This window comes from Budorcas taxicolor, chromosome Y (assembly GCF_023091745.1).
Source record: "Budorcas taxicolor isolate Tak-1 chromosome Y, Takin1.1, whole genome shotgun sequence".
Taxonomy (NCBI): Eukaryota; Metazoa; Chordata; class Mammalia; order Artiodactyla; family Bovidae; genus Budorcas; species Budorcas taxicolor.
The window spans coordinates 9,116,496-9,188,584 of record NC_068936.1 but is presented as its reverse complement, the minus strand read 5'-3'; the positions used below and the strand labels follow the sequence as shown (position 1 = coordinate 9,188,584).

The 72,089-nt window shown below is 45.1% G+C and overlaps 4 pseudogenes; 2 read left to right on the top strand and 2 right to left on the bottom strand.

Moving 5' to 3' along the window:
- The first annotated feature begins 15,743 nt into the window (after nucleotides 1-15,743).
- On the top strand, nucleotides 15,744-17,972 carry LOC128070963 (testis-specific Y-encoded protein 1-like; annotated as a pseudogene).
- Nucleotides 17,973-28,485: 10,513 nt separating this feature from the next.
- LOC128071052 (zinc finger protein 280B-like) lies at nucleotides 28,486-29,771 on the bottom strand (annotated as a pseudogene).
- A 12,697-nt stretch (nucleotides 29,772-42,468) lies between these two features.
- Nucleotides 42,469-43,757, top strand: LOC128070890 (zinc finger protein 280B-like; annotated as a pseudogene).
- A 10,530-nt stretch (nucleotides 43,758-54,287) lies between these two features.
- On the bottom strand, nucleotides 54,288-56,516 carry LOC128070962 (testis-specific Y-encoded protein 1-like; annotated as a pseudogene).
- Between the last annotated feature and the right edge of the window lie 15,573 nt (nucleotides 56,517-72,089).

Below are 72,089 nucleotides of genomic sequence, written 5' to 3'. Positions count from 1 at the left end.
GAGAGCGTTTTTACCTAGCATTTTAAATATTTCTCAGGTAGAACAGCCATTAAGGATAAAAAAAACCTGAATGATCCTTTACCGATAAAATAGATTGTATGTCATTTTATTCTCAAAAGTCATATGTGTTGTAAGCAAATAGTGCTGAATTTGATGAATCAAATAATTATGTTGTGCAAGTGAAAATCTAATTTCATAACTAACTTCTAGAAACTAAGACTTTCGTAAGTTTATCCCTTAGCTGAGGTAAGGGAAAGGAGGGAACATCCACTGAAAAATTCGAGAAAGTTGCACGCAGTGTATTTTGGCCTTATTTTTGTCACTGGTGTATTTTTGCGTGTGTGCGTATTTTCCTGCAAATTTAGATAGTCACCTTGTTTTTTTAACAGTGTGCTTTGAATATATCCTCTGTAGTAAGACGAAATGAAGTTCAGTGCTAGTTCATTAAACTCAATAAAATTATACTCGTGCGTAGTGAGTAGACTATTCATCAAGTAATTTCTGGAACACATTTCTTCTGAGAAATTACAGGGAATACACATTTAGCTGATTTCTGTAATATAAAAAAGGGGGGCATAAACCCTCAGATCGGAGAAGTCAGTGGCACCCCACTCCAGTACTCTTGCCTGGAAAATCCCATGGATGGAGGAGCCTGGTAGGCTACAGTCCATGCTAAGGGTCGGACACGACTGAGTGACTTCCCTTTCACTTTCCACTTCCCTGCACTGGAGAAGGAAATGGCAACCCCCTCCAGTGTTCTTGCCTGGAGAATCCCAGGGACAGGGGAGCCTGCTGGGCTGTTGTCGATGGGGTTACACAGAGTCAGACACGACTGAAGTGTCTTAGCCGCAAACCCTCAGATGGTATCTTTTCACTTCGCTAGAGTTTTCTTTTCCGAGTTGATAAACCGAGTGTATACATAAATAAATCCAAGAAAAAGTTCACCAGTGTGGTTTGTGGTGCTTCATCTGTGGATGTCCGAAACCCTTATATGCTGAATGTATTTGAGATGGAAGATTAGTTTTAGCATGATGAAGAAAAACTTGGAGAAGCTGACTTCATGGATAATCAAAACTTCCTAGTTATTTAGTCTGCTTACATATCTTTCTTCAACTCTTTGCCAAAAATATCAGAATGTACACACACGACAAAGTGAAAAACTTCTCTGTGGACTTTCTCAAACACGTACAGGTTTACCCAAAGATTTAATCTACACTTAAATCGTGTCCATTAGTTGTCATGGTCTGATGGTTGTACGCGCGTTTGCTTGCTTGATTTTATCTTCCTAAAAATTGTATACTGATGCCCTATCCCCAGAAGATGATCGTATTGGGAAGCAGCCCCTCTGGGATGTCCTTCTGCCACCATGGAGGAACTGTTGGGAAAGGAATCTCTTCACATATGAAGGAGACCTCAGAGAGTTCACCATAGCAGAGGGAGCAAGAACTCTGCAGTTTGCAAATCAGAGAAGGACATACACAAGAACCATAGCCTTACCAGCACACTGATGCTAGACTTCCCATGACTAGAACTGAAACTTTCTGTTGTTGAAAAGCCAGTTTGTAGTATTTTGACTAAGAAATTGAATGAAGTGAAACACTGGTGACAGCACGTTTTGTTCTCACTTTTTAGTAACTGTGAGGCCTGAGTTGCTTATGAGCAATTTTACATGGAAGAATTATCTTGATACATGCCATGTAGAAATTGTCTAGATAAGTTTTTATCAGGCCTAGACACTTTATTCAAAATTGGATGTCTCACATTAATAGGTGCTGAAAACAGAGTGATCTCTTCTGCTTCACTTTCTGCCATAAGGGTGGTGTCATCTGCATATCTGAGGTAATTGAAATTTCTCCCGGCAATCTTGATTCTGGCTTGTGTTTCTTCCAGTCCAGTGTTTCTCATGATGCACTCTGCATAGAAGTTAAATAAGCAGGGTGACAAAATACAGCCTTTACGTACTCCTTTTCCTATTTGGAACCAGTCTGTTTTTCCATGTCCAGTTCTAACTGTTGCTTCCTGGCCTGCATACAGATCAGGTCAGGTGGTCTGGTAGCCCCATCTCTTGAAGAATTTTCCACAGTTTATTGTGATCCACACAGGCAAAGGCTTTGGCATAGTCAATAGAGCAGAAATAGATGTTTTTCTGGAACTCCCTTGCTTTTTCCACGATCCAACGGATATCGGCAAGTTGATCTCTGGTTCCTCTTCCTTTTCTAAAACCAGCTTGAACATCAGGAAGTTCACGGTTTACCTATTGCTGAAGCCTGGCTTGGAGAATTTTGAGCATTACTTTACTAGCGTGTGAGATGAGTGCAATTGTGCGGTAGTTTGAGCATTCTTTGGCATTGCCTTTCTTTGGAATTGGAATGAAAACTGACCTTTTCCAGTCCTGTGGCCACTGCTGAGTTTTCCAAATTTGCTGGCATATTGAGTGCAGCACTTTGACAGCATCATCTTTCAGGATTTGAAATAGCTCTACTGAAATTCCATCACCTCCACTGGCTTTGTTAGCAGTGATGCTTTCGAAGGCCCACTTGACTTCACATTCCAGGATGTCTGGCTCTACACGAGTGACCACACCATTGTGATTTTCCTTGTCGTGAAGATCCTTTTTGTACAGTTCTTCTGTGTATTCTTACCATCTCTTCTTAACATCTTCTGCTTCTGTTAGGTCCCTACCATTTCTGTCCTTTATCGAGCCCATCTTTGCACGAAATATTCCCTTGGTATTTCTAATTGTCTTGAAGAGATCTCTAGTCTTTCCCATTCTGTTTGTTTCCTCTATTTCTATGCATTGATTCCTGAAGAAGGCTTTCTTCTCTCTTCTTGCTATTCTTTAGAACTCTGCATTCAGATGCTTATATCTTTCCATTTCCCCTTGACTATTGACTTCTCTTCTTTTCACAGCTATTTGGAAGCCTTCCATTTTGCTTTTTTGCATTTCTTTTCCAGGGGGATGGTCTTGATCCTTGTCTCTTGTACAATGTCATGAACCTCATTCCATAGTTCATCAGGCACTCTATCTATCAGATCTAGGCCCATAAATCTATTACTCACTTCCACTGTTTAATCATAAGGGATTTGATTCAGGTCATACCTGAATGGTCCAGCGGTTTCCCCTGCTTTCTTCAATTTCAGTCTGAATTTGGTAATAAGGAGTTCATGATCTGAGCCACAGTCAGCTCCCGATCTTGTTTTTGTTGACCGTATAGAGCTTCTCCATCTTTGGCTGCAAAAAATTATAATCAATCTGATTTCTGTGTTGATCATCTGGTGATCACGTGTAGAGTCTTCTCTTGTGTTGTTGGAAGAGGATGTTTTCTATGACCAGTGCATTTTCTTGGCAAAACTCTATTAGTCTTTGCCTTGCCTCATTCTGCAGTCCAAGGCCAATTTGCCTGTTACTCCAGGTGCTCCTTAACTTCCTACTTCTGCATTCCACTCCCCTATAATAAAAAGGACACCGTTTGGGGGTGTTAGTTCTACAAGGTCTTGTAGGTCTTCATAAAACCGTTCAGCTTCAGCTTCTTCAGCATTACTGGTTGGGGCATAGACTTGGATTATTGTGATATTGAATGGCTTGCCTTAGAGACGAACAGAGATCATTCTGTCGTTTTTGAGATTGCATCCAAGTACTTTATTTCAGACTTTTTTGTTGACCATGATGGCTACTCCATTTCTTCTGAGGGATCCCTGCCCTCGGTAGCAGATATAACGGTCGTCTGAGTTAAATTCACCCATTCCAGTCCATTTGAGTTCACTGATTCCTAGAATGTCGACTTTCACTCTTGCCATCTCCTGCTTGACCTCTTCCAATTTACCTGGATTCATGGACCTGACATTCCCGGTTCCTATGCAATATTGCTCTTTAAAGCATTGGACCTTGCTTCTATCTCCAGTCACATCCATTGCTGGGTATTGTTTTCGCTTTGGCTCCGTCCCTTCATTCTTGCTAGAGTTATTTCTCCACTGACCTCCAGTAGCATATTGGGCACCTACTGGCCTGGGGAGTACCTCTTTCAGTATCCTACCATTTGCCTTTTCATACTGTTCATGGGGTTCTCAAGGCAAGAATACTGAAGTGGTTTGCCATTCCCTTCTCCAGTGGACCACATTCTGTCCGACCTCTCCACCATGACCCGCCCGCCTTGGGTTGCCCCGTGGGCATGGCTTGGTTTCATTGAGTTTGAAGAGGCTGTGGTCCTAGTGTGATTAAAATGACTAGTTTTCTGTGAGTATGGTTTTAGTGTGTCTGCCCTCTGATGCCTTCTTGCAACACCTACCGTCTTACTTGGGTTTCTCTTACCTTGGACGTGAGGTATCTCTTCACGGCTGTTGCCGCGAAGCTCAGCCGCTGCTCCTTACCTTGGATGAGGGGTATCTCCTCCCACTGCCCTTCCTGACTTTCAACATGGGATGGCTCCACTACCCTCATTCAAACCAGACATTGTTACATAGGATCAGAAGAGAGGCTGGACCATTGTGCTCCCAACACTGAAATTTCAGAAAGCAATCTTTTCATTTTTTTCAAATTATTTTAATGGGAAGACATTAAATTTACATATTGGGTTAGTTTTTGCCTTACATCGACAAGAGTAGGTCACCAGTACACATGTGTTCCTGCATCCAGAACCTTCCTCCCACCTCACTCCCCAGACTATTGCTCTTTGTTGTCCCAGAGCACTGGTTTTGGGTGCCCTGCCTCATGCACTGAACTTGCACCAGTCATCTGTTTATGTATGGTAACGTATATGTTTCAGTGCTCTTCGCTCAAATCACCCCACCATTGCCCTCTCCACAGTCTGTTCTTTCCATGTCTGTCTCCTTTGCTGCCCTGCATGTTGGATCATCAGGACCATCTCTCCAAATTTCATACATATGCATTCCTACCCAGGACCTGTATTCCTCTTTTTGACTTTACTTCATTCTGTAGAGGAGGCTCCTGTTTCACCCACCTCTCTAGAATTGACTCAAATGCATTCCTTTCCACAGCTGAGTAATAGTCCACCATGTATATATACCACCACTTTCTTATCCATTCACCTGCAGTGGATATCTAGATTGCTTCCATGCCCTAGCTATCGTAAACAGTCGTGCGCCGGGAGCCAGCACGGGAGATCCCACCCATGACAAGGTCATGTGGGAATGAACTGTTAAAGCAAGGCTTCAGGACTCGAGGGTCTCCCTAGACCTGCTCGAGCATCTACCCCCAAACCAGAATCTGTCTGTCTCACTATTTTGTGCCTTTCACCAACTCTCCTGACATACAGGGGGCTATCCACAACCACCTTTCTCTGGAGTAAATCAGCTTAGGGCTCTATCTAGCTAATAAGTCTCCTGGACATGAGAGGAATATTTCAAATCAAACCCCCACTGTTAGCATTCTAGCTTGCTTGACAGGTTTATCCAGACTCTTGCAGCTACGCATAGGATTGTTCACAGCCTCCCAACTGTGAGAAGCATGGGAAGCCTGAAACATAGAGCCTTCCAAAGAATTAAAGTTATTAGAGTAGTGCTGGCGTAGGATTTCATTATTGGGCCGAAGCTTGTCGCTGAGTTCCCATATCTCTTATCCATCGGACACCTGAGAGTGCATTCGTTAACATAGTTGTAATGTAAGAAGAAGTGTAGCCTTGAAATTAACCACATCAGACCTTTGAGCTAATTGGTTCTTTCTTTCTTGTAACTCACTGCACCTTTCCTCCGTGAGAAATGTAACTTGTTTAATACTTTCTGAGGCTGACATAGGTTAGAAATAGAGAGAAAACACATTTGAAGGGAAAATAAGTTTTCTGGTTGAAGAGCCTTTATCTAAAGAGGGTCATAAAATGTTCACAGGCCTCCAAGGCCAGAAGATAACGTACACAGTATTGTTTCTCGGAAAGGTATGCAGAAAAAAAAATCGTGGTTTTGACAGAGACAAAACAGATGTAATGTTTGGCCTGACTCTGTATGACTTTGCATCTTTCACTTCCCTCTACGTACAACTGAAGGTATAAAAGTCCCTTTGAAAGTAAAATAATGGGCCTTGCTCACTGAAGAAGCTTGGTCACCCCGCATTTTTATTTTTTTCCTCTTTCTTTCTTTCTCTCTCCCTCTCCCTCCCTCTCTTTTTCAGGCTGATCCCTTGGAACACAGAAGCTCCCTCTTGCCTGGCCAAGGAATAACAGCCTCTTTCTCCCCTCTATTTTCTTATCTACAACATTCTTTCCTTATCTCTCTCTAAATCATTCGCCGTTTCTCCTGAGGGTTTGCCTGGATCCTGCCTGTGCTGGACCCCAGCAATCGTGGGATGAATAGCGGCGTACATGTGTCTCTTTCAGTTTTGCTTTCCTTGGGGTGTATGCTTGGGTGATTGCTGGTCATAGGACAGTTCCATTTCCAGGTTTTGAAGAAATCATATGGTTTATTGTGGCTATACCAGTTTTCATTCCTAGCAACAGTGTAAGTTGGTTACCTTTTCACTCCCTCTCCAGGGTTTCTTGCTTGAGACTTTGGGTGATGGTCCTTGGGACCAGTGTGAGATGACATCTCATTGCGGTATTGACTCTCATTACTCTGATAATGAGTGATGTTGAGCATGTGTCCTGTGTTCGTTAGCCATCAGTATATGTTCTCTAGAGAAATGTCTATTTAGTTCTTTTGCCCACTTTTTGGTCGGGTTGTTTATTTTTCTGGTATTGAGTTGCATGAGCTGCTTGTATATGTGGGAGATTAACTCTTGGGCAGCTGTGTGCTTTGTTGTAATTTGCTCCAGTTCTGAAGGCTGTCTTTTCACCTTGCTTATAGTTTGCTTCACTGTGCAGAAGCTTAGAAATTTAAATTGGTCACTGTTGTTTCCTTCTGTGTTTATTTCCATTACTCTGGGAGGTGGGTCACTGAGGAGAAGATCTTGCTGTGATTTCTGTCAGAGAGTGTTCTGCCTGTGTTTTTCTCTAAGAACGTTATAGTTTCCGGTCTTCCACTTAGGTCTTTAATCCATTTTGCATTTGTTTGTGTGTGTGCCATTAGCAAACATTTCATTCTTTTAATGTGGTTGACTGTTTTCCCAGACCCGCTTGTTCAAGAGGTTGTCTTTGCTCCGTTGCATATTGATGCCTCCTCTGTCAAAGACAAGGAGGCCGTGGGTGTGTGGCTTCGTCTCTGGACTCCCTATTTTGTTCCATGGGTCTGTATATCTGTCTTTGGCCCAGGACCTTATACTCTTGATGAGTAGCTTTGTAGTATAGTCTGAAGTCAGGAAGTCTGATTCCTCCGTTTCCATTGTTTCTCAAGAGTGATTTCCTCTTTGGAGGTCTTTTGTGTTTCCACACAGATTGTGAAATTATTTGTTCTAGGTCAGTGAAACACACCGTTGGTGTTTTGATAGGGATTTCACAGTTGAATATGAGAATATCAATGTGAATGAACGTACTGATCGATTGCCTTGAGTTGCACACTCGTGGTCACTATACTGATTCTTCTGATCCAAGAACATGGTACACGTCTTCTTCTATTTGTGTGATCTTTGATGTCTTTCACCATGGTTTTATGGTTTTCTGTACCAGGTCCTTGCTTTCTTCAAGTGACCGTATTCCTAAATATTTGATTCTCTTCCCTGGATGGTGAATGAGATACTTTCCTTAAGTTCTCTTTCTTGCTTTTCATTGCTAGTGTATCAGAGTGAAAGGGACTCAAGGGATTCCTGAGTATTAATTTTGTCTCCTGCAGCTATACTCTATTCATTGACTAGTTCAAGTAATTTTCTGCTGACATCCTTATTGTTCTCTGTGCAGAGGGTCATGGCATCTTCTAACAGTATTTTTTTTTCTTTTCTTCCAATCTGTATTCCTTTAATTTCCTTTTTCCCTGATTGCTATGTCTAGGGCTAACTTAAAAACTAACTCCAATGTGTTTTTCACCTCAGAAAAGCTTACTGATGAAATTACGAAGCACTGAGAAATCTCAATTCTACCAGATTCCCGCAATAAAATCATGAAGCTCTTCAGGAGTTGGGGGCAAATATTTAGGTGGCGGGGAAGCAGAATCTGTTAAGTATTTAGAAATCTATATCATCATCCAATTAGTCTGGAATACTTGTAGTCTTTCCTTTGTTTCAGAAGCTTCTAGAGCCCTAAGAGTAATGCAGGGCTTTCTAACTGAAACCAAGAAACTCAACAAGAGCTCATCAAACTCTAACAGTGCACGTTAGAAAAATTGCATTACTGTGCCGCTAAAAGTTGTGAGCTTTATAGCCAAATTAAAGAATGGCAAAGGCACCTTCAAGATGATTGTGCTGAAGATCCTGCTAAAACAGGTGAGGCCACAGGGCAAGGGAACAGGGGAGGCGTGGGAGACCCCTGAATGAAGTGTGGTCCGAGGCAGAGGCAGGCTCCAAAGGCACAGCTGAGAAGAGTCCCTTAGGGCCACAGCTGTAAGTGACACAGCCATGACTTTGGGTGTCTCCCTCAGGCCTGCATCTGAGGAGGATCAGCACCTGAGGCCTCTAGGTCAGGAATGACGAGAGACAGTACACCAGAGCAGCCACCAGAGACAGTTATTGTTGTAAATGTGGATGATCCCGGGAAAGAGCTGAGAGAGCGGGAGTCCAAGACCCATGCCCGTCAGTCAGAGCCCCTGGAGTTGCTGTCACTAGTGCAATGCAAAGGCACGAGGTGGTCCACAAGCAAAGAGGAGCTGGAAGGGGCTGCTATTCTCATCTGCTCTGAGTGCCAGCCGGATTCAGACACACGCCTGCCATCTGCTGTGAAGACAGGGAGCAGGTCAGAGACCGAGGGCCTTCTTGCTGAAGACACACACACACATACACACACACACACACACTCACACATACACATGCACACCACCCCCTTGCCTGAAGACACAGTGTGCAACAGGGACTGCAAATCCTGACACGATAAGCAGTGACATTACACTACCCAGCACACACAAGTCAGGAGGAGGAGCGTAGCAGTCAGAAACAACCCCTGCTTGGGGGATGCAGACCACCTCAGATGCAGAACACCACAAGGAACCCAGAGCCAGGAGTGGGCCTGATGGCACGGCAGGGCCTGAGGATATGAGTGGTGGCTGGGCAAGTGGAAGTACCCAGCATCCTTGGAAATTCCTATTCCAGTGTGCTTCTTCCACTCAAGACTAGGGCTGTTGCTATTGGCTCTTCTGGCCCAGCATGTGGCCTGCATGGCTCCTTGACCTCAAGCAGATTATGAACCACGCTCACGTTTCTGTCATGATCAGCGACCAAGATAAAGACTTTCTTAACTACAAGATTGACGTGAAGGTCAGTGAGGGAGAATGAGGGCATGCGTGTACGGGACTTGGTGGGGAGTTGGGGGGATCATGTTATCTATGTTCATGTGATGTGAGAATGTGCAGAGGTTTTGTGGAAACTGTTAATGCCTGCCTGGGAGGCAAGCTGAGGCACCTAGAAGCTTGTACCTTTACCCTCATCCCTGTCCTAGAAGGTGCAGGTGCAGAGCCATCCAAGGTCCAACGGCAAGGTGATCATTTCCTTTGGGGACAACGCCTACTTCTGGAACATGGTGATCATTAAGGAGTATTACCTTGACATCACTGGTAAGACATGGCTTCATGGAGGTGTAGGTGTGTTAGGGGATGGATGATCCACCTGCGGAATCCACCCCTGTGTTCCCTGTCTTTCTGCAGGGTATAGGGCGCGTTATTCCACGCCACTCCACTGGTTCTTGGACTTTGAATGAGGAGCACCCAGCTGCAGGCTGTATATCAGGAGTCTTAAATTTCTCAACTGGTTGTCAGGCCACAACTGCCCAGGATCGAACAGGATTGCTGAGGTGGAGTTGCTTTGGGCCTGCATACAGTTGATGACTGATGTTGGAGTTCTTGGATGCTCACGAGAGTGTTTGGGCCTGGTCAGCCCTGGGCTGACCTTGCTTGTGTTGCCAGCAGATCATTGGTCAAGACATGTGGGACAATCCTGTGACGTATTACCCGAGGAAGGAAAGTTCTGCTCCGAGCGGTAACTGACAGAGACACATGCGGGGAGGGTGTCTGGAGGCGGGCCCTGAAGGGACAGCCGTGTCGTGGCCAGGACACTGTCCTTTTCCAAATGGGGATGCTCAGGCTCATGCAAGCTGGCTGCAGAGCCAGGCTTTGGGTCCTGCATGTAGCACATGACCTGCTGAGACTGGGGGCTTTGGAACTCGGTGTGTCCAAGTGAAGCAAGTCTTCCTCAGTGCGGGAGTCCAGGTGATACTACTAGAAACAGGATGAATTAAGTATCTTTGTCAGAATCTTCTTTCCATGTGTCAAGCCATCCCCCAGCCTCCTGTTAGTCAATGAGTTTAAGAATGCCTGTGCCTTACACTCCCACCCCTTACCCTGGGAAAGCCTATCATTGAAAGGGCGTCCTGTCCGGTGTCCCAGGGCACCTGTGTGCTGACCTTGGGATCTTCTGTGAATTTACACATCCACCAATCGGCGTCTCTCCACAGCCACACATGCTGCGCTGGAAGCTGCTTCAGGCTGCCTTCGGAAAATACGGAAGTGCTCAGGGAGGAGGTGGACAGGGAGCTCCAAGGGCAGGACGTGGTGCCTACTGACGCCATCTCCAACAGTGCTGGACATGGTGCCTTCAGCTCCTGAAACACCTGTGTTCCCTGTACACGTTTGTGTCTCTGTATCAAGCCTGTAATTGTATACACGTGTATGCTTGTGTTGCCTGTGTTTATGTGTGTATGTGTGTGTGTGTGTGTGTGTCTGGTCCAGGGAAAAAGCAGAGATGAAGGCAACAAGAGAGGAGATGCCAAGCAACCAGAAGAGGAGACACAAGGCATCACAAGTCTGAGGGTGGTTGCTCACTGTATCTCCGCAGTGACCCTGTCCAGGATGGGAATGAGGAAAGGATGGCCAGTAGTAACACAGGAACTTGGCTCCAGACATCTGGAATTAGAGGAAATACAGAAACACGCTCACCATTTCTCCCGTGTTGTAGTATGTGTTTGGACCAGGAAGAGCGGGTGCATGGTCTCTGGATTCACCCAGGGCAAATCAAGTGGTGTGGGGATTTCAAACCACCGCCTGTGGAGCCCACAGTCTGTGCGGACATGAGCCGGCATGCGGAAATGGTGGATGCGGATACAGAGGACCTGGGATGGTTGAGGAGGCTAAGGTCTTGCTGAGAAGGAAGAGACCTGAAGGAGAAAGAGACACAGATTGCCTGCTGCACTGGAGACTTGTTCCACACACATAAAAAGGAGACCCGGGAAAGTCCTGGACCAGGGCTGCCCAGGATCAGCCCATCAGCCAGCACGCTCTCTCCATGAGGGTGGCACACACTGGCACGATGCGACAGAAAATGCAAGACATGCTAATAAGGTAGGTTGTCCGTGCAAAACCACAGGCATCCTAAGAGAGACAAGGTGTGAGCGTGGCATGCCTCCAGGCACTTCCAGTCTCCTGGTAGTGCAGAAAGGCGAAGAAAGTGCAGGTGTTGGTGTACGCGTGTGTTCCTCTGCCGGGGTGTGCCTATGAGGGAGGGAACAGGGAGGAAGCAAGGATGGTGGGCTCATTGCATGTCCCAAGGGACCTCAGGAGAGCGGGAGACAGGGAAGCCCCTGGGGGCAGTTCAGGGCCTGCTGGTTTTCAGGGTCTAGGGAAAGTCCTGCCCAAGATACCCCATGGCTCATGCTGGAAGCCCTGACGTAAATTCCTTCTGTCATCTGGGCCTTGCCTGTGGCTTTTGGGGCCTGAGGGGCAAAGGTGTGTGTCTGCACCTGAGAGAGGATTCTAGCAGTCTTGCTGGAGCAGGCTGTCTGGTGTTTTCAGAGGGGATTTGCACCATCGGAAACTCAGAGGGAAGCTGCGTCCTGGCTGACCGTCTTCGATATCCCTGTGCCCAGCCGAGGACTGGCTTCCTAGGCACACGGGCTCTGTAGGTAAGCAGGGATGCCTGACTGTAAGGAGTCCTACCTGGGCCTAATGAGACCAACTGAAAGAGAGTATTCACATTTAGCAAATCAGTGAGGGTGGGTGGAATCAAGCCCTCTTGTTGTTTTTGAGATAGAAAAACTGCTATCTGCCCAAGGGAGGCTTGATCTGTGGGCCCAGTAAGGGCAGGTTTCCCAGGTCATCATCTGTTGGGGGATTCCGTGGGTCAGGGTAGTCATAAACACAAGGGACTACGTGTGGAAATGCCACCTTATCTTTATGGCCTCAGGTTGCACGCCTTGTATCAGAAGTGGCCCTTTATCTATGTGCTCCTTCCTCAATACATGGTTATGTATTTATATTTTTAAAAGCTTTATAACTTTTTGTTATCAATATACATATGGAAAAATACATAAGTCAGGAGTGTACAGTTCCATGGATACTCACCAACTAAACACATCCACGTAATTAGCATCCAAATCAAGAAACAGAACATCACCGGCAACCCTGAAAACTCTCTTGTGTCTCTCCCAATCACCGCACTCCAAAGATAACTAGGATATCTGACTTTCAACGCATAGATTAGTTCGGTCTCTTTTGGACCTTTACATGAACGGAATCATACAGTATGCATCCCTGTGTCTAGCTTACATTACTTACCATTATACTTAATGAGACGTATCTATGTTTTCCCTGCAGCAATAGCTTGTTCGCTCTTGGCCTACAGTTCAAGATCTTTCTTAAAGCTACATCTTGGCAAACTCATCTTTAAGAAGTAGATTGGCGATGCCCAGCTGGAGTTCTTATCATGTTCAATTTTCAGTTGACTTTCCATGTTTCAGTGAAGACAGTTTCTGCCTCTTTTTTTGGAACACTATTTCACAAGTCCTGACGTAGAAAATGTTCCTGAGAGTCTGAATTTTCCTTCCCAAGGATCCTTTTTATATTATCTAAATACTCTCCCTGGGACCATTATATTTTTCCAATGATAGAAGACTATTATTGTTCCCTCTTAGTCATCTTTTTGGCAGTAGTGCCTTTCTCCTTGCTTTCGCAGAACAACGTCTAAATGTCTTTCTACCTTCTGCCATCATTTTGAAGTTTAGGGTCCAAACCCATCAGCGAAATTCCAAGGACCATGTCCAGCCAATGGACACACACTGGGTTGTAAACAATCTTCATCTAAGGGAAGAATTTGGTTTTCTCTTTTTAATTCTTATATTTTTTATTTATTTTACTTTACAATATTTGTATTGGTTTTGCCAAACATACACACGGATCCTCACAGCACTGGATCACACACAGGCCCATCACAGTCCCTGGGGGCCCTTGGAGGCTCGGACATCTCTTTGGCCTCTTCCTGCTAAAGGGAGATAGCACTTGGAAGCACAGGTAGACAGGTGCACATCGAAAGCTACACAGATAGAAAGAACAGGGGGCCTCACTCAGAATGTTGTGGGCCCTAAGGGGTGGTAGGCTAGCAAAAGGGACACGGATTTGACCAGGAATGACCTAGATAGGTGCACACCAAGAAGACAGTTCTCCAAGTCAGCTGAGCCCAGACGTCCTTGTTTTCTGGTGCCCTGAAGGACTGCACAGACAATGGATCAGAATAGCCTGACTGGTACTGGGAAGCTGTCCAAGGTGATGGGAGAATGCAGAACGCAGGTGCCTGTCACTCAGCTGTCCAGGGCGAGCGTTTCCAACCTGCCCAATTCTCTGCAGATCGGTCCCTGTCAGGAGAAAAATGCCAAAATTTTGTAGCCTTTGAGGCTAAATCACAGAGTTAGAAGTGCAACCTGACATGATCGATGAGCATGTGAAAGAAAATAACCAGGACAGAGAAACTCGGGTGGTTACCAAAACTCATGTTCCTGGAGAAGAAAGCTTGTACTTCTGCATATCTGCAAGTTTCCTGTCAGGGATATTAGTGTGTACACACGCATGTGTGTGCATGTGTGCGCACAAAATTGCCTGACAGTACGCTTGTGAATATGAAGTGTCGGAACTGACCCAGCCAGGTGATGGAAGTTGGATAGCGAAAACATGAAAGCCATAGGGAAAGGTACATACTCAGGCCATGAGACGCACTGGAGCCAGGGTACCAATGCCTGTTATCTCACTGAGTGAGCAGTTTCTAAGTGGAATCACAGTGGTGCACCCAGGAAGCCTGGCAGAAAGGAGAGGCAGGAAGAAATTGACTGGGGGCCACCAGGGAGAGTGCAGAGGAGCCAAGACACAGAACAGGCTGCAATGCCAGACACAGAAGCCACAGCGGGTGACCCCACAGCCCTTTGGACATGCAGCTACAAAGGCCTTTCCATCCTTCTCGAACACTGGGAATTCTTTCCCTGACCGTACCGTGAGCATGAGCAACACTTGCCGTTTATGTGAGGTTTCAGAAATGGACCAGCACCGCAGCATAGGCACTTGCTACCTGCATAGTCTTCCAGTCTGAAACATCACTCTTTGTACTCTTTGCAGAAAGCATATATAGGGGGTCACGACTATACGATGGATGGCTTAGATTGTTCCTGTTGCTGCTCCCAGCCCCACAGGATTGGGTAACTGGGCAGGCTGGTATGTGTTCTCAGATGGAGAACAGAACCACCTGAAAGGGCCTCGATAGGGTAAATGGGCAGACGTACATGTCTCCCGCACCAGTGAGTCACGGAACTTAACAGGGAGTTGTCCTTAGCGACTCACTGGCAGGAATTTGAACAAGGTTCAGGGAGCTTCCTCATGCCAGCAGAGCATGCCCCATTTCTCCCTCTGTGAAAAGTGTGGCCAAGCCACCTCAGGCCTGTGCAGGTTCATGTCTGTCCAGTGAGGGAGGGAGGGTTACCCGACCCCTTCTGCGGTTCAGCAGGGACTGCCCACTGTTGGCTTTCAAGATGGAGAAAGCACTCTCGAAACCTGTGGAAAAAATAACTGATCTCCCATCGGTGCAACTCACTCAGGAGGAGAAGGGCTTGCCTTCACTCCAAGGATAAGCTTCTCCTATAAGCGCTGGTGTCCATAGAGTGGCAAATGGCAACAGCACCACTTAAAGAGAAGGAGACACACAGACACCAGCCCTGGAACACACAAGGGAGGATTGCTCCAAACAGTGCTATGCCAAAGCAGAGACAAAGAGACAAAGAGAGAGCTCTATACCCTAGGGTCCTGGTGTCCCTGAACAATGGAGATCAACGTGGCAAACGGTGGGGTTTCTCCCTACTCCCCTAGCATCCGGCCAGCAACAGTCTGTCTGTCCCATGGAGAAAAGTATCCAGCCACTTGGCACCCCTGTGTATCCTCTGGATACTCAGGGAGAGCTCCCAGATATTGAAGGTCCTGTGGGACACAGGAGTGTGCTGTTTGGATTGTGGATCAGGAAACCGTGGCTGGAATTTCCAGAACCAGATCAATGACAGTGCCTGAGGTAGCGGCAGATGCAAAACCTGCTAGCTCTCTGGATCAGAGTCTGGCCACGTAGTGGAGCTGGATCCCAGGAACCACGGAAGATGCCATCCGGTCTAGGGGCGTGTCCATCGTGTGCTGTCCACCACCCTCTCGGCCACTGATCTAGATTTGGGTCAGCTGCCTGTGCGTGGCTCACAGCCTAGGGCCCCGCCTGTATGGCTGATGTCCCAGGGCCCATTAACCCTGTCCTGGGCTGCCACCGTCCGTTTCTATAGTTCAGGCTACCCACCGCCCCCCCCCCCCACACACACACGCGAGCCATAGCCTCTGAACCATGCCCCACACTCCCCACAGCAAAAACACTAGTGGGCCCCACAGGATTACTGCACCCTGGGCCGCCATTGCTCACCACTTGCTGTGGTGCTATTATGTCCTGTCCCTTAGCGTCTGACCCAGGCTGGGGTCATGGCCAGAGCCAAGAGGAGCGTGAGAGGAATGCGGGAGCGTCCTGGGACCCCAGACCTCCTTAGCTGTGAGCTCCTTAGGTGCTCAGGGGGATGGGGCCCCGTGGCCTGTCCTGGTGATGCTGCGCATGGCTGGGACATTGCAGCCACCAGTGGCCACACCAGGCAAAGATGCCACCCTCTTCAGAGTGGAGGCAGGAGAGGACGGCGAGGCCCAGGTGGACGGAGTCGTGGCAGGGATCAGACGGGGTTTCCAGCTGCTTCCAGAGGACATCACTGAGGATGTGGAGGTTGTGCCGCATGAGTAACAGCGACAGGGGTCCTCCCTGGAGCTGGAGGAGAAGACGGTGGAGGAGCAGTGCCAGGAAAGGCCTGGAGGCCCGAGTGAGCTCCCGGCACTAGATGTGATCCAGGCACTGGCGACCCTGCAAGTGGAACTGAGCTCTGAGCCTGAGAAAACCTACAGGGCCTACGTTTGGTTCATGTGCAAGAGCCATGAGAGGAGGAAGCGGGACTTGGCTCAGAAGAGTGCCATCATCCAGGGCATCCCTGGCTTCTGGGCCAACGTGGTATCCTTCCTGCTACTCCTTGTGGTCCGCTGCTCAGGAGGAGGGGGAGGTGCAGAGGCAGGAGCAGGAGGAGGGGTGGAGGCGAGGGGGCAGGATGGTGGACCCTGAAGGAAGTGTGGTACTGGGCAATTGGCAGGCTCCAAAGGCACAGCTGAGTAGAGTCCGGGCAGGGCCACACCTGTAAGTGTCGCAGCCATGACCCTGTGTGTCTACTTCAGGCCTGCATCTGAGGAGGAACAGCCTCTAAGTCAGAAATGACCAGAGACAGTACACCAGAGCCGCCTTAGCTGACAGTTATTGTTGTCAAGGTGAATGATTCCTTAAATAACTGAGATATGGGAGTCACACACACACACGCACACACACACACACACACACACACACAAACCCACAGAACATATGTAGACATACACTAGCCAACCCCAACCCCTTTGCTTTCAGACATGGTTTGTCACAACGATTGTTAGTCCTACCATGTAGGCAGTGACATGCCACTACCCAGCATACACAGGTCTGGGAAATGATAGCTATCAGAAACAGCCCCTGCCTGGGGAATGCAGACCACCTCAGATACAGAACACCACCAGGAACACAGAGCCATGAGGTTGTCTGATGGTATGGCAGGGCCTGAGCTCATCAGTAGTGGCTGGGTAAGCAGAAGTGCCCAGCATCCTTGAAGATGCCTCTTCCCGTGTCCTTCTTCCACCCCAGACTAGGGCTGATGTGCCTGGCTCTTCTGGGCCCAGCATGTGGCATAAATGGCTCCTTGACCTCAAGCAGATTATGAACCACCCTCAAGTTCCTGTCATGATCAGCGACCAAGATAAAGACTTTCTCAGCTACATGATCGACTTGAATGTCAGTGAGGGAGACTGAGGACAGGTGGGCATGGGACTTGGTGGGGTGTGGGAGGATCATGTTATCCATGTCCTACACTGTGAGAGTTTGGAGAGGCTTCGTGGAAGCTGTTAATGCCTGCCTGGGAGGCAAGCTGAGGACCCTAGAAGCTTGCACCTTTTCCCTCCTCCCTGTCCTAGCAGGTACAGGTGCGAGCCGTCCACGGTCATGCAGCAAGCTGATCTTTTCCTTTCGAGACCACCCCTATTTCTTGAAAAGAGTGATCATAAAGGAGTATTACCTTGACATCACTGGTAACACGTGAGTCCAGGAATGATGATTGTGGGTGTGCAGGGGTGTGGATGATCCACCTCTGGGATCCACACCCATCTCCCCTCTCTTCCTGCAGGGTATAGGGGACATCGTTCCACTCCAGTCCGTTGGTTCTGGGACTTTGAACAGGGAGCACCAGCTGCAGGCTGGACACCAGGAGCCTTAACTTTCTCAACTGGTTGTCAGGCCACAACTGCCCAGAATCAAACAGGATTGCTGAGGTGGTATTGTTTTGGTCCTGCATACAGTTGATGATTGTTGTTGGAGTTCTTGGCTGCTCGTGTGAGGGTTCAGATCCTGGTCAGCCCAGGGATAAGCTTGCTCAGCAGCAACGTGTTGCCAGCAGATTATCAGCGAAGATCAGTGGGATGATCTCCTGAAGGACTACCCCAGGAGAGAAGATTTTTCCACGACAGAAACACGTGTGGTGAAGGGGTCTGGAGGTGGGCCATGAAGGGACAGCCTTGTGCTAGCCGGGACACTGTCCTTTCCCAAATGGGCTTGCTCAGTCTCATGCACGCTGGCTGCGGAGTCTGAATTTGGGCCACGCATGTAGCAAGTGGCCTGCTGAGACTGGGGGCTTGGGGATTCAGTGTGTCTGTGAGTGAAGCAAGTCCCCTCAAATCAGTTGTGGTTGCAGAGTTGAGAGTGCTAGGTGATACTATTAGAGGCAGGGTGAATTAAGTTCCTTTGTCAGAATCATCCTTCCATGGGTCCTTCCATCTCCTGGCCTCCTGTTGCTCACTGAGTTTGAGATTGCCTGTGCCTTACACTCCCGCCCCTTACCCTGGGAAGGCCTAAAATTGCAAGGGCGTCCTCTCCGGGGTCCCAGTGCACCTGTGTGCTGACTTTGGGATCTTCTGTGAAATTCCACGTCCACCACTTGGTGGCTCAGCACCACCACACATGCTGCGCTGGAAGCGGCTTCAGGCTGCCTTGGGAAAATACGGAAGAATTCGTGGAGAAGGTGAACAGGGAGCCCCAAGGGCAGGACATGGTGCCTACTGTCGCCATCTCCGCCATTGCTGGCCTCGGTCGCCTTCACCTCCTGAAACACCTATGTTCGTTATTTGCATTTGTGTCCCCGTGCTGAGCGTGTGTGTGTATACACACGTGCTTATTTGTGCTGCCTGTGTGTGTGTGTGTGTGTCCAGCCCAGGGCAGAGGCAGAGATGAAGGCGGCAGGAGAGGAGGTGCTGAGCAACCAGAAGAGGAATCATGAGGCGACCAGGCTGAAGGTGGTCAGTCGCCGTATCTCTGCACTGACCCTGCCCAGGATGGGAACGAGGAAAGGATGGCCAGTGATAACTCCAGACTGTGGCTCCAGATATCTGCAATTAGACCAGATACAAAACATGCTCATCAGTTCTACCGTGTTGTTGTGTGTGTTTGGATCAGGAAAAGGGTTTCACGGTCTAAGGATTCACACAGAGCAAATCACGTGGGGTGGGGCTTTGAAACCACTGCCTGTGGAGCCCTCAGTGTGTGGGGCCACGGGCTGGCCTCTGGAAATGATGGACGTGCCTATGGCAAGACCCGGGATGGTGAGGCTAAGGTCCTGCCGAGATGGGCAGAGAGCTGAAGGAGAAAGAGTCACAGATTGCCTGCTGCACTGGAGACTTGTTCCACACACATGTGACAAGGAGAACTGGGAAGGTCCTGGGCCAGTGCTGCCCCAGATCAGCCCAGCAGCCAGCACACGCCCTCCCTGAGGGTGGCACACACTGGCACGGTATGACACAAAACATGAGATGTGCTAAAGTATGCTGTATCTGCAAAACCACAGGCATCCTAGGAGAGACATGCTGTGAGCGTGGCATGCCTCCAGGCACTTCCAGCCTGCCTCCCTGGCAGTGCCCAAAGGCGAGGAAAGCGCAAGTGGCCTTACCTGTGTGACCCTATGCCGGGATATGCCTGTGAGGGAGGGAACAGAGAAAAGACAAGGGCGGTGGGTAAACTGCATGTCCCAAGGGACCCCAGGAGAGGGAGACAGAGAAGCCCCTGGCACAGTTCAGGGCCTGCTGGTTTTCAGGGTCCAGACTCTAGGCAGTAGCGGTCCTGCCAAAGATACCCCATGGTCCATGCTGAAAGTTCTGACATGAATTCCTTCTTTTCTTTGGGGTCTTGCCCCTGGCTTTGGGGGCCTGAAGGGCAAAGGTGCACGTCTGCACCTGAAGGAGGATTCTGGTAGTCTTGCTCAAGCAGAGTCTCTGATTGTGTTGTAGGGGATCTGCACCCAGGTGACACTCAGAGGGATGCTGCCTTCCAGGTGACCGTCTTGGATGTCCCTGGGCCCAACCGGGCACTGGCTGCCTTGGCAACAGGTGCTGTGTAGGGAAGCAGGGATGCATGACTGTAGGGAGTCCGACCTGGGCCTAATGAGAGCAACTGAAACAGAGCCTTGGCATTTAGCAAATCACTGAGGCATGGGTGGTTCAAGCCCTCTTGGTCCATTTCAGATAGTAACACTGCTTTCTGTCCAACGGAGGCATTAGCTCTGGGCCCAGAAACTGCAGGTTTCCCAGGGCATCATCCGTTGGGGGACTCCATGTGCATGGGTAGTGTTAAACACAAAGGAAGATGTGTAGGGATGCCACCTTACTTTTATGGCCTCCAGTTCCATTCTTGGTATCGGAAGAGACCCTGTATCATGTGCACCTTCTTCACAACCTTGCATCAGACCCAGGCCTGTCACAGTCTCTGGGGGCTTTTGGAGGCTCAGGCATTTCTGGCCTTTTCCTGCTACGTGGAGATAGCACGTGGGGGCACAGGCAGATGGTGCACACAGAACGCTACACAGATAGGAAGAACAGGGGGCCTCATTCAGAATGCTGGGGGCTGTAACGGGTGGTAGGCTAGCAAGAGGGGCACAACATTGACAAGGAATGACCTAGATAGGGGCACACCGAGAAAGCAGTTCTTCAAGTCAGCTGAGCTCAGAGGTCCTTGTTTTCTGGTCCCCTGAAGGAATGCACAGGCAATGGATCAGGCCAACGTGACTGGTACTGTGAAGCTGTCCAAGGTGATGGGAGAATGCAGAAGGCAGGCACATGTTATACAGCTGTTCATGCCAAGAACTTCCAACCCTGCCCGCTGCTCTGCAGGCCAGTCCCTGTCAATAGCAAATGCCAAGGTTTTGGAACCTTTGAGGATAAGGCACAGAGGTAGAAGTGTAACATGACATGATCGATGAGCAAGTGAGAAAACAAGGACAAAGACATGTGGGTGCTTACCAAAATTCACGTTCCTGAAAAAGAAAGCTTGTACTTCGGCATATGGACAGGTTTCCTCTCAGCGATGTTACTGTGTACACACATAGGTTTGTGCACATGTGTGCGCAGAAATTTGAGTGCTTACCAAAATTCATGTTCCTGGAAAAGAAAACTGTACTTCTGCATATGGACAGGTTTCCTCTCAGTGATGTTACTGTGTTCACCCATACATTTGTGCACATCTGCGTGTGGACATTTGAGTGCTTGCCAAAATTCATGTTCCTGGAGAAGAAAACTTGTACTTCTGCATATGGACAAGTTTCCTCTCGGGGATGTTACTGTGTACACGTGTATGTTTGTGCACATGTGTGCGTAGAAATTTGAGTGCTTATCAAAATTCATGTTCCTGGAAAAGAAAGCTTGTACTTCTGCATATGGACAAGTTTCCTCTCAGCGATGTTACTGTGTACACATGTATGTTTCTGCACATTTGCAGGCAGAAATCCCTGCCAGTTCGCTTGAGAGTATGAGCTATTGCAACTGACCTAGCCAGGTGATAGAAGTTGGACAGCAAAAACATGAAGTTCTTAGGGAAAGGTACATAGTCTCTGGCCAGCAGAAGCACTGAAGCCAGGGAATCGCTCCCCGTTATCTCACTGAGCAAACACGTTCTAAGTGGAATCACAGTCGTGCAGCTAGAATGCCTGGCAGAAAGGAGAGGCAGGAGGAAAGAGCCTGGGGAGTGTGAAGAGGAAAGTCCACTACACCTGCAGTTTATGAAAACTAGAAAATGTACCTAATGTGCAGGGAGGACAAACTGTACTTAATTAATTGACTTATCTAAGAGGATTTCCATCCAAACAGCCAGAAGTGCTTCCTGGTCTCTTCTTGCTGCCTGTAGTAAAACATGAAGGGAATTTTTCTAAAAATTTGGCAATTTTTCAGTCTTTTAAGACGACAGAAGATGTTAAAGTTAATGACTCTCAAGCAAGATCATATCCAGGGCATTGAGATTAGGTGGTCTAAATATAATATTTTACACCACCAACAGGCCAGTTCTTCTTCGTATTATTTTTTATAAACAAAGGTGTTCTACAGGTGAGTGTGACTGTAAAATTGTTTGGTAAGCCTCAGAAAGCTGGAAGGGGATGCCTCATGGCATTATTTAGTCAGGCCAATACCCTCCAAAGAGTTTAGGGGTGTCACTCCGAGATCCTTTCAGTCACACAGTAAGACTTCTACCAAGGTTCAGGGTGTTATCCCTCAGCTATCTCAGCAGAAAACCAAGACAGAGTAAGCCTTATTATGAAGACATGTGTGATTGTGGCTTTGGAGTGGGGTGCTTTGCCATGAACACCAGTAAGAGTATCAGGAGACACACCAAGGTTTTAAGATAACATATTTAAGTTCAGCTCGGACTGCAAGGACCAGCAATAGTACAAAATAGGAGCTCTGGACTTCTACCTTCTACAAGCAGGAAGTAGGCTAGGGAGACTGTTTCACGTAACCATATACTAGCCACCTTTCACGCAACGGCATCACGTCAGGGGGTAGAGTTAAAAAATCAGAGACTGAAGCCGAGGAAGTTTCCAGGCCTTAAATACTAATCAAAGGACTGCCCACAAGAACCCATGGGATTTCACAACTGCTACTACTGACTCCCATCTCCCCTCCCCTTTCTGGAACAGGAGTGTCTATGAAGGTTATCTATGCCCCAACATACCACCACTGTATGTCGGCTGTGAAAGGGAGCAGATTTACTCATCTCTTTTGCTCACACATCCTCCGGTCTAGAGGAACTACACTTGTATAATTTGAACTGATGTGTTGGAGACTTGAGAGGCTCTTGGACTGCAAGGAGATCAAACCAGTCAATCCTAAAGTAGATTTCTCCTGCATATTCATTCGAAGGACTGATGCTGAAGCTGAAGCTCCAATACTTGGGCTACCTGATGCGAATAACTGACTCTTTGGAAGAGACCGTGATGCGGAAAAAAATGAAGGTAGGAGAAGGGGACAGCAGAGGATGGGATTGTTGGATAGCATCATCGACTCAATGGACTTGAGTCTGAGCAAGCTCCTGGAGTTGACGGACAGGGGAGCCTGCAGGGCTGCAGTCCATGGGGTCGCAAATACGACACAACTGAGCAACAGAACACTTGAGATACTGTACACGTGGACCCTGATCCATAGCTGGACCTGACTTAGACGACAAGGTCCTGAACTTCAAGTTAATGCTATAACAGATAAATCGTTTGAAAGCATTGGCAGGAAAATGCATTTTGGACATACAAGCATGTAAACAGTTTCCGGCCATCTGTGTACCACGCGGTTTTAAACTATGTCCACGGTTCCTTCCTTCTCCCCTTCACATGTGTGGTGGACTTAGTGGCTCACTTCTCATGTTAGAATATTGTAGAAATGAACAATGAAGCGTCTGAGACTAGGTCATAAAAGGCACTGCAGCCTCCTTGCTCATCCTCTTGGATCACTCACTCTAGAAGCCAGCTTAGTCATATCTTGGGAACACTCACGTAGCCCTTTAGAGAGGCCCATGTGAAAGAACCGAGGCTTTCTCCCAACAGCCAGCAAGCAAACTGGTTTCAACAGCTATGTGAGTAAGCCATCTTGGAAGGAAATCCACCGGCGCATGGCAAGGCTTCAGAGGATGGCAATCTCATGAGACACTGAGCCACAACACTCAGCTGAATTACTCCTGGATTCCCAACTTTCACCAGCAGTATGAAACTATATTGTTTCAAGCTGCTAGTTTTGGCTAATTGGTTATGCAGCACTCGTTCATTAATGCACTGCCAACTTTGGGCAATGCCTTTATTCAGGGCTGCCTGTCCATCTAGTCCAATCTAATCCAGAATCTGCTACTTCACTTTAGAAAACACAGCCCACCCTTGATTTGACCACCCTCAGTATCAGATCAAATATCATTTCACTCACCTGAATATCTTATCAGCCTTGCCTAGCCTCAGCAATGATCCTCTCAGTTGAGCCAGAATCCACCCTCACCCTTATAGTCCTCTTAATAAGTTTCCGTCCACTGACACCCATTCTGTTATTGTTGTCCATTGCTTTTCAGTCTCCCATCTCTGTTTGTAATCCCATGGACCCACCCTGTTCCTTAGCTATAAATCCCAGCTGCATCCCTGCAGGAGTCAGACATAAGCTCAATCTCTCTCCCATGTTATAATACCCCACTGTAGTACTCTTACCTTGAATCAAGTTTTCCTTACCACCTTTTGGAAGTGTTATGAATAATTTTTTAACATTGCCAAGTTCTGTTAGTAAGGATAATTCTCAAAGGAATATAGTTTTATACCTTACTCTCTATACTATATTCATTTGGGGGAACAAATATCTAAAATTAAAACATTTTATGTTTTCACCATACAAACAGAAAATATCTTTGAAACTACATTTACATATCTTAAAACATGTAGGAATCTGAAAAGGATGTGTGTATAGACATGTCAGTGTATACACACACATACCCTCAGAGCTCCAAGGAAAACTTAATTCTCAGCAAACGATAAATTAGAACATTCAGCCTGAAAATAGTGAAATCTTTGGAATCAACTTGCCAAAAATCTTAGACAATGAAATTTTAATTAAAAACCATGTATACATAAAAATATTTGGGATTCAGACAAAACTGCTAAATAAAGATAGGTCAATCCCTAAACCATCTATGAGAAAAAAAAAAAAAGAAGAAATCCTCAGTATCATGTAATAACCTATAACGGAAAAGAACCTACCAAAGAATAGATACGTATCTGCATAACTAAATCACTCTGATATACATCTGAAATTAAAGACTGTAAATTTAATACATTAACAGAGAAAAAAATTGTAAAGAAAGCTTCTAAAATACAAAGATACAAAAGAAAAAATCCTAAAGAATGTAGAAAGTATATATGAATTGAAACAAAAATAGAAAACAACAAAAATAAACCTTGTTGGGATAATAAAGCAAGAGCTGCTTCTTGGAAAAAGAAAATCAGAAACATTGATACAACGGTGGGAAATCTAATAAGGGGACAAGGAGGTTAATTATGGGATTCTGAGAGGATAATATTCAACTCTGAGTGGAATTACATTTGTTTCAGGAAAGGTCCAGTCAAGCAAAAACCTGGAGAAAGAAAGGGAAGGAAAGAAAGAGGAAGAGAGACAAGGGAACAAAGCAAGAAAAAGAAAGGAACGAACGGAGAACGAAAGAAAAGTAAATGTCTCAACAAATGTTGTAAACTATCCAATCAAACAATTCTCTTCAAGATCTAAAAACAGAAACGGAAATTTATTAAGCCAGATACTCACTGCTTTTGATGGTACTCAGAACAAGAAAGCCCATTTACACATCACTATTTAGAAGCTCAGAACTGGCCAACACCAATACGATTATTTAAAAAAATAAAAATATGCCATGTTATTTGTAAAAAGACAGACAGCAGAAATAATTTTTTAAAAATTATTTCTACAAATACTAATTTTACTTACAATGTTTGGCAACATTAATAAAATAATAAATTTTTCCCAAAAGAACAAGCACAGCAGACAAGGAAATTCACAAAGGGCAGTAACAAAATAGTCATGTTGACAGATCTTCAATATATTCGTAAAGAAAACAAAGTGTCATTGTGTGAACAAAATATAGAGGTATCAATAGAAAAACAGAGGAAGCTCCTGAAAGAACTCAACTCACTATTAACTATCTTTTATTTGCAGGCACAGAATCTGACTCAAGTTAAATCTAAGAAGCAAAGCCCTGAGGTTATTATCTCTTCGTTTGTGTGTGTGTGTGTGTGTCTGTGTGTGTGTGTGTGTGTGTGTGAAAATTTAGGAAATTTAGGCTGGAGAGGGAAGAAGAGGATAGAGACTTCAAGTGCCTTGAAGGAGGAGGAGGAAAGAGAGGGGGTTGGAGATTTGATTGTGTTATTTGAACAGCATTGGTGAAGCTCAAACAAGGGAGGTAGCAAGCCATGCAGGCCTACGGGAAGAGCATTTCCCGAAGAACAGCACTTGCAGTCTCTGGATCGGGAAGAAATGGAATTTGATGGAGGAAAACCAAGGCCAGTGTTGTCAAAAAGAGTACATTCGTGGGGAAAAGAGTAGAGTAGAAGGACAGAGAATGGAAGAGAGGAAGCAGTCAGGGACCATATTGCTGGAACCTTTTAATTTGGCAATAAATACAACTTGTCCTCCTTAGGAGCATACTTCACAGCAACTAACAGTAACAGTGTTGATAATACTCAGCAACAATAAAAACACATAACTAAAACATTTCGTATTTTTTACTACAGAAATCGAAGAAAGGAGATAAGAATGCAATAGTCTGCGTATTTATTTACACACAGAGTTTTCACCTGAGACCAGAATACACACACACTCTTTATACAACTAAAAGTGGTTTAAGCTGACACTCAGCAAAGTGCTTGGGCCCAAGTAAACTAACTGGAAAGGCCTAGTAAAATATTCAAAGTGCAAATAAACCAATCAAGCTTCGAGTAAATAAACACAATTTATTTGAATTTGAATTTACACTCAGGAAATTACCTAAAATGGAGACAATAGACTCACTACAGCTTAATCATCTGTAGTCCTTCCTCTTCAGTTCTGAGAGGGATGCTAACCCCTTGGTGATTATCACTTTCCAGCATTTTGGGAAAGCTTAGAGGACTTAAATAAATTGAGGAGTGGGGAGAGTGGGGAGAGACAAAGAGGAGGAGAAAGGAAGAGGAAACGGAGAGATTGCTCCTGGCATAGGTCTACAGACAGGATCCCAGCTTCCTTGAATGGTGCACAGAGACTGCTAGCTATCTGTGCCAGAAGTGGAGAAGGGGTGACATTCAACTCCAGGAGGAGACTCAACTCCAAGGACCTACAGAGGCAGCCAAGTGTGCTGATGTTCAGGAACCAATACTTAGAGGGTACCCCACAGGTCTGTGAAAGAGCCCTTGGAGACCGCAAGAAAAAAAGGTTTCCACAAGTATAATCACAGATTAGATGGTTGGCGAGATTAGAGGAAGGATAACTCTATGACCTGATAATTACTGAAATACAGGAGACAATTCTTGCACATCAGACTGTGTCAAGAAAGACTGAAACTCAATTAGTTTGATACAATGGGAAATTACACACGCCAAGAATTAGCTGTTAACGCTACTACATTTGTGTCCAAGGCAAGATAAGATACAAAACTGAAATCTTCACATGTTCAACTAGGGTAAGACACATGTAACTGGAAAATATAAGGAAGAGTTCTAAAAAGGGTTTAATCACCCTGGACTATTTTTATCCACCATATTTACTATTCTTGGACAACTCCATTGTAGCTTAAGGGTAAGAGAACTCAATTTAGCCCAATTCAAAAGCTGAACAGATTTCCTGTGTTTGATCCTTTGCAGTTAAAACTATGGGTCCAGCACAAATCAAATTGGACGTCAAGGCTCTCTTTCCTTTGGGAATTTTAACTTGCTTTGCTACTGTGTCTGACACAGATATGCCTACCTCATTGGGACTACAGGCCAGCCAACTGGCAAAGGGGACGCAACGAATCAAATTCCCCTTTTGATCACTCAACAGGAGGTCCACAGGCACCAGGTCTCATTCTATTAACTATCTCTGCTTCTCCAACTGCAGTCAGTGATACACAGGGCCTGTTTGATGCTTGCAAGGGTCTCTCACCAAACACAGGCATTTTAACCATTGGCTTCCTTGAGATGTCCCTGGGCTAGGTAAATGCACTCTGAGACAGTGTTCCTTCTACCTTGGCTCTATGCCTGGAGTGAATGTATGCCTCTTCCTCAGCTGGGACAAGAAGCCACAGCTCTTCACTGATTAAATCCCGTGTCTGGTCCAAACTCACATCATAGCTTCTCCATCAACTTCTCCACTGCACGCTTTCAGAGCCAGGTTATCTTCGATCAGCCCAAGAGGCACTTCAGAGAGTGACATTCAAATCTGGCTATATAGCTGATACTGAGAACTTCAAGGCATGAAAACAGTTGAAAATTACGTTGCTAAAACACTCTACAGATTATATGTATACTAGAGCTTTCGAACTTACAAGTAACATCAGCTACCGAAATAGGTTCTTACTTTTCCTTTCTCCACTTCTCTCATTCTCTCTCTCTCACACACACGTGCACACAATCTTTTTACATGTTAAGACAATTATATGAAAAACAGATAATAGACTTTTAAATAACATCTCAATACGCAGATCAAACGACACTGTACTTCCTGTATTTAAAACAAAATCACATAAATTACCCATCGGTTTCCCTATATTTGATATTATTGAATAATGCTATAATTTGATCTTTTTGGTTTTAATGGGGTTTTTAACTTTGACTGAAATACTTGCTTCAGACTTACTGAAAGCAGAATTAACTTTTTTCTTCTTTTTTTGACCTCCTACTTTTAGATTTGGGGGGTGATGATTCAAAATCAGATGTGTTCACGGTAATGGACGCTACTTCCACCAATCCTGGTTGAAGGGGTTCCAGTGATACCTGAATAACAATTTTTGTTTCAGGAGACAATCCTTCTAGCTGCTTAGGCTTCTTAAACATTTGATGACACTGGGTCTTGTGCTCCCTTTCCTCTTTGGAAGTTAAAAACTGCAGCCGACATTTGGAACACTGGCGAAAACTCTTTTCCCAGTGCCCTCTATGATGACGTCCGTAGGCTGTTGCAGTTTTAAAAATTTTGAGACAAAACGGGCAAAGTAAATTCTTAGTGTTACCACGGTATGCTCTGAAATGTGCATCCACATCTGCAAAAAATGATGATCTGTAACTGCAAACCTGGCATACATAGGGCATTTCACCAGGCTTATGATTGTCTTTCATGTGCTCTAAGAGAACCTGATCTGTGTCAAAGGACAACTCACAGATGCGACAGACTGTGGAGGGCCCCTGGGGAGTGTGGACACTTTCAATGTGACACTGCATCTGGAAGGGAGTAGGAAACTGGCGGAGGCAGTGCCGGCAGGTGGTGTGGGTTTTCCAGCTGTCACCTCTCTGCCTCTCAAGTTCCAAATGGTGCTTCATGTGATTCATAAACTTGACATTTTTTAGAACTTTCAAGCAGCTGAGGCATTTAAACGCTGTGTGGGTCTTCGGTTCTGGCTGCCCAACTCCTATATGCTCTCCATAGTAGAAGTCACCAAGTAACACAATCAGCTTTCCTTCTGTGGGATCACCAATTTTGTTTGGACTTGCTAAACTTGCAAAATCAGTTTTTGTCAGTCCATTTTCCCCTAAAGGTCTTACAGGCTTGCAATGACCATTGTCCTTTGGAAAAGGTGTTGGACAAGGTTCTCCATTCTGAACATGGCTTAGTGAGGTATGGACACGGTCTGGTGTGCTTTGCTGAGTGGTCACTGTATGAAAAATACCTGAAAGGGACAAAGCTAAAGAATGTTCCCCTATAATGCCATCACTGAGCTTAGGCCTTCTGGGATTTCTGCTATTTGTTTCACAAGTGGAAAGTCGCTTTGAGACATGAGGACTTTTATTCATATCTCCTGCAGAAACCGCTCTTTCTACTGGATGCTGCAATGAACTTGTGAAGGTAATCAAAGAAGAACATGACTCCTTTGAAAAGCACTTCGGCACTCTTTGTGGTGAAATACTTTTATAATCAGCTTGAGATGGAGGTTCAATAATAATAGGACTATCTGTTGATCTTGATTCAGAGTCAGAAACTGGCAAGACAGTCTTTGCTTCTGATGTAGGAGTCACATGACTAACAGGCTGTAATTTGTCAGCGTTACCTTTCCTGAAGTGACCATACCTTTTTCTCCTTGAACAAGAACCTGGGGTATCTCTGCTCAGTACGTTTGAAACGACTGGTTTTGAAGCTGAGCTCATCCCAACAAAGATCACGTCAGCATCTTCATTTACATGTTCCACTCCGACCAAGATCACTTCATCATCATCATCATCTGCTTGTTTGGTTTCTCCCTCCCTTTTCCGTACTTCTGGCTCTTGTTCTTCTTCACGTAACATACATGGTAGTTCCATATTTTGAGTACTTTTTTATTCTTAGAGGGTGCGGCCACAAGTCCCAGTGCTTCCTTTATACAAACTGCCACCTAAGTATAAACATACTACATATTAGTTAAGTACAGAAAAATGGGCTATTTGATTATCTCCAAAACTCTAGAGTAGTTATAAACACCCGATTCTTACAGACAAAGACACTGAGTGTCAACGAGACTCATTGACAGCTGAAAAACCTATGACTACAAGTCTACATGGCTCTAGAATCATATCTTTGTCCCATGTTCACTTTAACCTCTTCTATTTAAAAAAATAAAGAAAAAAAACCCAAAAACCCACCACGACTGATCATTAGGTGAAATCACATGTAAAGGACGGGTACTTTTACAAAAGCACTGTTGTACAGCGTTCAGAAACATGGACTTTGGAGTCAAAGAAGATTAAGTTGGAATTCTAAGTTAACCACACACCAGTTGCATCTTCTTGGGCAAATTTATAACTTTTAAAGGTGTTTCTGTCTCTTAAAGACAAACATGCTTATTTCTTAGACTTAAGGTTACCAGCTCTTTTTAAAAGGCATCGGCTATTCAAGGGCATCTTGTTTTGTAGTAAAATTTGAAGAAAATGTATCTTAAATGCACATTACACCTGATTCACAAATTCTAATTTCATAAATGTTAACAAAGAAAATAGGTAGCAAATTCAAAGTATAATCTATCTATACCTAGTTAACAAACAGCATAATTCAATGTCAAGCACTTAACACAGGCCTAGGAAATTGAGAATGAGCTGTCTTGATAGTCTCACCCCAATTCCACACTGATATATCCTAAATTTCTCCCTCTAATCCTAGCTAAACTTAAATCCAACAATGCTTCATCCTTCACGCCACAGGTCTCTTCCCCATATAGCAGGCAAAGTGATGCCAGTATTTCTCTCAAACCAATATCAGACAGAGACATCACACACAGACACACACATACACACACACACACACACACACACACACCCGATATCCCTTATGAATACAGGTGAAAGAATCTTTAACAAAATACTGGCAAACAAAATCCAACAACATATAAAAGAGATTGTATACCATGATCACATGGGATTTAGGGAGGTATGCAAAGTTGGTTCATTATATGAAAGTCACTCAACATTATGCCATTTTAAAACAATGAAACAAATAACACATCTGCCTGAAGAAAAAGCATTTCCCTGAATCTAGCACCTTTTCAGAACCGGGCTTAAAAGAACACTTAATAATTAAGAACAGAAGAGAACTTTCTCAATCGAAGGGCACCTGTAAAAGACCCACAGCTAACATCATACTTAAGAATGAAAAACTGAAAGCTTTCCCTCTAAGACTGGGGAAAACACAAGAAGTCTATTACACACTTTGGCTCAACATTATACTGGCAGTTCTATAACCAGAGCAATCAGGTAACAAAAGAGAAATGTTGCTGTTGTTTAAAAAACAAAAACGAAAAAAAAAAAAAAAAAGAAAACAACCAGCCTTCAGAATGGAAAGGAAAAAGTCAAAGTATATTGGAGATAACATACTTTTGTATATAGAAAATCTTGAAAAAAACACAAGTATTAGAATTAATATAAAGCTTGCAGAATAGAAGACAAATATTTTAAAAGTCAATCACATTTTATACAGTAGAAACAAATGTTGTTAAGTAAATACCTGAATCTACACTAGCATTAAAAAGAATACTTAGGAAGTCAGAAAGAGAAAGACAATATATTCTTTGGAATGGCTGAGTAATACTCCATTGTGTATATGTACCACAGCTTTCTGATCCATTTATCTGTTGATGGACATCTAGGTTGTTCCATGTCCTGGCTATTATAAACAGTGCTGCGATGAACACTGGGGTCCATGTGTCTCTTTCAATTCTGGTTTCCTCAGTGTGTATGCCCAGCAGTGGGATTGCTGGCTCATACGGCAGTTCTATTTCCAATTTTGAAAGGAATCTCCACACTGTTCTCCATAGTGGCTGTACTAGATTGCATTCCCACCAACAGTGTAAAAGGGTTCCCTTTTCTCCACACCCTCTCCAGCATTTATTGCTGGCAGACTTTATATGAATCAATTATAATGACAAGGTTGAAACTGGAGCCGATTATACACAGTGAAGTAAGCCAGAAAGAAAAACACCAATACAGTATACCAACACATATATATGGAATTTAGAAAGATGGTAATGATAACCCTGTATGAGAGACAGCAGAAGAGACACAGATGCTTAGAACGGAATTTTGCACTCTGAGGGCGCGGGTGGGGTGGGATAATTTGGGAGAATGGCACTGAAACATGTACACTATCATGTAAGATAGTCGCCAGTCTATGTTCCAGGCAGGATACAGGATGCTTGGGGCTAGTGCACAGGGGTGATCCAGAGAGATGATATGGGGTGTGAGGTGGGAGGGGGGGGTCAGGATTGGGAACTCGTGTACACCCGTGGCGGACTCATGTCAATGTATGGCAAAACCAATACAGTATTGTAAAATAAAATAAAGTAAAAATAAAAATTAAAAAAAAAAGAGAAAGACAAATCTTGTATGGTATCACTTACATGGACTCTAAAATATGACACAAATGAACTTATCTATGAAACAGAAACAGACTCACAGACATAGAGAGCAGACTATGTGATTCCCAAGAGGGGAATGGTGGGGCAGGCATAGATTGGGAGCTGGTGATTAGCAGATGCAAACTATAATATATACAATAGACAAACAAGATCATACTGTATAGCACAAGGAACTATATTCGTAATTTGTGATAAACAATAATGGAAAAGGGTATGAAAAAACTGTGTGTGCATATGTGTTGTTTACATATGAAGGAAAGGAAAGGACAACTGTTGGCAAGCACGTACAGAAACTGGATTCTTGTGTGTTACAGATAGATTTTAAAATGGTGCAACTGCTACAGAAAACAGTTTAAAGGCTCCTCGAGAAACTAAAAACTAGAGCTGGCACATGATTCAGCAATTTCACTTCAGGATATAAATTCAAAAGAAGTTAACATGGGGTCTTGGGATATCTGCACAGCCGTGCTCACAGCAGCACGAAGCACAACAACTATGAGGTGGAAGCATCGAAATGTCCATCAAATGTGATAGATACATACAATGAAATATTATTTAGCCATATAAAGAAAATTCTTTCACATGCTACAACATGCATTATCATTTCACACATCAAGCCAAATGAAATAAGCCAGTCATACAAAAAGACAAATACTGTAAGTTTCTACTTGTATGAAATAGCTAACATAGTCAAGTAATCGAAAGGAAACAAAAAAGAACGACGGAGTCCATGGTCTAGGTCAACAACCAAGAAAAGAGGAGTTGCTGCTTAATGGGACAGGTGATGGGTACAGAGTTTCGATTTTGCAAGATGTAAAGGTGTAGAGATCTGTTTCATAACAATGTGATAAGGAAGTCCCTGGTAGTTCAGAGGTTAGGACTCCACAGTTTCCTATCAGGGGCCTGGGTATGATCCTCAACCAGGGAACTGTCATTCAAGCTGCATAGCACAGCTAAAACAACGACAACGACAACAAAACAACACTGTGACTATGTGTGTGTATATGTGTTAGTCACTCAGGTGTGCCCAACTTTGCATCCCCATGGACGAAAGCTCACCAGGCTCCCTTCTCCATCGGATTTGCAGTGGCTTGCCATTTCTTTCTCCAAAAGGCTGATGAAAGTGTGTGAAATACTTAGCATGCAAAAATGGTTAAACTGGTAAAAATTTAAGTTAGATGTTTTCTACAACAATTAAAAAAAGAAAAGCTTTTAACAACCAGGAAAAGAATTTGAATAGACATTTCCGACTCTTTGCAACCCCATGGACTGTAGCCTATCAGGCTCCTCCGTTCATGGGATTTTCCAGGCAACAGTGCTGGAGTGGATTACCATTTCCTTCTCAAGGCGATCTTCCCGACTCAGGAATTGATCCCGGGTCTCCTACATTGCAGGCAGACACTTTCCCTTCGGAGCCACCAGGGAAGCCCCTAGCAAAATGTAAAGCAGTCTCACTGAGATACTACTTCACACCCATACTACTTCACACCCAATCAAAATGACGAATAATAACAAGTGCTGCAGAGGATGTGGAGAAAAGGAATCTTCAGATATTGTTGAGGTAATTGCTGTAAATGGTACAATCACTCTTGCAAAAGTTGTTTGTCAGTACTTCAAAAATTAAATATAGAGTAGCCATATGATCAAGGAATTTCCCTCTTTTGTATATATCCACAAACACTGAAAATGTTCAGTCCATGCAAAATCAGTGTTCACAGCAACATTACTCACTATAGCCACAAAGAGTACACCATCCACGTATTATCCATTCATTGACGAATGGATAAACAAACTGTGGTATACGCTCAAAATGGACGGCATAGAAGCCATTTACCATATTCATTGCCATATTCAGCCATAAAAATAAAACAAAAACATTCACTGCTATACAGCCATGAAATGGAGAAATCTTGAAAGTACACAAACGAGGGGACTTTCCTGGAGATCCAGTGTTTAAGACTCTCCACAGGTGCCATCCCTGGCCTGGGAACTAAGATCCCACATGCCACAGAGCTAAATAAATAAATATTGAAAAAGAAAATATGACATCTGAATCAAGCCAGACACAAAGGTCACACTTTGTATGTGGGAGAACTGTAGGTGGAAGAGAAGCAGGAAAGAGAAGCACTCTGTAATCCAAGTGAAACATTTTTTTCAGGGAGGAGGAAATGAACTAGTCTGATAAAGGATGCCAATAAATTAAGTAAGATAACAACTAAAAATTGACCACGGAGTTAAACATTTGAAATTCACCTGTGGCCTTGACAAGAGCGGCTTTAAAGGAATATGGGAGAACTAGAGATAACAAAGTCTAGAAACAACTCTGCAGAGATCTATAATAAGCAAACATGAAAAAAAAGCAGCAGAAGCAGGATGTGTCACCCAAAGATGGATTTTTAACGACAGGTCACATTATAGTCAGTCTGTTTGCTGATGGGAACCATCCAGAGAAACAGAAAACTTAATCCAGAACAAAGAGGAGACTTGCTAGAAGATCAAGAAATGAGTAGGTCTAGAACTGAGTACATCAAGAATTGAGTAGATCAAGCCAGAGAGCACACAAGCTGGAGAAGGCAATGGAAACCCACACCAGTACTCTTGCCTGGAAACTCCCACAGATGGAGGAGCCTGGTAGGCCGCAGTCCATGGGGTTTCGAAGGGTCGGACACGACTGAACGACTTCACTCTCATGCTTTGGAGAAGGAAATGGCAACCCACTCCAGCGCTCTTGCCTGGAGAATCCCAGAAAAGGGGGAGCCTTGTGGGCTGCTGTCCATGAGACCGCACAGTCGGACATGACTCAAGAGGCTTAGCAGCAGTAGCGGCACACAAGAAGGGTACACAAGCCAAATAATTTGCTCACATTGACAGAGCTGAGGTCATATGAAAAAAAAGGCTGACATGGTGGATTAATGGGTACAGTAACCAGCCTTCAAGTGAATCGAATCTCCTGATATTCCCACCCCTGTGTAGTTCTCTCTCAATCTATCACAGGGTTGACCTGTGAGACTAAGCAAATACACAACTGAAGACGTGTAACATCTGAAAAAAGACTCTGCACTTTATCATGGGTGGAAGTGCTTTCCTGAATCACTCATTCTGAGAAAAGACAGCAGCCTCCACAAGAGAAGCCCCTTGGAGAGGCCCACAGAAGGAGGAACTGAGGCTTCATGAGTACAGGCAAGTGAGAGAGCTTAGATTCAACAAGCTAAGTCTTCAGAGGTGGCCAAGCCAGACAAAAGCTTGACTACTACCTCAGGAGAGATCCTAGGCCAAGAGATAACAAGTGTGAAGTTCTTTCAAACTATTCAATTTTGAGATCGTATGTACAACACAAACATTTCAAGTTATAATACCATTCACATCATACTTACACACAGAAGAGTTCTCCTATAAATATAGCAAAAATTAAACACACACACACACACACACACACACACACACACACCAATCCAAAGCACCGAAACACAGGAGTTGCCTGGCAGTCCAGTGGTTTGGTTAGGACTCAGTTCTCTCACTGCCAGGATCCTGTGTTCGATCCCTGGTTGGGGAACGAATATCCTATGAAGCCACATGTTGTGACCAAAACAAAACATGCTGTGAAGTTCAAAGCTGTACCAGCAAGATAAGTATACAACACAGCTGTAGGCACAAGTTGCTGGGCATAGAGCTACCTATGATCTTGTTTACTCGCATGAAATGAACTCAGATGGTGCCTCGCCCCCATCCAGTAGAGTTCACTTACTTAATGAAATAAAGCCCTTAAGGGTACAGAAATGAGCAAGTAATCTCACGTGAACATGTTAAATCACAGGACATTGTCTCTGAATGAACCACTTGATTCATTTATTCATTTGGCCATGCTGCTTGGCTTGTGGGGTCCCGGTTCCCTGACCAGAGATTGAATCCAGACCACTGCAGTGAAAGCCCAGATTCCTAATCACCAGGCCACCAGGGAACCCCCCCACCTGCATTGCTTTGCTTTCCTAGCTAAAAATTTAGGATATGTGCATTCCCAATTTTAGCCTCACCAAGTGGTAGGAGTTAGCTCTACACAGCTTAAGACCCATGGTGCTCTTACTTTTTTTCTTTCAAGTGTGTGTGTGTGTGTGTGTCTGTGTATGTGTGTGTGTCTGTGTCTGTGTGTCTGTGTGTCTGTGTTTTTTTAATTTTTGCTATATTTATAGGAGAACTCTTCTGTGTGTAAGTATGATGTGAATGGTATTATAACTTGAAATGTTTGTGTTGTACATATGATCTCAAAATTGAATAGTTTGAAAGAACTTCACACTTGTTATCTCTTGGCCTAGGATCTCTCCTGAGGTAGTAGTCAAGCTTTTGTCTGGCTTGGCCACCTCTGAAGACTTAGCTTGTTGAATCTACGCTCTCTCACTTGCCTGTACTCATGAAGCCTCAGTTCCTCCTTCTGTGGGCCTCTCCAAGGGGCTTCTCTTGTGGAGGCTGCTGTCTTTTCTCAGAATGAGTGATTCAGGAAAGCACTTGCACCCATGATAAAGTGCAGAGTCTTCTTTCAGATGTTACACATCTTCACTTGTGTATTTGCTTAGTCTCCCAGGTCAACCCTGTGATAGATTGAGAGAGAACTACGCAGCGGTGGGAATATCAGGAGATTCGATTCACTTGAAGGCTGGTTACCGTACCCATTAATCCACCATGCCAGCCTTTTGTTTCATATGACCTCAGCTCTGTCAATGTGAGCAAATTATTTGGCTTGTGTACCCTTCTTGTGTGCCGCTACTGCTGCTAAGCCGCTTGAGTCGTGTCCGACTGTGCGGTCTCATGGACAGCAGCCCACAAGGCTCCCCCTTTTCTGGGATTCTCCAGGCAAGAGCGCTGGAGTGGGTTGCCATTTCCTTCTCCAGTGCATGAGACTGAAGCCGCTCAGGCGTGTCCGACCCTTCGAAACCCCATGGACTGCGGCCTACCAGGCTCCTCCATCTGTGGGATTTTCCAGGCAAGAGTACTGGTGTGGGTTTCCATTGCCTTCTCCAGCTTGTGTGCTCTCTGGCTTGATCTACTCAATTCTTGATGTACTCAGTTCTAGACCTACTCATTTCTTGATCTTCTAGCAAGTCTCCTCTTTGTCCCGGATTAAGTTTTCTGTTTCTCTGGATGGTTCCCATCAGCAAACAGACTGACTATAATGTGACCTGTCGTTAAAAATCCATCTTTGGGTGACACATCCTGCTTCTGCTGCTTTTTTTTCATGTTTGCTTATTATAGACCTCTGCAGAGTTGTTCCTAGGCTTTGTTATCTCGAGTTCTCTCATTTTCCTTTAAAGCCGCTCTTGTCAAGGCCACAGGTGAATTTCAAATGTTTAACTCCGTGGTCAATTTTTAGTTGTTATCTTATTTACTTTATTGGCATCCTTTATCAGACTAGCTCATTTCCTCCTCCCTGAAAAAAATGTTTCACTTGGATTACAGAGTGCTTCTCTTTCCTGCTTCTCTTCCACCTACAGTTCTCCCACATACAAAGTGTGACCTTTGTGTCTGGCTTGATTCAGATGTCATATTTTCTTTCTCAATATTTATTTATTTAGCTCTGTGGCATGTGGGATCTTAGTTCCCAGGCCAGGGATGGCACCTGTGGAGAGTCTTAAACACTGGATCTCCAGGAAAGTCCCCTCGTTTGTGTACTTTCAAGATTCCTCCATTTCATGGCTGTATAGCAGTGAATGTTTTTGTTTTATTTTTATGGCTGCATATGGTAAATGGCTTCCATGCAGTCCGTTTTGAGCATATACCACAGTTTGTTTATCCATTCGTCAATGTTGGGTAATACGTGGATGGTGTACTCTTTGTGGCTATAGTGAGTAATGTTGCTGTAAACACTGATTTTGCATGGACTGAACATTTTCAGTGTTTGTGGATATGTACAAAAGAGGGAAATTCCTGGATCATATGGCTCCTCTATATTTAATTTTTGAGGTACTGACAAACCACTTCTGCAAGAGTGGTGGTACCATTTTACAGCAATTACCTCAACAATATCTGAAGATTCCTTTTCTCCACGTCCTCTGCAGCACTTGTTATTATTCGTCATTTTGATTGGGTGTGAAGTAGTATGGGTGTGAAGTAGTATCTCAGTGAGACTGCTTTACATTTTGCTAGGGGCTTCCCTGGTGGCTCCGAAGGGAAAGTGTCTGCCTGCAATGTAGGAGACCTGGGATCAATTCCTGGGTCGGGAAGATCGCCTTGAGCAGGAAATGGTAATCCACTCCAGCACTGTTGCCTGGAAAATCCCATGAACGGAGGAGCCTGATAGGCTACAGTCCATGGGGTTGCAAAGAGTCGGAAATGTCTATTCAAATTCTTTTCCTGGTTGTTAAAAGCTTTTCTTTTTTTAATTGTTGTAGAAAACATCTAACTTAAATTTTTACCAGTTTAACCATTTTTGCATGCTAAGTATTTCACACACTTTCATCAGCCTTTTGGAGAAAGAAATGGCAAGCCACTGCAAATCCGATGGAGAAGGGAACCTGGTGAGCTTTCGTCCATGGGGATGCAAAGTCGGGCACACCTGAGTGACTAACACATATACACACACATAGTCACAGTGTTGTTTTGTTGTTGTTGTCGTTGTTTTAGCTGTGCTATGCAGCTTGAATGACAGTTCCCTGGTTGAGGATCATACCCAGGCCCCTGATAGGAAACTGTGGAGTCCTAACCTCTGAACTACCAGGGACTTCCTTATCACATTGTTATGAAACAGATCTCTACACCTTTACATCTTGCAAAATCGAAACTCTGTGCCCATCACTTGTCCCATTAAACAGTAACTGCTCTTTTCTTGCCTGTTGACCTAGACCGTGGACTCCGTCGTTCTTTTTTGTTTCCTCTCGATTGCTTGACTGTGTTAGCTATTTCATACAAGTAGAAACTTACAGTATTTGTCTTTTTGTATGACTGGCTTATTTCATTTGGCTTGATGTCTGAAATGATCATGCATGTTGTAGCATGTGACAGAATTTTCTTTATATGGCTAAATAGTATTTCATTGTATGTATCTATCACATTTGATGGACATTTTGATGGTTCCACCTCTTAGTTGTTGTGCTTCGTGCTGCTGTGAGCACGGCTGTGCAGATATCCCAAGACCCCATGTTAACTTCTTTTGAATTTATATCCTGAAGTGGAATTGCTGAATCGTGTGTCAGCTCCAGATTTTTAATTTTTCGAGGAGCCTTTAAACTGTTTTCTGTAGCAGCTGCACCATTTTAAAATCTGTCCATAACACACAGGGATCCAGTTTCTGTACGTGCTTGCCAACAGTTGTCCTTTCCTTTCCTTCATATGTAAATTGTGTGTGTATATGCACACACAATTTTTTTCATGCCCTTTTCCATTATTGTTTTTCACAAATTATGAATATAGTTCCTTGTGCTATCCAGTACGATCTTGTTTGTCTATTGTATATATTACAGTTTGCATCTGCTAATCACCAGCTCCCAATCTATGCCTGCCCCACTTTTCCCCTCTTGGGAATCACATAGTCTGCTCTCTCTGTCTGTGAGTCTGTTTGTGTTTCATAGATAAGTTCATTTGTGTCATATTTTAGAGTCCATGTAAGTGATACCATACGAGATTTGTCTCTCTTTTTTTTTTAATTTTTATTTTTACTTTATTTTATTTTACAACACTGTATTGGTTTTGCCATACATTGACATGAGTCCACCACGGGTGTACACGAGTTCCCAATCCTGTCCTCCTCCCACCTCCCACCCCATATCATCTGTCTGGATCATCCCTGTGCACCAGCCCCAAGCATCCTGTATCCTGCCTGGAACATAGACTGGCGACTATCTTACATGATAGTGTACATATTTCAGTGCCATTCTCCCAAATTATCCCACCCTCTCCTTCCCCCTCGGAGTCCAAAAGTGCGTTCTATACATCTGTGTCTCTTCTGCTGTCTCTCATACAGGGTTATCATTACCATCTTTCTAAATTCCATATATATGTGTTAGTATACTGTATTGGTGTTTTTCTTTCTGGCTTACTTCACTGTGTATAATCGGCTCCAGTTTTATCCATCCCATTAGAATTGATTCATACAAAGTCTGCCAGCAATAAATGCTGGAGAGGGTGTGGAGAAAAGGGAACCCTCTTACCCTGTTGTTGGGAATGCAATCTAGTACAGCCAGTATGGAGAAGAGTGTGGAGATCCCCTAAAAAATTGGAAATAGAACTGCCGTATGAGCCAGCAATCCCACTGCTGGGCATACACACTGAGGAAACCAGAATTGAAAGAGACACATGGACCCCAGTGTTCATCGCAGCACTGTTTATAACAGCCAGGACATGGAACAACCTAGATGTCCATCAACAGATAAATGGATCAGAAAGCTGTGGTACATATACACAATGGAGTATTACTCAGCCATTCCAAAGAATATATTGTCTTTCTCTTTCTGACTTCCTAAGTATTCTTTTTAATGCTAGTGTAGATTCAAGTATTTACTTAACAACATGTGTTGCTACTGTATAAAATGTGGTTGACTTTTAAAATATTTGTCTTCTATTCTGCAAGCTTTATATTAATTCTGATACTTGTGTTTTCTTCAAGATTTTCTACATACAAAAGTATGTTATCTCCAATATACTTTGACTGTTTCCTTTCCATTCTGAAGGCTGTTTTTTGTTTTTGTTTTCTCTTTTCTTTTTTTTTAAACAACAGCAACATTTCTCTTTTGTTACCTGATTGCTCTGGTTATAGAACTGCCAGTATAATGTTGAGCCAAAGTGTGTAATAGACTTCCTTGTGTTGTTCCCAGTCTTAGAGGGAACGCTTTCAGTTTTTCATTATTAAGTGTGATGTTAGCTGTGGGTCTTTTACAGGTGCCCTTTGATTGAGAAAGTTCTCTTCTGTTCTTAATTATTAAGTGTTCTTTTAAGCCCGGTTCTGAAAAGGTGCTAGATTCAGGGAAATGCTTTCTTCAGGCAGATGTGTTATTTGTTTTATTGTGTTCAAATGGCATAATGTTGAGTGACTTTCATATAATGAAGCAACTTTGCATACCTCCCTAAATCCCATGTGATCATGGTATACAGTCTTTTTTATATGTTGTTGGATTTCGTTTGCCAGTATTTTGTTGAGGACTCTTTCACCTGTATTCGTAAGGGATATCAAGGTGTGTGTGTGTGATGCCTCTGTCTGATATTGGTATGAGAGAAATACTGGCATCACTTTGCCTGCTATGTGGGGAAGAGACCTGTGGCGTGAAGGATGAAGCATTGTTGGATTTAAGTTTAGCCAGGATTAGAGGGAGAAATTTAGGATATATCGGTGTGGAATTGGGGTGAGATTATCAAAGAGAGCTCATTCTCAATTTCCTAGGCCTGTGTTAAGTGCTTGACATTGAATTATGCTGTTTGTTAACTAGGTATAGATAGATTATACTTTGAATTTGCTACCTATTTTCTTTGTTAACATTTATGAAATTAGAATTTGTGAATCAGGTGTAATGTGCATTTAAGATACATTTTCTTCAAATTTTACTACAAAACAAGATGCCATTGAATAGCTGATGCCTTTTAAAAAGAGCTGGTAACCTTAAGTCTAAGAAATAAGCATGTTTGTCTTTAAGAGACAGAAACACCTTTAAAAGTTATAAATTTGCCCAAGAAGATGCAACTGGTGTGTGGTTAACTTAGAATTCCAACTTAATCTTCTTTGACTCCAAAGTCCATGTTTCTGAACGCTGTACAACAGTGCTTTTGTAAAAATACTCGTCCTTTACATGTGATTTCACCTAATGATCAGTCGTGGTGGGTTTTTGGTTTTTTTTTTTTCTTTATTTTTTTTAAATAGAAGAGGTTAAAGTGAACATGGGACAAAGCTTATGATTCTAGAGCCATGTAGACTTGTAGTCATAGGTTTTTCAGCTGTCACTGAGTCTCGTTGACACTCGGTGTCTTTGTCTGTAAGATAAGGATGTTTAAAACTACTCTAGAGTTTTGGAGATAATCATATAGCCCATTTTTCTGTACTTAACTAATATGTAGTATGTTTATACTTAGGTGGCAGTTTGTATAAAGGAAGCCCTGGGACTTGTGGCCGCACCCTCTAAGAATAAAAAAGGATTCAAAATATGGAACTACCATGTATGTTACGTGAAGAAGAACAAGAGCCAGAAGTACGGAAAAGGGAGGGAGAAGCCAAACAAGCAGATGATGATGATGATGATGAAGTGATCTTGGTCGGAGTGGAACATGTAAATGAAGATGCTGACGTGATCTTTGTTGGGATGAGCTCAGCTTCAAAACCAGTCGTTTCAAACGTACTGAGCAGAGATACCCCAGGTTCTTGTTCAAGGAGAAAAAGGTATGGTCACTTCAGGAAAGGTAACGCTGACAAATTACAGCCTGCTAGTCATGTGACTGCTACATCAGAAGCAAAGGCTGTCTTGCCAGTTTCTGACTCTGAATCAAGATCAACAGATAGTCCTATTATTATTGAACTTCCGTCTCAAGCTGATTGTAAAAATATTTCACCACAAAGAGTGCCGAATTGCTTTTCAAAGGAGTCATGTTCTTCTTTGATTACCTTCACAAGTTCATTGCAGCATCCAGCAGAAACAGCGGTTTCTGCAGGAGATATGAATAAAAGTCCTCATGTCTCAAAGGTACTTTCCACTTGTGAAACAAATAGCAGAAATCCCAAAAGGCCTAAGCTCAGTGATGGCATTATAGGGGAACATTCTTTAGGTTTTTCCCTTTCAGGTATTTTTCATACAGTGACCACTCAGCAAAGCACACCGGACCGTGTCCATACCTCACTAAGCCATGTTCAGAATGGAGAACCTTGTCCAACACCTTTTCCAAAGGACAGTGTTCATTGCAAGCCTGTAAGACCTTTAGGGGAAAATGGACTGACAAAAACTGATTTTCCAAGTTCAGCAAGTCCAGACAAAATTGGTGATCCCACAGAAGGAAAGCTGACTGTGTTACTTGGTGACTTCTACTATGGAGAGCATGTAGGAGTTGGGCAGCCAGAACCGAAGACCCACACAGCGTTTAAATGCCTCAGCTGCTTGAAAGTTCTAAAAAATATCAAGTTTATGAATCACATGAAGCACCATTTGGAACTTGAGAGGCAGAGAGGTGACAGCTGGAAAACCCACACCACCTGCCGGCACTGCCTCCGCCAGTTTCCTACTCCCTTCCAGATGCAGTGTCACATTGAAAGTGTCCACACTCCCCAGGAGCCCTCCGCAGTCTGTCGCATCTGTGAGTTGTCCTTTGAGACAGATCAGGTTCTCTTAGAGCACATGAAAGACAATCATAAGCCTGGTGAAATGCCCTATGTATGCCAGGTTTGCAGTTACAGATCATCATTTTTTGCAGATGTGGATGCACATTTCAGAGCATACCATGGTGACACTAAGAATTTACTTTGCCTGTTTTGTCTCAAAATTTTTAAAACTGCAACAGCCTACGGACATCATCATAGAGGGCACTGGGAAAAGAGTTTTCGCCAGTGTTCCAAATGTCGGCTACAGTTTTTAACTTCCAAAGAGGAAAGGGAGCACAAGACCCAGTGTCATCAAATGTTTAAGAAGCCTAAGCAGCTAGAAGGATTGTCTCCTGAAACAAAAATTGTTATTCAGGTATCACTGGAACCCCTTCAACCAGGATTGGTGGAAGTAGCATCCATTACCGTGAACACATCTGATTTTGAATCATCACCCCCCAAATCTAAAAGTAGGAGGTCAAAAAAAGAAGAAAAAAGTTAATTCTGCTTTCAGTAAGTCTGAAGCAAGTATTTCAGTCAAAGTTAAAAACCCCATTAAAACCAAAAAGATCAAATTATAGCATTATTCAATAATATCAAATATAGGGAAACCGATGGGTAATTTATGTGATTTTGTTTTAAATACAGGAAGTACAATGTCGTTTGATCTGCGTATTGAGATGTTATTTAAAAATATATTATCTGTTTTTCATATAATTGTCTTAACATGTAAAAAGATTGTGTGCACGTGTGTGTGAGAGAGAGAGAATGAGAGAAGTGGAGAAAGGAAAAGTAAGAACCTATTTCGGTAGCTGATGTTACTTGTAAGTTCGAAGGCTCTACTATACATATAATCTGTAGAGTGTTTTAGCAACGTAATTTTCAACTGTTTTCATGCCTTGAAGTTCTCAGTATCAGCTATATAGCCAGATTTGAATGTCACTCTCTGAAGTGCCTCTTGGGCTGATCGAAGATAACCTGGCTCTGAAAGCGTGCAGTGGAGAAGTTGATGGAGAAGCTATGATGTGAGTTTGGACCAGACACGGGATTTAATCAGTGAAGAGCTGTGGCTTCTTGTCCCAGCTGAGGAAGAGGCATACATTCACTCCAGGCATAGAGCCAAGGTAGAAGGAACACTGTCTCAGAGTGCATTTACCTAGCCCAGGGACATCTCAAGGAAGCCAACGGTTAAAAATGCCTGTGTTTGGTGAGAGACCCTTGACAAGCATCAAGCAGGCCCTGTGTATCACTGACTGCAGTTGGAGAAGCAGAGATAGTTAATAGAATGAGACCTGGTGCCTGTGGACCTCCTGTTGAGTGATCAAAAGGGGAATTTGATTCCTGGCGTCCCCTTTGCCAGTTGGCTGGCCTGTAGTCCCAATGAGGTAGGCATATCTGTGTCAGACACAGTAGCAAAGCAAGTTAAAATTCCCAAAGGAAAGAGAGCCTTGACGTCCACTTTGATTTGTGCTGGACCCATAGTTTTAACTGCAAAGGATCAAACACAGGAAATCTGTTCAGCTTTTGAATTGGGCTAAATTGAGTTCTCTTACCCTTAAGCTACAATGGAGTTGTCCAAGAATAGTAAATATGGCGGATAAAAATAGTCCAGGGTGATTAAACCCTTTTTAGAACTCTTCCTTATATTTTCCAGTTACATGTGTCTTACCCTAGTTGAACATGTGAAGATTTCAGTTTTGTATCTTATCTTGCCTTGGACACAAATGTAGTAGCGTTAACAGCTAATTCTTGGCGTGTGTAATTTCCCATTGTATCAAACTAATTGAGTTTCAGTCTTTCTTGACACAGTCTGATGTGCAGGAATTGTCTCCTGTATTTCAGTAATTATCAGGTCATAGAGTTATCCTTCCTCTAATCTCGCCAACCATCTAATCTGTGACTATACTTGTGGAAACCTTTTTTTCTTGCGGTCTCCAAGGGCTCTTTCACAGACCTGTGGGGTACAACCCCTCTAAGTATTGGTTCCTGAACATCAGCACACTTGGCTGCCTCTGTAGGTTCTTGGAGTTGAGTCTCCTCCTGGAGTTGAATGTCACCCCTTCTCCACTTCTGGCACAGATAGCTAGCAGTCTCTGTGCACCATTCAAGGAAGCTGGGATCCTGTCTGTAGACCTATGCCAGGAGCAATCTCTCCGTTTCCTCTTCCTTTCTCCTCCTCTTTGTCTCTCCCCACTCTCCCCACTCCTCAATTTATTTAAGTCCTCTAAGCTTTCCCAAAATGCTGGAAAGTGATAATCACCAAGGGGTTAGCATCCCTCTCAGAACTGAAGAGGAAGGACTACAGATGATTAAGCTGTAGTGAGTCTATTGTCTCCATTTTAGGTAATTTCCTGAGTGTAAATTCAAATTCAAATAAATTGTTTATTTACTCGAAGCTTGATTGGTTTATTTGCACTTTGAATATTTTACTAGGCCTTTCCAGTTAGTTTACTTGGGCCCAAGCACTTTGCTGAGTGTCAGCTTAAACCACTTTTAGTTGTATAAAGAGTGTGTGTGTATTCTGGTCTCAGGTGAAAACTCTGTGTGTAAATAAATACGCAGACTATTGCATTCTTATCTCCTTTCTTCGATTTCTGTAGTAAAAAATACGAAATGTTTTAGTTATGTGTTTTTATTGTTGCTGAGTATTATCAACACTGTTACTGTTAGTTGCTGTGAAGTATGCTCCTAAGGAGGACAAGTTGTATTTATTGCCAAATTAAAAGGTTCCAGCAATATGGTCCCTGACTGCTTTCTCTCTTCCATTCTCTGTCCTTCTACTCTACTCTTTTCCCCACGAATGTACTCTTTTTGACAACACTGGCCTTGGTTTTCCTCCATCAAATTCCATTTCTTCCCGATCCAGAGACTGCAAGTGCTGTTCTTCGGGAAATGCTCTTCCCGTAGGCCTGCATGGCTTGCTACCTCCCTTGTTTGAGCTTCACCAATGCTGTTCAAATAACACAATCAAATCTCCAACCCCCTCTCTTTCCTCCTCCTCCTTCAAGGCACTTGAAGTCTCTATCCTCTTCTTCCCTCTCCAGCCTAAATTTCCTAAATTTTCACACACACACACACACACACACACAGACACACAGACACACACACACACACAAACGAAGAGATAATAACCTCAGGGCTTTGCTTCTTAGATTTAACTTGAGTCAGATTCTGTGCCTGCAAATAAAAGATAGTTAATAGTGAGTTGAGTTCTTTCAGGAGCTGCCTCTGTTTTTCTATTGATACCTCTATATTTTGTTCACACAATGACACTTTGTTTTCTTTATGAATATATTGAAGATCTGTCAACATGACTATTTTGTTACTGCCCTTTGTGAATTTCCTTGTCTGCTGTGCTTGTTCTTTCGGGAAAAATTTATTATTTTATTAATGTTGCCAAACATTGTAAGTAAAATTAGTATTTGTAGAAATAATTTTTAAAAAATTATTTCTGCTGTCTCTCTTTTTACAAATAACATGGCATATTTTTATTTTTTTAAATAATCGTATTGGTGTTGGCCAGTTCTGAACTTCTAAATAGTGATGTGTAAATGGGCTTTCTTGTTCTGAGTACCATCAAAAGCAGTGAGTATCTGGCTTAATAAATTTCCATTTCTGTTTTTAGATCTTGAAGAGAATTGTTTGATTGGATAGTTTACAACATTTGTTGAGACATTTACTTTTCTTTCGTTCTCCGTTCGTTCCTTTCTTTTTCTTGCTTTGTTCCCTTGTCTCTCTTCCTCTTTCTTTCCTTCCCTTTCTTTCTCCAGGTTTTTGCTTGACTGGACCTTTCCTGAAACAAATGTAATTCCACTCAGAGTTGAATATTATCCTCTCAGAATCCCATAATTAACCTCCTTGTCCCCTTATTAGATTTGCCACAGTTGTATCAATGTTTCTGATTTTCTTTTTCCAAGAAGCAGCTCTTGCTTTATTATCCCAACAAGGTTTATTTTTGTTGTTTTCTATTTTTGTTTCAATTCATATATACTTTCTACATTCTTTAGGATTTTTTCCTTTGTAACTTTGTATTTTAGAAGCTTTCTTTACAATTTTTTTCTCTGTTAATGTATTAAATTTACAGTCTTGAATTTCAGATGTATATCAGAGTGATTTAGTTATGCAGATACGTATCTATTCTTTGGTAGGTTCTTTTCCGTTATAGGTTATTACATGATACTGAGGATTTCTTTTTTTTTTTTTTTTTCCTCATAGATGGTTTAGGGATTGACCTATCTTTATTTAGCAATTTTGTCTGAATCCCAAATATTTTTATGTATACATGGTTTTTAATTAAAATTTCATTGTCTAAGATTTTTGGCAAGTTGATTCCAAAGATTTCACTATTTTCAGGCTGAATGTTCTAATTTATCGTTTGCTGAGAATTAAGTTTTCCTTGGAGCTCTGAGGGTATGTGTGTGTATACACTGACATGTCTATACACACATCCTTTTCAGATTCCTACATGTTTTAAGATATGTAAATGTAGTTTCAAAGATATTTTCTGTTTGTATGGTGAAAACATAAAATGTTTTAATTTTAGATATTTGTTCCCCCAAATGAATATAGTATAGAGAGTAAGGTATAAAACTATATTCCTTTGAGAATTATCCTTACTAACAGAACTTGGCAATGTTAAAAAATTATTCATAACACTTCCAAAAGGTGGTAAGGAAAACTTGACTCAAGGTAAGAGTACTACAGTGGGGTATTATAACATGGGAGAGAGATTGAGCTTATGTCTGACTCCAGCAGGGATGCAGCTGGGATTTATAGCTAAGGAACAGGGTGGGTCCATGGGATTACAAACAGAGATGGGAGACTGAAAAGCAATGGACAACAATAACAGAATGGGTGTCAGTGGATGGAAACTTATTAAGAGGACTATAAGGGTGAGGGTGGATTCTGGCTCAACTGAGAGGATCATTGCTGAGGCTAGGCAAGGCTGATAAGATATTCAGGTGAGTGAAATGATATTTGATCTGATACTGAGGGTGGTCAAATCAAGGGTGGGCTGTGTTTTCTAAAGTGAAGTAGCAGATTCTGGATTAGATTGGACTAGATGGACAGGCAGCCCTGAATAAAGGCATTGCCCAAAGTTGGCAGTGCATTAATGAACGAGTGCTGCATAACCAATTAGCCAAAACTAGCAGCTTGAAACAATATAGTTTCATACTGCTGGTGAAAGTTGGGAATCCAGGAGTAATTCAGCTGAGTGTTGTGGCTCAGTGTCTCATGAGATTGCCATCCTCTGAAGCCTTGCCATGCGCCGGTGGATTTCCTTCCAAGATGGCTTACTCACATAGCTGTTGAAACCAGTTTGCTTGCTGGCTGTTGGGAGAAAGCCTCGGTTCTTTCACATGGGCCTCTCTAAAGGGCTACGTGAGTGTTCCCAAGATATGACTAAGCTGGCTTCTAGAGTGAGTGATCCAAGAGGATGAGCAAGGAGGCTGCAGTGCCTTTTATGACCTAGTCTCAGACGCTTCATTGTTCGTTTCTACAATATTCTAACATGAGAAGTGAGCCACTAAGTCCACCACACATGTGAAGGGGAGAAGGAAGGAACCGTGGACATAGTTTAAAACCGCGTGGTACACAGATGGCCGGAAACTGTTTACATGCTTGTATGTCCAAAATGCATTTTCCTGCCAATGCTTTCAAACGATTTATCTGTTATAGCATTAACTTGAAGTTCAGGACCTTGTCGTCTAAGTCAGGTCCAGCTATGGATCAGGGTCCACATGTACAGTATCTGAAGTGTTCTGTTGCTCAGTTGTGTCGTATTTGCGACCCCATGGACTGCAGCCCTGAAGGCTCCCCTGTCCGTCAACTCCAGGAGCTTGCTCAGACTCAAGTCCATTGAGTCGATGATGCTATCCAACAATCCCATCCTCTGCTGTCCCCTTCTCCTACCTTCATTTTTTTCCGCATCACGGTCTCTTCCAAAGAGTCAGTTATTCGCATCAGGTAGCCCAAGTATTGGAGCTTCAGCTTCAGCATCAGTCCTTCGAATGAATATGCAGGAGAGATCTACTTTAGGATTGACTGGTTTGATCTCCTTGCAGTCCAAGAGCCTCTCAAGTCTCCAACACATCAGTTCAAATTATACAAGTGTAGTTCCTCTAGACCGGAGGATGTGTGAGCAAAAGAGATGAGTAAATCTGCTCCCTTTCACAGCCGACATACAGTGGTGGTATGTTGGGGCATAGATAACCTTCATAGACACTCCTGTTCCAGAAAGGGGAGGGGAGATGGGAGTCAGTAGTAGCAGTTGTGAAATCCCATGGGTTCTTGTGGGCAGTCCTTTGATTAGTATTTAAGGCCTGGAAACTTCCTCGGCTTCAGTCTCTGAATTTTTAACTCTACCCCCTGACGTGATGCCGTTGCGTGAAAGGTGGCTAGTATATGGTTACATGAAACAGTCTCCCTAGCCTGCTTCCTGCTTGTAGAAGGTAGAAGTCCAGAGCTCCTATTTTGTACTATTGCTGGTCCTTGCAGTCCGAGCTGAACTTAAATATGTTATCTTAAAACCTTGGTGTGTCTCCTGATACTCTTACTGGTGTTCATGGCAAAGCACCCCACTCCAAAGCCACAATCACACATGTCTTCATAATAAGGCTTACTCTGTCTTGGTTTTCTGCTGAGATAGCTGAGGGATAACACCCTGAACCTTGGTAGAAGTCTTATTGTGTGACTGAAAGGATCTCGGAGTGACACCCCTAAACTCTTTGGAGGGTATTGGCCTGACTAAATAATGCCATGAGGCATCCCCTTCCAGCTTTCTGAGGCTTACCAAACAATTTTACAGTCACACTCACCTTTAGAACACCTTTGTTTATAAAAAATAATATGAAGAAGAACTGGCCTGTTGGTGGTGTAAAATGTTATATTTAGACCACCTAATCTCAATGCCCTGGATATGATCTTGCTTGAGAGTCATTAACTTTAACATCTTCTGTCGTCTTAAAAGACTGAAAAATTGCCAAATTTTTAGAAAAATTCCCTTCATGTTTTACTACAGGCAGCAAGAAGAGACCAGGAAGCACTTTTGGCTGTTTGGATGGAAATCCTCTTAGATAAGTCAATTAATTAAGTACAGTTTGTCCTCCCTGCACATTAGGTACATTTTCTAGTTTTCATAAACTGCAGGTGTAGTGGACTTTCCTCTTCACACTCCCCAGGCTCTTTCCTCCTGCCTCTCCTTTCTGCCAGGCATTCTAGCTGCACGACTGTGATTCCACTTAGAACGTGTTTGCTCAGTGAGATAACGGGGAGCGATTCCCTGGCTTCAGTGCTTCTGCTGGCCAGAGACTATGTACCTTTCCCTAAGAACTTCATGTTTTTGCTGTCCAACTTCTATCACCTGGCTAGGTCAGTTGCAATAGCTCATACTCTCAAGCGAACTGGCAGGGATTTCTGCCTGCAAATGTGCAGAAACATACATGTGTACACAGTAACATCGCTGAGAGGAAACTTGTCCATATGCAGAAGTACAAGCTTTCTTTTCCAGGAACATGAATTTTGATAAGCACTCAAATTTCTACGCACACATGTGCACAAACATACACGTGTACACAGTAACATCCCCGAGAGGAAACTTGTCCATATGCAGAAGTACAAGTTTTCTTCTCCAGGAACATGAATTTTGGCAAGCACTCAAATGTCTGCACGCACATGTGCACAAATGTATGGGTGAACACAGTAACATCACTGAGAGGAAACCTGTCCATATGCAGAAGTACAGTTTTCTTTTCCAGGAACATGAATTTTGGTAAGCACTCAAATTTCTGCGCGCACATGTGCACAAACATATGTGTGTACACAGTAACATCGCTGAGAGGAAACCTGTCCATATGCCGAAGTACAAGCTTTCTTTTTCAGGAACGTGAATTTTGGTAAGCACCCACATGTCTTTGTCCTTGTTTTCTCACTTGCTCATCGATCATGTCATGTTACACTTCTACCTCTGTGCCTTATCCTCAAAGGTTCCAAAACCTTGGCATTTGCTATTGACAGGGACTGGCCTGCAGAGCAGCGGGCAGGGTTGGAAGTTCTTGGCATGAACAGCTGTATAACATGTGCCTGCCTTCTGCATTCTCCCATCACCTTGGACAGCTTCACAGTACCAGTCACGTTGGCCTGATCCATTGCCTGTGCATTCCTTCAGGGGACCAGAAAACAAGGACCTCTGAGCTCAGCTGACTTGAAGAACTGCTTTCTCGGTGTGCCCCTCTCTAGGTCATTCCTTGTCAATGTTGTGCCCCTCTTGCTAGCCTACCACCCGTTACAGCCCCCAGCATTCTGAATGAGGCCCCCTGTTCTTCCTATCTGTGTAGCGTTCTGTGTGCACCATCTGCCTGTGCCCCCACGTGCTATCTCCACGTAGCAGGAAAAGGCCAGAAACGCCTGAGCCTCCAAAAGCCCCCAGAGACTGTGACAGGCCTGGGTCTGATGCAAGGTTGTGAAGAAGGTGCACATGGATACAGGGTCTCTTCCGATACCAAGAATGGAACTGGAGGCCATAAAAGTAAGGTGGCATCCCTACACATCTTCCTTTGTGTTTAACACTACCCATGCACATGGAGTCCCCCAACGGATGATGCCCGGGGAAACCTGCAGTTTCTGGGCCCAGAGCTAATGCCTCCGTTGGACAGAAAGCAGTGTTACTATCTGAAATGGACCAAGAGGGCTTGAACCACCCATGCCTCAGTGATTTGCTAAATGCCAAGGCTCTCTTTCAGTTGCTCTCATTAGGCCCAGGTCGGACTCCCTACAGTCATGCATCCCTGCTTCCCTACACAGCACCTGTTGCCAAGGCAGCCAGTGCCCGGTTGGGCCCAGGGACATCCAAGACGGTCACCTGGAAGGCAGCATCCCTCTGAGTGTCACCTGGGTGCAGATCCCCTACAACACAATCAGAGACTCTGCTTGAGCAAGACTACCAGAATCCTCCTTCAGGTGCAGACGTGCACCTTTGCCCTTCAGGCCCCCAAAGCCAGGGGCAAGACCCCAAAGAAAAGAAGGAATTCATGTCAGAACTTTCAGCATGGACCATGGGGTATCTTTGGCAGGACCGCTACTGCCTAGAGTCTGGACCCTGAAAACCAGCAGGCCCTGAACTGTGCCAGGGGCTTCTCTGTCTCCCTCTCCTGGGGTCCCTTGGGACATGCAGTTTACCCACCGCCCTTGTCTTTTCTCTGTTCCCTCCCTCACAGGCATATCCCGGCATAGGGTCACACAGGTAAGGCCACTTGCGCTTTCCTCGCCTTTGGGCACTGCCAGGGAGGCAGGCTGGAAGTGCCTGGAGGCATGCCACGCTCACAGCATGTCTCTCCTAGGATGCCTGTGGTTTTGCAGATACAGCATACTTTAGCACATCTCATGTTTTGTGTCATACCGTGCCAGTGTGTGCCACCCTCAGGGAGGGCGTGTGCTGGCTGCTGGGCTGATCTGGGGCAGCACTGGCCCAGGACCTTCCCAGTTCTCCTTGTCACATGTGTGTGGAACAAGTCTCCAGTGCAGCAGGCAATCTGTGACTCTTTCTCCTTCAGCTCTCTGCCCATCTCGGCAGGACCTTAGCCTCACCATCCCGGGTCTTGCCATAGGCACGTCCATCATTTCCAGAGGCCAGCCCGTGGCCCCACACACTGAGGGCTCCACAGGCAGTGGTTTCAAAGCCCCACCCCACGTGATTTGCTCTGTGTGAATCCTTAGACCGTGAAACCCTTTTCCTGATCCAAACACACACAACAACACGGTAGAACTGATGAGCATGTTTTGTATCTGGTCTAATTGCAGATATCTGGAGCCACAGTCTGGAGTTATCACTGGCCATCCTTTCCTCGTTCCCATCCTGGGCAGGGTCAGTGCAGAGATACGGCGACTGACCACCTTCAGCCTGGTCGCCTCATGATTCCTCTTCTGGTTGCTCAGCACCTCCTCTCCTGCCGCCTTCATCTCTGCCTCTGCCCTGGGCTGGACACACACACACACACACACAGGCAGCACAAATAAGCACGTGTGTATACACACACACGCTCAGCACGGGGACACAAATGCAAATAACGAACATAGGTGTTTCAGGAGGTGAAGGCGACCGAGGCCAGCAATGGCGGAGATGGCGACAGTAGGCACCATGTCCTGCCCTTGGGGCTCCCTGTTCACCTTCTCCACGAATTCTTCCGTATTTTCCCAAGGCAGCCTGAAGCCGCTTCCAGCGCAGAATGTGTGGTGGTGCTGAGCCACCAAGTGGTGGATGTGGAATTTCACAGAAGATCCCAAAGTCAGCACACAGGTGCACTGGGACCCCGGAGAGGACGCCCTTGCAATTTTAGGCCTTCCCAGGGTAAGGGGCGGGAGTGTAAGGCACAGGCAATCTCAAACTCAGTGAGCAACAGGAGGCCAGGAGATGGAAGGACCCATGGAAGGATGATTCTGACAAAGGAACTTAATTCACCCTGCCTCTAATAGTATCACCTAGCACTCTCAACTCTGCAACCACAACTGATTTGAGGGGACTTGCTTCACTCACAGACACACTGAATCCCCAAGCCCCCAGTCTCAGCAGGCCACTTGCTACATGCGTGGCCCAAATTCAGACTCCGCAGCCAGCGTGCATGAGACTGAGCAAGCCCATTTGGGAAAGGACAGTGTCCCGGCTAGCACAAGGCTGTCCCTTCATGGCCCACCTCCAGACCCCTTCACCACACGTGTTTCTGTCGTGGAAAAATCTTCTCTCCTGGGGTAGTCCTTCAGGAGATCATCCCACTGATCTTCGCTGATAATCTGCTGGCAACACGTTGCTGCTGAGCAAGCTTATCCCTGGGCTGACCAGGATCTGAACCCTCACACGAGCAGCCAAGAACTCCAACAACAATCATCAACTGTATGCAGGACCAAAACAATACCACCTCAGCAATCCTGTTTGATTCTGGGCAGTTGTGGCCTGACAACCAGTTGAGAAAGTTAAGGCTCCTGGTGTCCAGCCTGCAGCTGGTGCTCCCTGTTCAAAGTCCCAGAACCAACGGACTGGAGTGGAACGATGTCCCCTATACCCTGCAGGAAGAGAGGGGAGATGGGTGTGGATCCCAGAGGTGGATCATCCACACCCCTGCACACCCACAATCATCATTCCTGGACTCACGTGTTACCAGTGATGTCAAGGTAATACTCCTTTATGATCACTCTTTTCAAGAAATAGGGGTGGTCTCGAAAGGAAAAGACTAGCTTGCTGCATGACCGTGGACGGCTCGCACCTGTACCTGCTAGGACAGGGAGGAGGGAAAAGGTGCAAGCTTCTAGGGTCCTCAGCTTGCCTCCCAGGCAGGCATTAACAGCTTCCACGAAGCCTCTCCAAACTCTCACAGTGTAGGACATGGATAACATGATCCTCCCACACCCCACCAAGTCCCATGCCCACCTGTCCTCAGTCTCCCTCACTGACATTCAAGTCGATCATGTAGCTGAGAAAGTCTTTATCTTGGTCGCTGATCATGACAGGAACTTGAGGGTGGTTCATAATCTGCTTGAGGTCAAGGAGCCATTTATGCCACATGCTGGGCCCAGAAGAGCCAGGCACATCAGCCCTAGTCTGGGGTGGAAGAAGGACACGGGAAGAGGCATCTTCAAGGATGCTGGGCACTTCTGCTTACCCAGCCACTACTGATGAGCTCAGGCCCTGCCATACCATCAGACAACCTCATGGCTCTGTGTTCCTGGTGGTGTTCTGTATCTGAGGTGGTCTGCATTCCCCAGGCAGGGGCTGTTTCTGATAGCTATCATTTCCCAGACCTGTGTATGCTGGGTAGTGGCATGTCACTGCCTACATGGTAGGACTAACAATCGTTGTGACAAACCATGTCTGAAAGCAAAGGGGTTGGGGTTGGCTAGTGTATGTCTACATATGTTCTGTGGGTTTGTGTGTGTGTGTGTGTGTGTGTGTGTGCGTGTGTGTGTGTGACTCCCATATCTCAGTTATTTAAGGAATCATTCACCTTGACAACAATAACTGTCAGCTAAGGCGGCTCTGGTGTACTGTCTCTGGTCATTTCTGACTTAGAGGCTGTTCCTCCTCAGATGCAGGCCTGAAGTAGACACACAGGGTCATGGCTGCGACACTTACAGGTGTGGCCCTGCCCGGACTCTACTCAGCTGTGCCTTTGGAGCCTGCCAATTGCCCAGTACCACACTTCCTTCAGGGTCCACCATCCTGCCCCCTCGCCTCCACCCCTCCTCCTGCTCCTGCCTCTGCACCTCCCCCTCCTCCTGAGCAGCGGACCACAAGGAGTAGCAGGAAGGATACCACGTTGGCCCAGAAGCCAGGGATGCCCTGGATGATGGCACTCTTCTGAGCCAAGTCCCGCTTCCTCCTCTCATGGCTCTTGCACATGAACCAAACGTAGGCCCTGTAGGTTTTCTCAGGCTCAGAGCTCAGTTCCACTTGCAGGGTCGCCAGTGCCTGCATCACATCTAGTGCCGGGAGCTCACTCGGGCCTCCAGGCCTTTCCTGGCACTGCTCCTCCACCGTCTTCTCCTCCAGCTCCAGGGAGGACCCCTGTCGCTGTTACTCATGCGGCACAACCTCCACATCCTCAGTGATGTCCTCTGGAAGCAGCTGGAAACCCCGTCTGATCCCTGCCACGACTCCGTCCACCTGGGCCTCGCCGTCCTCTCCTGCCTCCACTCTGAAGAGGGTGGCATCTTTGCCTGGTGTGGCCACTGGTGGCTGCAATGTCCCAGCCATGCGCAGCATCACCAGGACAGGCCACGGGGCCCCATCCCCCTGAGCACCTAAGGAGCTCACAGCTAAGGAGGTCTGGGGTCCCAGGACGCTCCCGCATTCCTCTCACGCTCCTCTTGGCTCTGGCCATGACCCCAGCCTGGGTCAGACGCTAAGGGACAGGACATAATAGCACCACAGCAAGTGGTGAGCAATGGCGGCCCAGGGTGCAGTAATCCTGTGGGGCCCACTAGTGTTTTTGCTGTGGGGAGTGTGGGGCATGGTTCAGAGGCTATGGCTCGCGTGTGTGTGTGGGGGGGGGGGGGCGGTGGGTAGCCTGAACTATAGAAACGGACGGTGGCAGCCCAGGACAGGGTTAATGGGCCCTGGGACATCAGCCATACAGGCGGGGCCCTAGGCTGTGAGCCACGCACAGGCAGCTGACCCAAATCTAGATCAGTGGCCGAGAGGGTGGTGGACAGCACACGATGGACACGCCCCTAGACCGGATGGCATCTTCCGTGGTTCCTGGGATCCAGCTCCACTACGTGGCCAGACTCTGATCCAGAGAGCTAGCAGGTTTTGCATCTGCCGCCACCTCAGGCACTGTCATTGATCTGGTTCTGGAAATTCCAGCCACGGTTTCCTGATCCACAATCCAAACAGCACACTCCTGTGTCCCACAGGACCTTCAATATCTGGGAGCTCTCCCTGAGTATCCAGAGGATACACAGGGGTGCCAAGTGGCTGGATACTTTTCTCCATGGGACAGACAGACTGTTGCTGGCCGGATGCTAGGGGAGTAGGGAGAAACCCCACCGTTTGCCACGTTGATCTCCATTGTTCAGGGACACCAGGACCCTAGGGTATAGAGCTCTCTCTTTGTCTCTTTGTCTCTGCTTTGGCATAGCACTGTTTGGAGCAATCCTCCCTTGTGTGTTCCAGGGCTGGTGTCTGTGTGTCTCCTTCTCTTTAAGTGGTGCTGTTGCCATTTGCCACTCTATGGACACCAGCGCTTATAGGAGAAGCTTATCCTTGGAGTGAAGGCAAGCCCTTCTCCTCCTGAGTGAGTTGCACCGATGGGAGATCAGTTATTTTTTCCACAGGTTTCGAGAGTGCTTTCTCCATCTTGAAAGCCAACAGTGGGCAGTCCCTGCTGAACCGCAGAAGGGGTCGGGTAACCCTCCCTCCCTCACTGGACAGACATGAACCTGCACAGGCCTGAGGTGGCTTGGCCACACTTTTCACAGAGGGAGAAATGGGGCATGCTCTGCTGGCATGAGGAAGCTCCCTGAACCTTGTTCAAATTCCTGCCAGTGAGTCGCTAAGGACAACTCCCTGTTAAGTTCCGTGACTCACTGGTGCGGGAGACATGTACGTCTGCCCATTTACCCTATCGAGGCCCTTTCAGGTGGTTCTGTTCTCCATCTGAGAACACGTACCAGCCTGCCCAGTTACCCAATCCTGTGGGGCTGGGAGCAGCAACAGGAACAATCTAAGCCATCCATCGTATAGTCGTGACCCCCTATATATGCTTTCTGCAAAGAGTACAAAGAGTGATGTTTCAGACTGGAAGACTATGCAGGTAGCAAGTGCCTATGCTGCGGTGCTGGTCCATTTCTGAAACCTCACATAAACGGCAAGTGTTGCTCATGCTCACGGTACGGTCAGGGAAAGAATTCCCAGTGTTCGAGAAGGATGGAAAGGCCTTTGTAGCTGCATGTCCAAAGGGCTGTGGGGTCACCCGCTGTGGCTTCTGTGTCTGGCATTGCAGCCTGTTCTGTGTCTTGGCTCCTCTGCACTCTCCCTGGTGGCCCCCAGTCAATTTCTTCCTGCCTCTCCTTTCTGCCAGGCTTCCTGGGTGCACCACTGTGATTCCACTTAGAAACTGCTCACTCAGTGAGATAACAGGCATTGGTACCCTGGCTCCAGTGCGTCTCATGGCCTGAGTATGTACCTTTCCCTATGGCTTTCATGTTTTCGCTATCCAACTTCCATCACCTGGCTGGGTCAGTTCCGACACTTCATATTCACAAGCGTACTGTCAGGCAATTTTGTGCGCACACATGCACACACATGCGTGTGTACACACTAATATCCCTGACAGGAAACTTGCAGATATGCAGAAGTACAAGCTTTCTTCTTCAGGAACATGAGTTTTGGTAACCACCCGAGTTTCTCTGTCCTGGTTATTTTCTTTCACATGCTCATCGATCATGTCAGGTTGCACTTCTAACTCTGTGATTTAGCCTCAAAGGCTACAAAATTTTGGCATTTTTCTCCTGACAGGGACCGATCTGCAGAGAATTGGGCAGGTTGGAAACGCTCGCCCTGGACAGCTGAGTGACAGGCACCTGCGTTCTGCATTCTCCCATCACCTTGGACAGCTTCCCAGTACCAGTCAGGCTATTCTGATCCATTGTCTGTGCAGTCCTTCAGGGCACCAGAAAACAAGGACGTCTGGGCTCAGCTGACTTGGAGAACTGTCTTCTTGGTGTGCACCTATCTAGGTCATTCCTGGTCAAATCCGTGTCCCTTTTGCTAGCCTACCACCCCTTAGGGCCCACAACATTCTGAGTGAGGCCCCCTGTTCTTTCTATCTGTGTAGCTTTCGATGTGCACCTGTCTACCTGTGCTTCCAAGTGCTATCTCCCTTTAGCAGGAAGAGGCCAAAGAGATGTCCGAGCCTCCAAGGGCCCCCAGGGACTGTGATGGGCCTGTGTGTGATCCAGTGCTGTGAGGATCCGTGTGTATGTTTGGCAAAACCAATACAAATATTGTAAAGTAAAATAAATAAAAAATATAAGAATTAAAAAGAGAAAACCAAATTCTTCCCTTAGATGAAGATTGTTTACAACCCAGTGTGTGTCCATTGGCTGGACATGGTCCTTGGAATTTCGCTGATGGGTTTGGACCCTAAACTTCAAAATGATGGCAGAAGGTAGAAAGACATTTAGACGTTGTTCTGCGAAAGCAAGGAGAAAGGCACTACTGCCAAAAAGATGACTAAGAGGGAACAATAATAGTCTTCTATCATTGGAAAAATATAATGGTCCCAGGGAGAGTATTTAGATAATATAAAAAGGATCCTTGGGAAGGAAAATTCAGACTCTCAGGAACATTTTCTACGTCAGGACTTGTGAAATAGTGTTCCAAAAAAAGAGGCAGAAACTGTCTTCACTGAAACATGGAAAGTCAACTGAAAATTGAACATGATAAGAACTCCAGCTGGGCATCGCCAATCTACTTCTTAAAGATGAGTTTGCCAAGATGTAGCTTTAAGAAAGATCTTGAACTGTAGGCCAAGAGCGAACAAGCTATTGCTGCAGGGAAAACATAGATACGTCTCATTAAGTATAATGGTAAGTAATGTAAGCTAGACACAGGGATGCATACTGTATGATTCCGTTCATGTAAAGGTCCAAAAGAGACCGAACTAATCTATGCGTTGAAAGTCAGATATCCTAGTTATCTTTGGAGTGCGGTGATTGGGAGAGACACAAGAGAGTTTTCAGGGTTGCCGGTGATGTTCTGTTTCTTGATTTGGATGCTAATTACGTGGATGTGTTTAGTTGGTGAGTATCCATGGAACTGTACACTCCTGACTTATGTATTTTTCCATATGTATATTGATAACAAAAAGTTATAAAGCTTTTAAAAATATAAATACATAACCATGTATTGAGGAAGGAGCACATAGATAAAGGGCCACTTCTGATACAAGGCGTGCAACCTGAGGCCATAAAGATAAGGTGGCATTTCCACACGTAGTCCCTTGTGTTTATGACTACCCTGACCCACGGAATCCCCCAACAGATGATGACCTGGGAAACCTGCCCTTACTGGGCCCACAGATCAAGCCTCCCTTGGGCAGATAGCAGTTTTTCTATCTCAAAAACAACAAGAGGGCTTGATTCCACCCACCCTCACTGATTTGCTAAATGTGAATACTCTCTTTCAGTTGGTCTCATTAGGCCCAGGTAGGACTCCTTACAGTCAGGCATCCCTGCTTACCTACAGAGCCCGTGTGCCTAGGAAGCCAGTCCTCGGCTGGGCACAGGGATATCGAAGACGGTCAGCCAGGACGCAGCTTCCCTCTGAGTTTCCGATGGTGCAAATCCCCTCTGAAAACACCAGACAGCCTGCTCCAGCAAGACTGCTAGAATCCTCTCTCAGGTGCAGACACACACCTTTGCCCCTCAGGCCCCAAAAGCCACAGGCAAGGCCCAGATGACAGAAGGAATTTACGTCAGGGCTTCCAGCATGAGCCATGGGGTATCTTGGGCAGGACTTTCCCTAGACCCTGAAAACCAGCAGGCCCTGAACTGCCCCCAGGGGCTTCCCTGTCTCCCGCTCTCCTGAGGTCCCTTGGGACATGCAATGAGCCCACCATCCTTGCTTCCTCCCTGTTCCCTCCCTCATAGGCACACCCCGGCAGAGGAACACACGCGTACACCAACACCTGCACTTTCTTCGCCTTTCTGCACTACCAGGAGACTGGAAGTGCCTGGAGGCATGCCACGCTCACACCTTGTCTCTCTTAGGATGCCTGTGGTTTTGCACGGACAACCTACCTTATTAGCATGTCTTGCATTTTCTGTCGCATCGTGCCAGTGTGTGCCACCCTCATGGAGAGAGCGTGCTGGCTGATGGGCTGATCCTGGGCAGCCCTGGTCCAGGACTTTCCCGGGTCTCCTTTTTATGTGTGTGGAACAAGTCTCCAGTGCAGCAGGCAATCTGTGTCTCTTTCTCCTTCAGGTCTCTTCCTTCTCAGCAAGACCTTAGCCTCCTCAACCATCCCAGGTCCTCTGTATCCGCATCCACCATTTCCGCATGCCGGCTCATGTCCGCACAGACTGTGGGCTCCACAGGCGGTGGTTTGAAATCCCCACACCACTTGATTTGCCCTGGGTGAATCCAGAGACCATGCACCCGCTCTTCCTGGTCCAAACACATACTACAACACGGGAGAAATGGTGAGCGTGTTTCTGTATTTCCTCTAATTCCAGATGTCTGGAGCCAAGTTCCTGTGTTACTACTGGCCATCCTTTCCTCATTCCCATCCTGGACAGGGTCACTGCGGAGATACAGTGAGCAACCACCCTCAGACTTGTGATGCCTTGTGTCTCCTCTTCTGGTTGCTTGGCATCTCCTCTCTTGTTGCCTTCATCTCTGCTTTTTCCCTGGACCAGACACACACACACACACACACATACACACATAAACACAGGCAACACAAGCATACACGTGTATACAATTACAGGCTTGATACAGAGACACAAACGTGTACAGGGAACACAGGTGTTTCAGGAGCTGAAGGCACCATGTCCAGCACTGTTGGAGATGGCGTCAGTAGGCACCACGTCCTGCCCTTGGAGCTCCCTGTCCACCTCCTCCCTGAGCACTTCCGTATTTTCCGAAGGCAGCCTGAAGCAGCTTCCAGCGCAGCATGTGTGGCTGTGGAGAGACGCCGATTGGTGGATGTGTAAATTCACAGAAGATCCCAAGGTCAGCACACAGGTGCCCTGGGACACCGGACAGGACGCCCTTTCAATGATAGGCTTTCCCAGGGTAAGGGGTGGGAGTGTAAGGCACAGGCATTCTTAAACTCATTGACTAACAGGAGGCTGGGGGATGGCTTGACACATGGAAAGAAGATTCTGACAAAGATACTTAATTCATCCTGTTTCTAGTAGTATCACCTGGACTCCCGCACTGAGGAAGACTTGCTTCACTTGGACACACCGAGTTCCAAAGCCCCCAGTCTCAGCAGGTCATGTGCTACATGCAGGACCCAAAGCCTGGCTCTGCAGCCAGCTTGCATGAGCCTGAGCATCCCCATTTGGAAAAGGACAGTGTCCTGGCCACGACACGGCTGTCCCTTCAGGGCCCGCCTCCAGACACCCTCCCCGCATGTGTCTCTGTCAGTTACCGCTCGGAGCAGAACTTTCCTTCCTCGGGTAATACGTCACAGGATTGTCCCACATGTCTTGACCAATGATCTGCTGGCAACACAAGCAAGGTCAGCCCAGGGCTGACCAGGCCCAAACACTCTCGTGAGCATCCAAGAACTCCAACATCAGTCATCAACTGTATGCAGGCCCAAAGCAACTCCACCTCAGCAATCCTGTTCGATCCTGGGCAGTTGTGGCCTGACAACCAGTTGAGAAATTTAAGACTCCTGATATACAGCCTGCAGCTGGGTGCTCCTCATTCAAAGTCCAAGAACCAGTGGAGTGGCGTGGAATAACGCGCCCTATACCCTGCAGAAAGACAGGGAACACAGGGGTGGATTCCGCAGGTGGATCATCCATCCCCTAACACACCTACACCTCCATGAAGCCATGTCTTACCAGTGATGTCAAGGTAATACTCCTTAATGATCACCATGTTCCAGAAGTAGGCGTTGTCCCCAAAGGAAATGATCACCTTGCCGTTGGACCTTGGATGGCTCTGCACCTGCACCTTCTAGGACAGGGATGAGGGTAAAGGTACAAGCTTCTAGGTGCCTCAGCTTGCCTCCCAGGCAGGCATTAACAGTTTCCACAAAACCTCTGCACATTCTCACATCACATGAACATAGATAACATGATCCCCCCAACTCCCCACCAAGTCCCGTACACGCATGCCCTCATTCTCCCTCACTGACCTTCACGTCAATCTTGTAGTTAAGAAAGTCTTTATCTTGGTCGCTGATCATGACAGAAACGTGAGCGTGGTTCATAATCTGCTTGAGGTCAAGGAGCCATGCAGGCCACATGCTGGGCCAGAAGAGCCAATAGCAACAGCCCTAGTCTTGAGTGGAAGAAGCACACTGGAATAGGAATTTCCAAGGATGCTGGGTACTTCCACTTGCCCAGCCACCACTCATATCCTCAGGCCCTGCCGTGCCATCAGGCCCACTCCTGGCTTTGGGTTCCTTGTGGTGTTCTGCATCTGAGGTGGTCTGCATCCCCCAAGCAGGGGTTGTTTCTGACTGCTACGCTCCTCCTCCTGACTTGTGTGTGCTGGGTAGTGTAATGTCACTGCTTATCGTGTCAGGATTTGCAGTCCCTGTTGCACACTGTGTCTTCAGGCAAGGGGGTGGTGTGCATGTGTATGTGTGAGTGTGTGTGTGTGTGTGTATGTGTGTGTGTGTCTTCAGCAAGAAGGCCCTCGGTCTCTGACCTGCTCCCTGTCTTCACAGCAGATGGCAGGCGTGTGTCTGAATCCGGCTGGCACTCAGAGCAGATGAGAATAGCAGCCCCTTCCAGCTCCTCTTTGCTTGTGGACCACCTCGTGCCTTTGCATTGCACTAGTGACAGCAACTCCAGGGGCTCTGACTGACGGGCATGGGTCTTGGACTCCCGCTCTCTCAGCTCTTTCCCGGGATCATCCACATTTACAACAATAACTGTCTCTGGTGGCTGCTCTGGTGTACTGTCTCTCGTCATTCCTGACCTAGAGGCCTCAGGTGCTGATCCTCCTCAGATGCAGGCCTGAGGGAGACACCCAAAGTCATGGCTGTGACACTTACAGCTGTGGCCCTAAGGGACTCTTCTCAGCTGTGCCTTTGGAGCCTGCCTCTGCCTCGGACCACACTTCATTCAGGGGTCTCCCACGCCTCCCCTGTTCCCTTGCCCTGTGGCCTCACCTGTTTTAGCAGGATCTTCAGCACAATCATCTTGAAGGTGCCTTTGCCATTCTTTAATTTGGCTATAAAGCTCACAACTTTTAGCGGCACAGTAACGCAGTTTTTCTAACGTGCACTGTTAGAGTTTGATGAGCTCTTGTTGAGTTTCTTGGTTTCAGTTAGAAAGCCCTGCATTACTCTTAGGGCTCTAGAAGCTTCTGAAACAAAGGAAAGACTACAAGTATTCCAGACTAATTGGATGATGATATAGATTTCTAAATACTTAACAGATTCTGCTTCCCCGCCACCTAAATATTTGCCCCCAACTCCTGAAGAGCTTCATGATTTTATTGCGGGAATCTGGTAGAATTGAGATTTCTCAGTGCTTCGTAATTTCATCAGTAAGCTTTTCTGAGGTGAAAAACACATTGGAGTTAGTTTTTAAGTTAGCCCTAGACATAGCAATCAGGGAAAAAGGAAATTAAAGGAATACAGATTGGAAGAAAAGAAAAAAAAATACTGTTAGAAGATGCCATGACCCTCTGCACAGAGAACAATAAGGATGTCAGCAGAAAATTACTTGAACTAGTCAATGAATAGAGTATAGCTGCAGGAGACAAAATTAATACTCAGGAATCCCTTGAGTCCCTTTCACTCTGATACACTAGCAATGAAAAGCAAGAAAGAGAACTTAAGGAAAGTATCTCATTCACCATCCAGGGAAGAGAATCAAATATTTAGGAATACGGTCACTTGAAGAAAGCAAGGACCTGGTACAGAAAACCATAAAACCATGGTGAAAGACATCAAAGATCACACAAATAGAAGAAGACGTGTACCATGTTCTTGGATCAGAAGAATCAGTATAGTGACCACGAGTGTGCAACTCAAGGCAATCGATCAGTACGTTCATTCACATTGATATTCTCATATTCAACTGTGAAATCCCTATCAAAACACCAACGGTGTGTTTCACTGACCTAGAACAAATAATTTCACAATCTGTGTGGAAACACAAAAGACCTCCAAAGAGGAAATCACTCTTGAGAAACAATGGAAACGGAGGAATCAGACTTCCTGACTTCAGACTATACTACAAAGCTACTCATCAAGAGTATAAGGTCCTGGGCCAAAGACAGATATACAGACCCATGGAACAAAATAGGGAGTCCAGAGACGAAGCCACACACCCACGGCCTCCTTGTCTTTGACAGAGGAGGCATCAATATGCAACGGAGCAAAGACAACCTCTTGAACAAGCGGGTCTGGGAAAACAGTCAACCACATTAAAAGAATGAAATGTTTGCTAATGGCACACACACAAACAAATGCAAAATGGATTAAAGACCTAAGTGGAAGACCGGAAACTATAACGTTCTTAGAGAAAAACACAGGCAGAACACTCTCTGACAGAAATCACAGCAAGATCTTCTCCTCAGTGACCCACCTCCCAGAGTAATGGAAATAAACACAGAAGGAAACAACAGTGACCAATTTAAATTTCTAAGCTTCTGCACAGTGAAGCAAACTATAAGCAAGGTGAAAAGACAGCCTTCAGAACTGGAGCAAATTACAACAAAGCACACAGCTGCCCAAGAGTTAATCTCCCACATGTACAAGCAGCTCATGCAACTCAATACCAGAAAAATAAACAACCCGACCAAAAAGTGGGCAAAAGAACTAAATAGACATTTCTCTAGAGAACATATACTGATGGCTAACGAACACAGGACACATGCTCAACATCACTCATTATCAGAGTAATGAGAGTCAATACCGCAATGAGATGTCATCTCACACTGGTCCCAAGGACCATCACCCAAAGTCTCAAGCAAGAAACCCTGGAGAGGGAGTGAAAAGGTAACCAACTTACACTGTTGCTAGGAATGAAAACTGGTATAGCCACAATAAACCATATGATTTCTTCAAAACCTGGAAATGGAACTGTCCTATGACCAGCAATCACCCAAGCATACACCCCAAGGAAAGCAAAACTGAAAGAGACACATGTACGCCGCTATTCATCCCACGATTGCTGGGGTCCAGCACAGGCAGGATCCAGGCAAACCCTCAGGAGAAACGGTGAATGATTTAGAGAGAGATAAGGAAAGAATGTTGTAGATAAGAAAATAGAGGGGAGAAAGAGGCTGTTATTCCTTGGCCAGGCAAGAGGGAGCTTCTGTGTTCCAAGGGATCAGCCTGAAAAAGAGAGGGAGGGAGAGGGAGAGAGAAAGAAAGAAAGAGGAAAAAAATAAAAATGCGGGGTGACCAAGCTTCTTCAGTGAGCAAGGCCCATTATTTTACTTTCAAAGGGACTTTTATACCTTCAGTTGTACGTAGAGGGAAGTGAAAGATGCAAAGTCATACAGAGTCAGGCCAAACATTACATCTGTTTTGTCTCTGTCAAAACCACGATTTTTTTTTCTGCATACCTTTCCGAGAAACAATACTGTGTACGTTATCTTCTGGCCTTGGAGGCCTGTGAACATTTTATGACCCTCTTTAGATAAAGGCTCTTCAACCAGAAAACTTATTTTCCCTTGAAATGTGTTTTCTCTCTATTTCTAACCTATGTCAGCCTCAGAAAGTATTAAACAAGTTACATTTCTCACGGAGGAAAGGTGCAGTGAGTTACAAGAAAGAAAGAACCAATTAGCTCAAAGGTCTGATGTGGTTAATTTCAAGGCTACACTTCTTCTTACATTACAACTATGTTAACGAATGCACTCTCAGGTGTCCGATGGATAAGAGATATGGGAACTCAGCGACAAGCTTCGGCCCAATAATGAAATCCTACGCCAGCACTACTCTAATAACTTTTAATTCTTTGGAAGGCTCTATGTTTCAGGCTTCCCATGCTTCTCACAGTTGGGAGGCTGTGAACAATCCTATGCGTAGCTGCAAGAGTCTGGATAAACCTGTCAAGCAAGCTAGAATGCTAACAGTGGGGGTTTGATTTGAAATATTCCTCTCATGTCCAGGAGACTTATTAGCTAGATAGAGCCCTAAGCTGATTTACTCCAGAGAAAGGTGGTTGTGGATAGCCCCCTGTATGTCAGGAGAGTTGGTGAAAGGCACAAAATAGTGAGACAGACAGATTCTGGTTTGGGGGTAGATGCTCGAGCAGGTCTAGGGAGACCCTCGAGTCCTGAAGCCTTGCTTTAACAGTTCATTCCCCCATGACCTTGTCATGGGTGGGATCTCCCGTGCTGGCTCCCGGCGCACGACTGTTTACGATAGCTAGGGCATGGAAGCAATCTAGATATCCACTGCAGGTGAATGGATAAGAAAGTGGTGGTATATATACATGGTGGACTATTACTCAGCTGTGGAAAGGAATGCATTTGAGTCAATTCTAGAGAGGTGGGTGAAACAGGAGCCTCCTCTACAGAATGAAGTAAAGTCAAAAAGAGGAATACAGGTCCTGGGTAGGAATGCATATGTATGAAATTTGGAGAGATGGTCCTGATGATCCAACATGCAGGGCAGCAAAGGAGACAGACATGGAAAGAACAGACTGTGGAGAGGGCAATGGTGGGGTGATTTGAGCGAAGAGCACTGAAACATATACGTTACCATACATAAACAGATGACTGGTGCAAGTTCAGTGCATGAGGCAGGGCACCCAAAACCAGTGCTCTGGGACAACAAAGAGCAATAGTCTGGGGAGTGAGGTGGGAGGAAGGTTCTGGATGCAGGAACACATGTGTACTGGTGACCTACTCTTGTCGATGTAAGGCAAAAACTAACCCAATATGTAAATTTAATGTCTTCCCATTAAAATAATTTGAAAAAAATGAAAAGATTGCTTTCTGAAATTTCAGTGTTGGGAGCACAATGGTCCAGCCTCTCTTCTGATCCTATGTAACAATGTCTGGTTTGAATGAGGGTAGTGGAGCCATCCCATGTTGAAAGTCAGGAAGGGCAGTGGGAGGAGATACCCCTCATCCAAGGTAAGGAGCAGCGGCTGAGCTTCGCGGCAACAGCCGTGAAGAGATACCTCACGTCCAAGGTAAGAGAAACCCAAGTAAGACGGTAGGTGTTGCAAGAAGGCATCAGAGGGCAGACACACTAAAACCATACTCACAGAAAACTAGTCATTTTAATCACACTAGGACCACAGCCTCTTCAAACTCAATGAAACCAAGCCATGCCCACGGGGCAACCCAAGGCGGGCGGGTCATGGTGGAGAGGTCGGACAGAATGTGGTCCACTGGAGAAGGGAATGGCAAACCACTTCAGTATTCTTGCCTTGAGAACCCCATGAACAGTATGAAAAGGCAAATGGTAGGATACTGAAAGAGGTACTCCCCAGGCCAGTAGGTGCCCAATATGCTACTGGAGGTCAGTGGAGAAATAACTCTAGCAAGAATGAAGGGACGGAGCCAAAGCGAAAACAATACCCAGCAATGGATGTGACTGGAGATAGAAGCAAGGTCCAATGCTTTAAAGAGCAATATTGCATAGGAACCTGGAATGTCAGGTCCATGAATCCAGGTAAATTGGAAGAGGTCAAGCAGGAGATGGCAAGAGTGAAAGTCGACATTCTAGGAATCAGTGAACTCAAATGGACTGGAATGGGTGAATTTAACTCAGACGACCGTTATATCTGCTACCGAGGGCAGGGATCCCTCAGAAGAAATGGAGTAGCCATCATGGTCAACAAAAAAGTCTGAAATAAAGTACTTGGATGCAATCTCAAAAACGACAGAATGATCTCTGTTCGTCTCTAAGGCAAGCCATTCAATATCACAATAATCCAAGTCTATGCCCCAACCAGTAATGCTGAAGAAGCTGAAGCTGAACGGTTTTATGAAGACCTACAAGACCTTGTAGAACTAACACCCCCAAACGGTGTCCTTTTTATTATAGGGGAGTGGAATGCAGAAATAGGAAGTTAAGGAGCACCTGGAGTAACAGGCAAATTGGCCTTGGACTGCAGAATGAGGCAAGGCAAAGACTAATAGAGTTTTGCCAAGAAAATGCACTGGTCATAGCAAACATCCTCTTCCAACAACACAAGAGAAGACTCTACACGTGATCACCAGATGATCAACACAGAAATCAGATTGATTATATTTTTTGCAGCCAAAGATGGAGAAGCTCTATACGGTCAACAAAAACAAGATCGGGAGCTGACTGTGGCTCAGATCATGAACTCCTTATTACCAAATTCAGACTGAAATTGAAGAAAGCAGGGGAAACCGCTGGACCATTCAGGTATGACCTGAATCAAATCCCTTATGATTAAACAGTGGAAGTGAGTAATAGATTTATGGGCCTAGATCTGATAGATAGAGTGCCTGATGAACTATGGAATGAGGTTCATGACATTGTACAAGAGACAAGGATCAAGACCATCCCCCTGGAAAAGAAATGCAAAAAAGCAAAATGGAAGGCTTCCAAATAGCTGTGAAAAGAAGAGAAGTCAATAGTCAAGGGGAAATGGAAAGATATAAGCATCTGAATGCAGAGTTCTAAAGAATAGCAAGAAGAGAGAAGAAAGCCTTCTTCAGGAATCAATGCATAGAAATAGAGGAAACAAACAGAATGGGAAAGACTAGAGATCTCTTCAAGACAATTAGAAATACCAAGGGAATATTTCGTGCAAAGATGGGCTCGATAAAGGACAGAAATGGTAGGGACCTAACAGAAGCAGAAGATGTTAAGAAGAGATGGTAAGAATACACAGAAGAACTGTACAAAAAGGATCTTCACGACAAGGAAAATCACAATGGTGTGGTCACTCGTGTAGAGCCAGACATCCTGGAATGTGAAGTCAAGTGGGCCTTCGAAAGCATCACTGCTAACAAAGCCAGTGGAGGTGATGGAATTTCAGTAGAGCTATTTCAAATCCTGAAAGATGATGCTGTCAAAGTGCTGCACTCAATATGCCAGCAAATTTGGAAAACTCAGCAGTGGCCACAGGACTGGAAAAGGTCAGTTTTCATTCCAATTCCAAAGAAAGGCAATGCCAAAGAATGCTCAAACTACCGCACAATTGCACTCATCTCACACGCTAGTAAAGTAATGCTCAAAATTCTCCAAGCCAGGCTTCAGCAATAGGTAAACCGTGAACTTCCTGATGTTCAAGCTGGTTTTAGAAAAGGAAGAGGAACCAGAGATCAACTTGCCGATATCCGTTGGATCGTGGAAAAAGCAAGGGAGTTCCAGAAAAACATCTATTTCTGCTCTATTGACTATGCCAAAGCCTTTGCCTGTGTGGATCACAATAAACTGTGGAAAATTCTTCAAGAGATGGGGCTACCAGACCACCTGACCTGATCTGTATGCAGGCCAGGAAGCAACAGTTAGAACTGGACATGGAAAAACAGACTGGTTCCAAATAGGAAAAGGAGTACGTAAAGGCTGTATTTTGTCACCCTGCTTATTTAACTTCTATGCAGAGTGCATCATGAGAAACACTGGACTGGAAGAAACACAAGCCAGAATCAAGATTGCCGGGAGAAATTTCAATTACCTCAGATATGCAGATGACACCACCCTTATGGCAGAAAGTGAAGCAGAAGAGATCACTCTGTTTTCAGCACCTATTAATGTGAGACATCCAATTTTGAATAAAGTGTCTAGGCCTGATAAAAACTTATCTAGACAATTTCTACATGGCATGTATCAAGATAATTCTTCCATGTAAAATTGCTCATAAGCAACTCAGGCCTCACAGTTACTAAAAAGTGAGAACAAAACGTGCTGTCACCAGTGTTTCACTTCATTCAATTTCTTAGTCAAAATACTACAAACTGGCTTTTCAACAACAGAAAGTTTCAGTTCTAGTCATGGGAAGTCTAGCATCAGTGTGCTGGTAAGGCTATGGTTCTTGTGTATGTCCTTCTCTGATTTGCAAACTGCAGAGTTCTTGCTCCCTCTGCTATGGTGAACTCTCTGAGGTCTCCTTCATATGTGAAGAGATTCCTTTCCCAACAGTTCCTCCATGGTGGCAGAAGGACATCCCAGAGGGGCTGCTTCCCAATACGATCATCTTCTGGGGATAGGGCATCAGTATACAATTTTTAGGAAGATAAAATCAAGCAAGCAAACGCGCGTACAACCATCAGACCATGACAACTAATGGACACGATTTAAGTGTAGATTAAATCTTTGGGTAAACCTGTACGTGTTTGAGAAAGTCCACAGAGAAGTTTTTCACTTTGTCGTGTGTGTAGATTCTGATATTTTTGGCAAAGAGTTGAAGAAAGATATGTAAGCAGACTAAATAACTAGGAAGTTTTGATTATCCATGAAGTCAGCTTCTCCAAGTTTTTCTTCATCATGCTAAAACTAATCTTCCATCTCAAATACATTCAGCATATAAGGGTTTCGGACATCCACAGATGAAGCACCACAAACCACACTGGTGAACTTTTTCTTGGATTTATTTATGTATACACTCGGTTTATCAACTCGGAAAAGAAAACTCTAGCGAAGTGAAAAGATACCATCTGAGGGTTTGCGGCTAAGACACTTCAGTCGTGTCTGACTCTGTGTAACCCCATAGACAACAGCCCAGCAGGCTCCCCTGTCCCTGGGATTCTCCAGGCAAGAACACTGGAGGGGGTTGCCATTTCCTTCTCCAGTGCAGGGAAGTGGAAAGTGAAAGGGAAGTCACTCAGTCGTGTCCGACCCTTAGCATGGACTGTAGCCTACCAGGCTCCTCCATCCATGGGATTTTCCAGGCAAGAGTACTGGAGTGGGGTGCCACTGACTTCTCCGATCTGAGGGTTTATGCCCCCCTTTTTTATATTACAGAAATCAGCTAAATGTGTATTCCCTGTAATTTCTCAGAAGAAATGTGTTCCAGAAATTACTTGATGAATAGTCTACTCACTACGCACGAGTATAATTTTATTGAGTTTAATGAACTAGCACTGAACTTCATTTCGTCTTACTACAGAGGATATATTCAAAGCACACTGTTAAAAAAACAAGGTGACTATCTAAATTTGCAGGAAAATACGCACACACGCAAAAATACACCAGTGACAAAAATAAGGCCAAAATACACTGCGTGCAACTTTCTCGAATTTTTCAGTGGATGTTCCCTCCTTTCCCTTACCTCAGCTAAGGGATAAACTTACGAAAGTCTTAGTTTCTAGAAGTTAGTTATGAAATTAGATTTTCACTTGCACAA